This window comes from Python bivittatus, unplaced genomic scaffold, assembly GCF_059951505.1.
Source record: "Python bivittatus isolate LINGU-HERP-01145 unplaced genomic scaffold, Pbiv_v1 ctg000850_np1212, whole genome shotgun sequence".
Classification (NCBI taxonomy): Eukaryota; Metazoa; Chordata; class Lepidosauria; order Squamata; family Pythonidae; genus Python; species Python bivittatus.
The window spans coordinates 25,700,531-25,761,478 of record NW_028277112.1 but is presented as its reverse complement, the minus strand read 5'-3'; the positions used below and the strand labels follow the sequence as shown (position 1 = coordinate 25,761,478).

General features: G+C 36.7%; 1 protein-coding gene across 1 annotated transcript; it reads right to left on the bottom strand.

Annotated features, from left to right (window-relative positions):
• Positions 1-8,928: 8,928 nt before the first annotated feature.
• SNX2 (sorting nexin 2) lies at positions 8,929-36,056 on the bottom strand. The gene is made up of 15 exons (XM_007420559.4): positions 35,880-36,056; positions 32,008-32,125; positions 29,151-29,314; positions 26,240-26,306; positions 25,989-26,032; positions 25,757-25,898; positions 21,934-22,012; positions 17,683-17,758; positions 16,293-16,406; positions 15,970-16,063; positions 13,653-13,858; positions 12,875-13,018; positions 10,464-10,544; positions 10,273-10,344; positions 8,929-9,401 (listed from the first exon to the last, which is right to left on the bottom strand). Exons 1-15 carry the CDS (start codon positions 35,985-35,987, stop codon positions 9,351-9,353), a joined length of 1,560 nt encoding a protein of 519 aa, XP_007420621.1. The 5' UTR covers positions 35,988-36,056; the 3' UTR covers positions 8,929-9,350.
• Positions 36,057-60,948: the final 24,892 nt, after the last annotated feature.

The following is a 60,948-nucleotide window of genomic DNA, read 5'->3' as shown; positions in this document are numbered from 1 at the left end:
AATACAATTGGCAGCAGCAGATAACAGTTGTTCCTTCTCAAACCTGCAGTAAAACATATTGAGACCATCTGCCAGTTGATGACTCTCTTCCATCGGGAGAGGTGGGTTATTATAGCTGATGATGTTCTTCAGGCTTTTCCACACAGTTGCAGGATCGTTTGCCAAAAACTGAGTTTTCAGCTTCTCTGAGTAGTTTCTCTTTGCCGCTTTAATCTCTCTCATAAGTACATTTCTAGTCCGATTATACATAATCCTGTCCCCATTCCTATAGGCCTCCTCCTTGTCACGACGCAACTGTTTGAGGTTTGCTGTGAACCACGGCTTGTTATTATATATACGTATGTTTTTGGTGGGCACACCATGCCCTCACAAAAGCTAATGTATGATGTCACAGCATCAGTATACTCATCCAGATCTGCCGAGGCAGCTTCAAAAACATTCCAGACTGTGCACTCTAAGCAGGCCTGTAGGTTTAACTTAGCATTATCAGACCATATCTTCACTGGTTTGATCACAGGCTTTGTAGTTTTAAGTCTCTGCCTGTAGGTGGGAATGAGATGAATCATGCAATGATCAGATAATCCAATTGCTGCACATGATATAGAACAGTAGGCTCCTTTTAATGTGGTGTAGCAATGATCCAATATATTCTTACCCCTAGTAGGACAACTGACCTGTTGTATATATCTAAGCAACTCATAAGTAAGATTAGTGCTGTTAAAGTCTCCTAAAACAATAAGTAAAGAGTCTGGATATTTCTGTTCTATACCAACTATCTGGTCTGTTAAAGTCTGTATTGCGCTATTTGGAGAAGCAGGAGGTATATAAACTCCAACCAGGATGAATAAAGAAAATTCCCGTGGAGCATAATATGGCTTGCAGTTAATAACTAAAGTCTCTAAATACATACTGCAAGATTTATGTAGGATTTTAACATCTTTACACCAGCGGGTATTAACATAGAAGCAAATTCCACCTCCCCTTTGTTTGCCTGATTCAATGAGTTTATTCTTGGCACTACAGCAGGTCTTCACAGATTAATATCCATAGATATGCCTACCATCTTGGTAATATAATACTACCAAGCTAATCTAAAAAATGCCATTAAAACCGGCATTTCTAACATGTTATATAATACGTTATTTCTCAAGGAAGTTGAGATGGCAGTTGAATATGCCTTAGTGCTGATCATATCCTAAACAGAGAGAAGCATCTGACAAACCTGTCTGGCTAAGCAAGTTTGAGCTTTGTTAGTGTTTGAATGGACAGCCACCAAAGAACACTGTAGGCTAGATTGAGAAGTTGAAAAAAATATTTGAGAAGAAGGTGATGGCAAATCATTCCAGTATTGATGCCAGGAAAACTCTATGGATATTAGGACTCAAACTCAGTTCAGAGACTTCAATGTTGATCATGTTACCATAAAAAAATAGGGGCTTTCAGATAAGAGGTTAATGGTTAACTATTAGTGACCAAATGTAACCATGTACATCCTCCAGTCAAATACGTATTTCATGTCTCGTCTTGTGTCAGAAATGCAGGAACTGGGAAAGGAAAATTATTAATTTTAAAAAATTATTATTCTAAAAATTAAAAACATTAATAAAAGTATAGATTTATATAATTCTTGGCCAATGCCAGGCCACATTAAACACAAAAATATTTCCGCCAGCAAGTCATTTTGTGTGCATGTCGGTCCCAAAGGGCACTGTAAAAGATGGATAGTTGTTTGAATAGCACCACATTCACAATAAATATCCTTGTCCTCAGGGAGAACTCCCCATTTTTCCATATGGTCTTTAGTTCTAGCCAAACCAGTGTGCAGTCTGTTTAAACATCTCCAAACCGTCCATTCCTCCTCCGAACCTCCAAGCAAGTCCTCAAGCGGTTCTATCCAATCATAAAGATGTTTTTGCTTGAGATTTCCATCTTTTTAATCATTTTGTTTGAGGTGTGGTAACAATCTCCTCGGCACAGTCTAAAAAGCTCCTCCTTCATTTCAATCTTTTTGTGGGAGGTACTTGACCAAATAATGGGTGTGCCGGATCATGTAACACCTTTCCATATTCCACGTCTTGTGCCACACTCCTTCTAACACCTGGCAGGGCTATTCCTGCCAAGATATACAGTTTATCAAGTGGAGTGGGGTGCAGACATCCAGTAATGATCATGTATCACTAAGCGCCCTGTCCACATGTATAGAGTGTATAGACTGACCCCAAACGGGGCAGGCGTACTGCTGCCGAGTAACACAATGCGAGGGCGGCCATTCGTAGAGTAATTGGATGGGCACCCCAGGTAGTTCCAGTCAACTTTCTGAGGAGATTATTATGGGTGGAGATCTTTTGCTTTAAATTGCAACAATGTCTTTTAAAGGTTAATGTTTGATCCAATGTAACACCAAGGTAACATGGTGTCTCACAATGTGCCAGAGTCACTTCATCCCAGATAATATCAAGCCTATGTCTGGCCTGCCTGTTTTTGAGATGGAATGCACAGACATTAGTTTTTGATGGATTAGATTTTAGTCCATTCTTGTTATAGTATTCTGACATATTCTTAAGAGCCAGAGTAAGCCTAACTTCCACCTCCTCCAAGTTAGCTCTCTGAGCAGTAAGTGCCAGATCATCAGCATAGATGAAAGACAATGTATCAGGACCAACAGGCTGATCATTGGTATATATATTAAATAACACAGGGGCAACAACACTCCCCTGTGGAAGGCCATGTTGCTGGGCTCTCCACTGGCTCTTTTTTCCCTGGAAGTTGACAAAAAATCGTTGATTTTAAAGTATTGCCTCAATACATTTAGTCAGAGCAAGATCATGTGTGTTATTATATAATTTCAAGAGAAGCTTCCTGTGATTAACTGTGTTATAGGCCACTGATAAATCCACGAAATTTCATGTGAAATAGACCACTCTTACTTCCTAAAGATATTCTTTTAAAAATAAAGATGGCTAAATACAGCTCTATGAAAGTATATTCCCTTTTAAATTTTCTGAATGCTGCATTATCTTCACTACTGAGTGTTATCAGAGCTGCATATTAGTCCTATTGATACGAGAATCTCAGGGAACAAATAATGCCATGGTCTGATGCTTGCTTCGTTTATTTGATAAATAAGATCTTGAACATTGATTTAATCACACATGAAAGGGCCAGCCTGGCATGTATTAGCAAGACCTGGCTGGGTTCAGAAGGGCTGGTGGTGGCTCTTTCAGATATGTGCCCAGCTGGGTTTTGGTGTGGCATTAGCCAGGATTCCAGGGCAGGAGTGGAGGTTTGGCAATTGTCATCTGGGAGTCTCTTAAGGCTTTCAGGAGTGTTGCTCCTCAGATTGCTGGATGTGAGACCCTGTTTATTAAGTTGGGCTCTAGGAATCAGTTGGGATTGCTGCTACTGTACCAGCCTCCCTGCCTGAGTTTCTCCATATCTGGGTTGGCAGTGGAGTTCCCCAGACTTACGATCTTGGGGGACTTCAATCTGTCTTCTCTAGGTATGGGGTCTGAGATGCCTCAGGAGTTCATGGCTACCATGACAGCCATGGGCCTATCTCAGGCCATCCAAGGCCTGACACAGGACAGTAGTCAAACACCTAATCTGGTTTTCCTGTTGGAGCAGTGGCAATGTGATCTGGACTATTGGCGTCTCCCTTGTCATGGTCAGATCATGCCCTGATTACCATGGAGTTCTCCAATGCCACCATCCACTGCAGGGAGGTGGGACCTATTAGATCAGTCTGCCCTTGGCAATGGATGGAGCCGGATGGGTTTCAGAGGGGACTGGGGGTTGTGCCTGCTGGTCTGCTGCACAGTCCATCTGAGGCCTTGGTTGCTGCCTAGGCCTTGGATTGGATCACACCTATGCAACCTATCCCCTCTCATGGGCTAGAGCATCATTAGTGCACAAGGCGGGACAAACTCAACTGAACAAGGATTACAGCTGCTAATAAGGCCTACCTTGTGCCTGTAAGGGCGGCAAAGCAACAATAATTCTCTACCCTTACTGCGCTGTCCCACAGCCCTGTTTCAGGTGATGTGCCCTCTTGAGTAGAGGGGGTGCAGAGACCCCCCTGCAGGGCCATACAGAAGAATTTGCTTTATACCTGTTGTATAAAGTTGCTTAAATTAATTCTCAGCTGGATGCCAGCCTTTTGATGATTCAAAAGTGGAACTTTTCATGCTACAAGAGTATCATTACATCTGGCAGAAAATAATAACTTGTACCAAGTTGAGGATGAGAGTAATAAGAGTTAGGGCTTGGAGACTTTTTACTGCCTCAGAACCAGGATGTCTTGCCAATAAGAAAATATTGGGCCATCTGCACAACAAGAGCACAAGTAGTTCATGCAGCTAGATAATGATCCCCAGTATAAATAAGCATGTCTACAAAAAACTGAGAAATTCAGTCGCCAGGGCTAAACTCTCACAGAATTCTGGCAGAATCAGACATGAGCACTTCATACTAGAAAACTCTTCATGTGTAACTGGACTTGAGTTGAAGCAGTTCGCCATGGAGGAAAGGATCAAATGTCTACATAGCAATTAAATGAAGTGACTGGTTGCAATTATCATTCCAAGGGGAAAGATACTTTTTAGCACCAGTATGCTGCATGTTTGTTTGTTTGTTTCTTTGTCATATTTATATGCCACCCATCTCACAGAAAAGTGACTCTGGGTGGCATACAATAAAAACAATAATTACAAAAATTAAAACATAAATATTATTATTATGAATTTAAAAACTTAAAAAAGGTAAGGAAAGCATAGATGTAACGCACAATGTCGCCACCTCATTAAATTCCCATTTCTGTGAGACCTCCAAGCCTGTTGATATAACCAGGTTTTAAAGGACTTCCAGAAGGGCATCAAAGAGGGGGCCAGTCTCACCTTGAGTTGGGGGGAAGGATGATGTTCCACAGGGTGGGTGCCATGGCAGAAAAGGCCCATCTCCTGGGTGCCACCAAACATAGTTCCTTAGGAGATAGGAGCCAGAGTATGCCATTTCTGCCAGACTTGATAGGATAGGCGGAAGTAATTGGGAGGAGGCAGTCCCTCAGATAATCCAGCCCCATGCCCTGAAAGACTTTAAAGGTCAGAACCAGCACCTTGAATTGGACCTGGAAGCAACTGGCAGCCAATGCACTCACAGGTGTAATGTGTGCCATTCTAGGGGCACACATAACTGCCCACACTGCTGCATTTTGCACCAGCTGAAGCTTCCAGATACGCTTCAAGGACAGCCACATATACAGCATATTATAGTAGTCCACCTGTGAGGTGACCAGGGCATTAGTGACCATGAGCAGAGCCTCCTGATACAAGAACAGGTGCAACTGACACACAACTCAAAGCTGTGCAAAGGCCCTTCCAGCCATGACTGCTACCTGCTCTTCGAGCAGGATTCTTGAGTCCAGGAGGACACTCAATTGCGCACCGGCTCTGTCTGGGGCCGTGCAATACCATTCAGCACCAAAGATGGTATAATCCCAGAATGAGAAGGCCCTAAAACCCAGAGCCACTCAGTTCAGTTGAAGCCTGTTGTTCCCCATCCAGATACCCACAGTCTCCAGGCACCAGGATAGGACATTAACAGCATTGCTTAATTCACCAGGGGCAGAGATGTATAACTGGGTATCATCAGCATGCTGATGATACCTCACTCCATGGCAATGGATGAGTTCACTCAGTGGCTTCATGTAGATGTTGAACAGGAGTAGAGAGAGCACTGAACCATGCAGCAACCTACAAAGTAGTGATCGAGGGTGAGATCTCTCCCCTCAATCACCACCAACTGGCATTGACCCTGGAAAAAGGAGGAGAACCAGCACAGTACCATGCCACTCACTCCCCAATCCCCAGAGCTGGTCCAGAAAGATACCATGGTTGATGGTATTGAAGGCTGCTGAGAGGTCAAGCCGAGCAAGGATGCCTGCACAACCCCTATCCTGCTCCTACCAGAGATCATCCAAAAGATACCCAATGCTGTTTCCATCCTATATCCAGGCTTGAATCCTGACTGAAAGGGATCCAGATAATTCGCTTCATCCAGAGTCTTCTGAAGCTGCTGTGTGACCACCTTCTTCACCACCTTCCTCAAAAGGGGAGGTTAGATATGGACAAAAATTTGATGATTCAAAAGTGGAACATATAATGTTCCTCCAGAATCTGGAGAATCATCCAGGTGGTTTTTGGCAAATTTGAAAGAAGCATCAATTCTCTTAGTTAGCCACAGGGTTCATCTTAATTCTTTCTCATGAATCCCATTTTAGCTTTTTTGATGGTGGTCATGAACTCCTTCATGTAGATGAGTAGGCCTACAGATTGCAAAATATTGTCCTGGGGTTGTTACTTCCTGGATTATTTTATGCTGTACTCTTGGAATGATTTTGACAGAATGGCCACTTTTGGAAAGAGTTGCTATTGCCCCAAATCTCCATTCCAAAGGACATCTGGGACTCTATATCAATAGAGTCCTAGTTTTAGGTGCTTTTGTCACTTTTTCCATATTGAAAGGGATTTTTATGGAGATCTTCATACATTTCTTTTGGGCAAGAAATCATGTGTGCTGAAAACTTCACTGTGATGAGAGGAGCCAAAGTTTGTTAGTTATATAGTATAATACCAATTCAAATCAGCCCCGTTTATTTAATGACATTCTCACAAAATTGGCCCTAGTTATTCCTTTGAGTTGATGGAAGGCAGGGTGGGATGGAGATTACTTTTTTACACTAGAACACATGTTGATGTTTTTATGGATAAGCACCAAACTTTGTTCACTTAGATTCCCTTTATATATCAATATGACCCACATGAAGCTCTGATAACTGAGGAATGAAGATATTCAAAGTTCAGTACATAAGAACATAAGCAGCACCCTGTTGCATTGGACACCTGGCCCACCTAGTTCAGTTTATTCTCACAGTGGCCAATCAACTGCACAAGGAAGCCTACTAGTCTCCCAGCAGCTGGCTTTCAGCAGTCACGCTGACATCAAGGCTAATAGCCATTGATCCCCATGACTTCCATGAATCGGTCCAACTCTTTTTTGAAGCCAGCCAAGCTGGTAGCCAGCCCCACATCTTGTGGTAGTGAATTTCAAAGTTTAACTACAAGTTGTGTAAAACAATACTTCATCTACCTGATTCTTCCAGTATTTAATTGCATTGGGTGGCCTCTGGTTCTGGGGAAGGAAAAATAGCTTCTTTTTGTCCACTTTATCCACACCATGCACAATTTTGTACACTTCAACCATGTCCTTCATTTGCCTCATTTCTAGACTAAAAAAAGTCCCAAGTGTTGTAAACTTTAATCGTCTTAGTTGCTCTCCTCTAGCTTCATTATATCATTTTTGAGGTGTGGTGACCAGAACTACACATAATATTCCAGATAAGGTTACACCATTGATTTAGATAAAAGCATTATTATATTGGCAGCTCTATTTTCAATACCGTTTCTTATCCCTAACATGCTGTTGACCTTTTTTACAACAGACAGACACTGCGTCTACACCTTCATTGAACTGTTTACATTACTCCAAGATCTCTTTCCTCATCAGTTGCTGCTAGCTCTGATCCCATTAGTTTATGAAGAGTTAGGATTTTTGGGACCAATGGGCATCATTTTACACTTGCTCACATTGAGTGACATCTGCCATTTTGATGCACACTCCCCTGTGTGGAAATCCCTTTGGAGCTCTTCACAGTCTCTTATTATTTTACCACTCTGAACAATTTAGTGCCATCAGCAATTTTGGCTATTTCACTAGTTAATTCAAAAGGGGCAGTAATTTTGCTGTAGAATAACAGTTGTAAATCATGCAGGTAATTATTGCCATTGAAGGATAAGATTAGGAAAAAAGCTGTCATGTAGCAACACAATAGTTACTTTAATACTTTTCATAGATCCTTTTAATGGGAAAAAGCATCCAAACAATACGGCTTACTAGGATGTTTTGTTCTATGTGGGATTCTCACTTTAGGACTGATTCATAAAATCTCCAAGCAACTTATGTGCATGTTTATATTCATGACTTATGACGAGCAGCAAAAACACTGCAATCCTGGAAATAATGCACTAAAATTGTCAAAATACCTGCCAGCTGTACATAACTAGAAACTACACCATTATTTCTTTGCATAACCATAGCATTGCATTTCTGTGGAATTACAGACTTGAAGATATATTCTGGTGCACCGTTTGGTTTTTTTCAGTATGATCTCCCATGCTTGTTCTGAAAGAACACATCCTACAGGAGCAAGTTTTCAGAGGGAAGAGGAGTTGGAAAAAATCATGTTTCCATTGAGACAAATATCCCAATTTAAACATCTTTCAGGAATAGAAAAAAAATACACAGAACCTTTTTTAGAAATGATATAGTTTTCCATGAAAATAACACCATTTTCTAATTTGTATAGTGACTTACAGAAAAAACCTAAAGGATATATCTGGATGTTGTCTGACTGACTGAACAATCTGGCCCCTCAGATTTTTACAGAATAGAATAAGAAACAATTTTCAGCATCTCCCCTCTTCTTTTCAGCCCACTGCAAATCTGTTTTTAAAAACATGGAATCCTTTAGAATAACATATGAAGCTAAGTAGAAGAATGTTGGGTCCTTCAGCAGCATTCTCTGAGTCTTCATTGGATCAAGGATCCTTTTGTTACTACAATGATACAAATTTGATACAATCTGAACAAACTGATTTTTAAACTGTAATAGTTTCATGGTTCGGTGTCCAAAATCTTTGTTAAGACCATTTCCCTAAAATAAAAGATATTCAAGTGCAGTGGGTTAATTGTGAACACACTTTTTGACTGAATAGTGTTAAAAATGCATAAAACTGATAGAACTATTAAATACTGATTATTTCACCAGGATTTATAGTTCATAGTCAACTGAATGAAGAACAGAATGAACACAGGTGATGATTAATGTTGCACAAGATACATCCCTTTATTACTGTAATCACAAAATCTTGATTTATTTACAGGAATGTGTATGTGAACATTAATAAATGCATTTTGTTTCATAAAGATCAAGTAGACAGAACTTATAGTAAAGAACAAAAATAACGTTCTGGCCTTGCATTGCACATCTTAGTGCAAGTATTAAGACACAATAGTGTTCAATTCGCAAGTATTGCAGAATGTCATGCCACAGTCCACTTCAAAGAGGGTCAGGACATGCAGCAGTTAATAAGATGCTATAGTATATAAAAAGCCACATGTTAAATTCATAAAATATACAGTGGTTTATTTGGATGATTTTAAAGTGATTTCACTGTGGAATTTAATTCGACTGGGACAACATCCAAAGAATCTTCATATTGGAAAGAGTCTTCTTTCTAGGCAATGGCTTTGGCTTCAGGTAGGAATGCTTCCCAGTATTTTATCAGCTAAGGAGAAAAAAAAGAAAGAAAGTAGTAATAGCATATCATGTATATACAACTGACATATTTTTTATTGTTTGGATCAGGTAGTTTCCCTGCTTAGTTGCAGAATGAGGTAAGCAATAGTTTGAAGTAGGCTACTTCCTTCATTTCTTTAAGAAAATGAATTCTTACTGAGATCACTGGACCTTGAAGTCAGGGCATGTAACTGAGCCTGTATGTTGGCTATGTTGATTTGTGAGATTAGTCTGTTTTTACCCCAGCTGCTGTTTCTATGTATATTGTTTTTCTGTTTTTTCTGTTTTTCTGTTTTCCTTTAATGTTGTTAGCTGCCCAGAGACATGAATTTGAGATAAATTGAGTGACTGAATGAATAAATAAAATAAATGTTATGTATGAGTGTTTGAAACAAAATTAGAAACTACTCACATTGTAATTTGCCTCATTAATATTACCCATTAATGTTCAATTCATACAACCCAAGCTGTTTTTTACTGAACTGTACCATTTTAATGTTTACTGGTATAAATTAGATATGCAAAAAGCTACTTTGAAGATCAACCATTTCTAAAACAAAAACATTATTCATAGATAGAAAATATTTTATATAAACTTATAAAAACAAATGCAATGTTACTTTGCCTTTGCTTCCCAAAATAAGTTATACAGATATATTATATACAGGATTTCTATCCCTCTAGTGTATTTAATAATTTCAGTCAATGAAAATGTACTTCTATCTATATTAATATGTGTTGGCATCTAAACAATATATATAAGACTATCCAAAATTCTGTTAATGTAAATGTCTAATATATTTATTTCAATAGGCGTAAAACTCTCAAACGTGTTATAGAATATCTGAAAACAATCTTACCTGCTGTTGTGTTTGCACTAATGATTCCAAGTACTTGATTATAACAGTTTTGAAGTCTCTCACACGTTCTTTCTGACAGTAAAACAGAATTAAGGTATTCACTCACTGAACAAGCTTGCCAGACTTTATTTCATCCATTTCATCCATTTAGTAAATATTTTTTTCAAAAAATAGAAAACATATATACGTGCCTCAAATCTTCCTACTTCTTTGCGTATTGTTTTAGAGATTTGTTCAAAATCCCTCTCTCCTTGTTGAACTTTCGTTTCCCACTAAAAGTTAAAAAAAATGCATATAATTTAAATACATATAATACTTAAGCATATAATTAATATTTTTTTAAAAAAAGAATGAATGTAACATAATGGATAGTAATGTAATGTGAATCAAAAGGGTTCTTATTCAGAGTATACCTTCTGTCATACCCATCACATTTGGCATAATAATGCTGACTGAATTACATATTGTTTATTTTTCAGTGAGAAATGGTAGTATATATACCTTCCACCAATATAATACGAAGACTTTCACAGGCAATACTATTCAAATCACATATTCCCTTTCAAAATTAACAGTACATTTGATAGTAATCCTTAAAGGTCCTAGTATAGTTCCAGAAGAGCCATTCACGTAATTTTCAGTAGGGCGACAACTAATAATACAGTGGAACTTCGGTTTACAAACTTAATTCGTTCCGTGACTCTGGTCGCGACCCGAATTGGTCGCAACCCGAAGCAAATTTCCCCATAAGGTTCAATGTAATTACCGTTAATCTGTTCTGGCGTGGAGGACAGGGAGGTGGCTACTGCTTGGAGGGAGAGTCCCCCTCCCTACGACCACGTGTCAGGGGCAGAAAATGGCCGTGGACAATGTGTCAGGGGTGGAAAATGGCCACGGACGTGTCAGGGGCGGAAAAATGGCTGTGGACCATGTGTCAGGGGTGGAAAAATGGCCACGGACTGTGTCACGGGAGGGAAAATGGCCACGTATCCTGTTCGTACCCCGAGGCGGAGTTTGCAAACCGAAGCAAAATTTTGCGGCCGGAGCTGGTCGTAACCCGAAAAGTTCATTAACAGAAGCGTTCGTAACCCGAGGTTCTATAAAATCTGTGTACAGATATTGCTTAAAAGGATTAATTATTCCTAGATTTAGGAACATTTAATATTCACATCAGTCATTCACTTCATCTGCATATTACACTCAACACATACTGTGTGAAATACTTTAACAGAAACTACAGTAGTCTTAGATACCGTAGACCTGTATCTTACATTGTATTAATTTAATATATTAACCAACATCTTTTAACAACTCATATATGAATTAACATAAGGTATTTGGAACTGTTCTCCCTACAAAGATTCTTTCCACTAAACAGAATTTCTGTATAAAATTAAAAATCAATAATCAATTAAATAATATAGTGATTGCAGTGAACATATCAAATTGGCCGTTAAAAGCTTCCAATTCAAATGTTATTATGGAAGAGTTTTCAAACACTTGATACATGGGAAACATGACAAAAACAGTTTAAATCCAAACTCATTTAAAAAGAGAAGTCACTCTGTTAGTTTTAATATCAGATTTAAAAATAGTCTTCAGCGGTATTTACTTATTAAATTTATAAATTGTGTTAATAAAGAACTGATTCTCAGAGGAATTAAAATTTTAGGTATCAGAGATACTTAATTCTACAGTAGCTCAAACCTTAAGCCAAGTCACTTATGAAAAGCAACATATGCTTTACAGAATATATATGTTGGTTTTCTGTGACATGCAACAGTCTGATAATGCAAATGGTAGCCAATTATATGAAACAACATCTAAAATGCTCTCATTAAACAATGACGGGAACAGCAAACTGGCTGTTCTCTCCTTATGCACATTTGAACTACAAGTCTATGCTACTTTTATCCTTAATGGTTGCTGAAACTAGTGGGAAATAGGCAAAAACCACTAGCCCATTCTCAGTGATTTAATCCCTGTCACAACACTGGAATAGTGTATGCTCTCCTGATCATTGAGCACTTTTGTAAAGCTATAAAACCTTCACTGAAGACAATATGCTATTTTGTTAAAAAAGTATATCTAGTATTTCATAAAGAAGAATGTATAGCTGGAGTTGGTTGTTAATGAACATTAAAAATTCTTATTCAGCATAAGAAATAAGAACAGGAGGTGTACGTTATCCTACCTCTTCGATTTCCTTGATGAAGCATGACAGAAAAAAATGCAGAGATTATGATACCTTCCAGCTCTTTTAACATTATATTGATGATATATTATGCTAAACAAGTAAAAATATGTACATGCAGCTGTAAATCTGGCATTTACAAATTTGTGTTTTGGAAATCAGTGTTTCATATAGCAGAATATCAATTGGCCTCAGTCTGAATACTTCAACTTTAAAAAAAAAAAATGTGGCATTCAGTTTGTAAAACACAAATCTGAATATATATTTGTGAAAATGTATGAAATTAGTTATTCTGATAATAATGAAACAAATGATTAAAACAATATTTTAAAAGAAATGCACTAAAGGCAACAAATACAAAGAGCAAAACAGCTTTTTATTGAAAAGGCATTGCATTACAAAATTTACCTCTCTGATTTCATCTTTAGCTTGCTGTAATTTGTCAGGTTTGTTGGCAAGCTGAAGTTTAGCTTCAGCCTCTCGTTTTTTCTGTAACATGACCTGAGCATCTTGCCATTTCTGCCAACATTTCATTCGATGATCAAACACACCCTATAAGCAATGTGGTAAAAATAAGATGAAAGTAAGCCTATTCAAAATCTGACATTACAAGAAAAAAGTTTCTTTTTTACAAAATAATTACAATTAAAAAGAGCTCTAATCATTACTAAGTGCTTAGCTTAATGCCTATAGTTATTCATCTACAAATAACTTGAATCTAAAGTAGGTTAAAATTGCAACTAAAATTAGGCCAAATATCTGATGCGTTCTGTGAACCATTTATCCAGATCTACAAAATTCACTTTTTAGATATAAATACTACATTCTATTATAACACTATTAGCTTCTACATGCTTAAAATTAAAGTACAGGTAGTTCTCGTTTAGCGACCATGATTGGGACTGGCAGCTCTGTTGTTAAGCGTAGTGGTTGCTAAGTGGGAAATCACATGACCACACGGTAATCATGTGACCGTGGGATGCTATGACAGTCATAAATGTGTGATAGTTGCCAAGCAACCGAATTGCGATTACACGACCGCAAGGACACTGCGATGGTCATAAGAGCGAGGGCTGGTCATAAGTCACTTTTTTCAGTGCCACCTTCAAACAGTCGCTAAACAAATGGTCATTAAGCGAGGACTACCTATATATGAAGTTTTGGATAGTTTTAAATGTGGGCTTACTTTTACTGCACCAATAAGACGAATATAGTCACTAAGTAGCTCAGAGAATACATAGAAATCAGCAAAAGCTTGTTCTTGATGCAACTGGTCTATTTTTTCTTCAACTTCAGCAAGCTGAGACAAAGCTCTTGATAGAGCAGTATGGTCTTCTGAGTTCCCTAACATGGCAGCGCTTTTAGCAAAGGCAGCTGTATTGACTGAAAGTTCTGAAACAAAAAACAAACAAACAAAAAACAGTGGAAGCCAACACTTAATCAAAACTCTTGATTATGACTATATGAAAATAATCCAGTGTCATCTAGTGTAACAGGACTTTAAAAAATTATTGCAGAATATTGCTCTGATACAAGAGTTGGAATTAAAGAAAGAGTTGAATCTTTAAAAAGTTTAAAAGAATGCCAGGTTTAAAATAAAATCTGATTTAAAAATTGTTAATTTGTACTTCATCTATATAATCAAATGGCTAAATATATGTCAAACAACAAAATGTATGGGGGATATCCAACTAAATACAAGGTTCATTGTCATTTATACTATTTCATATTGTTTAAATTCATGGACAGTGTGTGTTATGCAAGGCTACTACTTCAAGGAGGCACATGAAGCAATCAGCTTAGTTCCAAACTAGTATGCTTAATTTTTTTTAAAAAAACATAAATCAGTTCTTCATGAATTTTTTTCACTATGTAATTAAATTACTATTTATTCATTTTTAAAAATAATTTTGCTATTTTCCTTTTATTGTTTGCTTTTCTATGTACTTGTGTTTCCATTGTTCTATAATGCAGTCTATTACAGCTTTAAATGTTTACATAGAGTATAATGTTATGGTTAAAAGATTGAGAAATGGCACTGGTTTCAAATAATAAGTATGCAAATATCATGCTTTGGGAAAATGGGACTGAATTAGGAAGTATACTGAAGCACAGATGCAAATAATCATTAATTTATTCTTTGTAAATTACTGAGTTCAGACTTCCCTCTAACTCTTAATCCTTCCTCTCCTTGTGTCAGTGAATTCACAAGCACTTGAGATCAAACCAAAGTCATCTAGTCCAGCATTACTAGCAGTAACATTACTACTGTTAATAATTTGGCTGACCAAAGGTTAATGGGAAACACACAGAAACATCCTTCTCAATTTGCATAGCAACCAGGATTCAGATAGATTATAACTGATTTTGAACTCATCCTATCAATCTTTTACACCAATAGTCAATTCTATTTTTTATCTATTTTTAAGAGATTACAAATTCTGTTACTAAGAATAAGCTATAATCACAAGAACTTTGTATGTTACTCCTGAAATGATAGTATGCATGATACAAAATAATCTTGTGTATTAGTAGAGCTATTTCAGAGTAAAAATCTGTTTGTTACATTACTACAATCTCTGGTAAAGTTTATATAGCAAAGTATTGGGAAATTGCTGCCAATGAAGTAAATGTCAGTAAAACAAATTTAGTTTTGTGTGTTGTAATGCAAAACATATAAGGATTGGATGCTAGTGTAATTTACTATGTCCTAGTAAAAAGACTATATCCTGCACTATAGATTAGATGAGGATCTTCAATACCCAGTCTAGGCTATGGAAGAAAAAATCTGAACATCTTATTGATCTAATACAAAGAGGACAAATGTCAAGAAGAACTCCATTTTCCATCTTACACATATCCCATTGATTGCACTGGAAGATTTATGTACCTGATTTAAGCACCTGATTAGCTCCAACCTTGGTTCACCCCTTTCTATCCATTTCTATGAAATTAGGAAAGACTCCTGCAACTGACAAATTTCCAATTAACTAAGTTTTTTTTTTAAATCTCCCATTTTACTGGTGCTGTACACTGAGGTTCATATAAGAGGTCTTGGGAAAGGATTCTATGCCATATTCCAATCACAGATGTTAAGATTTTGATAGCTACCTTGGCATACAGATTTCATCTTTTACCCTCAAGAATTGTTCATCCAGTTCCTCTTATTTTAAAAATCACTTTCCTTATAAGTGAGCTGCAAATGAAGATATTTAACTAGTTCACTTAATGCAAGATTAATGTATTTATAAACAGAACATTGTTTAATCCCAAGTATTCAGTTACCACACAAATTGAAATTAAGAAACATTAACTGAAAAAACTGGTTTTCCAGTTTCTGAAAATCATCAAGATTTTTGTATGAAATATATACACAGCATAACTCAGCTTTCAGCTAGCTTCCTGTCCTGAAAATATTTAAGGTTTCTGATCAGAAGAGATTTTAAAAACACTTAATTCATAGTTAACTTTTGAAAAAGTAAAAATCTGATTAACATATCTACCTTTTCTGTGACAGACCAAGGCTTCTACACTACCATGAAGTTTCCGAAGTTGCTGATCGAGATTCTCAAATTGTTGTTGCTTTTCCTCAAACCACTGGCAAAACGAAAAAGCAAACCTTTACAATTTATGCTATATTGCAAACTACAATTCCCTTCCTAAGGCAAGAAATTAACTCAGTATAAACAGGTGGTCAACTGATACAATTGAGAATCCAAGCCAATAAGTAAATTAATATCCCATTTTCTACTCCTATGGTTTTAAAATGCAACTGTTGAACCTCATTAATTCATCTCATTATTCAAGTCGAAAAATCAGCTCTTACTGCATCCGATTCATTCATCTTGATCGTCATTTTGTTGACAGCGTCGGCAGCCTTGTTTACCATCCTCAATATTCCTGCTCCACTCAGAGCCTGGGTGTTAACTGCTCTCGGCAGCTGGAATTGAATGACAAATAAGGGCAAACAAACTGGTTAAAAGGCTGGAGGTTTAACTGGGCACCAAAGGGACTGAAAAGGATGTAGTGTTTTCTTCCCCCTCATACATTTCAATATAGTGGAACCTAATTTCTTAAATTTACTACTTTTACATCCTCAGAGGAAAACTTAAAAAAATAGACTTTCAATTTGCTTTTCTTCTGCACCTTTACATTTAGATGGAACACAGAGACCATTTGTCAAAAGTTGTTACACTGCCGCCAAATGCCTTAACTGGCTACTTGTACACCAACAGCAGTGGAGGCTTTTAAGAGCAATACTATGCTATTGCTTCCGTATAACAAATACACTGAGAACTTTTTTTTGGTTCAATATATTTCAAGCACTAATATATAACTAGGATATAATGTATCTTATGTTAATATATGTTATACAAACATTATGAGCTAGTCTGTTTAATCATGTTCCCTAAAGTATGTGAACACTAGCTGTAGCAACCTATTACTAGTAACTACAAACCCTAACTATGCAGATGCACATTTCAGTAGAAGATTTGTTTTTCCCTGCACCCACATATATACAGAGAGAGAGGAGAGAGAGAGTTGGCTGCAGAACTGTTAAAAACACCTAAGTATTATATTAATAGAGTTTATTTATACATTTCACATCAAACACATTTGATTTGTCTGATACACAGAAGTCACATAGGTGATTTCTTTGAACAGCAAGGAAAAGGTTTGGAAAGCTGGATCAAGTTCACAGAGTTAACATAATATGTTAATAATCAGCTAAAGTTCCAGCATTTTCTTTGGTCAAACAACAGCTTCTTAGTCCTTACAGATTCATTTTAGGACACACTGAATTATTTGGAAATCTGTAACATTACCAGGAAAGTTATATCTGCTATATATTAATACAGCCAAAAGAGTTTCTGAAGACATTTTTCTACTTTTAGTGCCAAATTGACAGCACTGGTGACTGAAGTCCTCTATCTGTGGATTAAGTGATTACAAGCTTTTTTTGTTCTTGCAATAGAAGAGTGTAATCCAACACCAACTACTACATTTTGAAACACAGACATAATAGTGTATACAGAGTTAATCAGATTACTTTTCAAATGCCAGCAAGAAAGGAGGGTTTCACTTGTCTTAGCTTTAAATAATGGAAGTTCATTAACAGCACTGAAGTTATAAACAGAACCAGATGTCCACTGTTGATAATTGTTTGGTGTGCGATATGTAAAAGTAAATTAATGGAAAATAGAAGAATTAAATACCTCAGAACTTTCCAAAAACTGTCTTAAATCCGGATCTTGTAACAAGGTTGGATGTTTTACTGTTCGCTGTAGATACCTATAATTTTAAAAGTTAGAGGACATTTAGTGTTCTTGAGAATATTAAAAAAAACATTTGCCATACCCAGAATGCATATATGGCTGCAATGCTGTCAGGGGGAAGATGTGTACTTTAGAATTTGCAATAAAAATAGGTAATTCTAAGATATATAGGACAGTTCAGTCGCAATAGCCTTCAATTTTTTTTGTCTTTCTACTGAAACAACCAATTAAAGATTGATGTTTATGGATACTAGAAACTAAAATGGAGACAAAACTGAGTAAACTGGCTTGTTGGCAAAAGCTAGTTTCCAGTTTACATGTAAAAATAACCAAAGAGCAGAACTATCCCAATGTGTGAAGCTGTTCCTTCTGGAAGGAGCTTAAGAATTCTAATTTTCATGGTCAAGATTCCAAGTGGGATACAATGAGTAGCACTGACTTAGTCACGTCTAACTGAAGCCTTATTAATTTCTGCAGGTCTGCTTTAAGAATTATTAGATTTAGCTGAGAAAAAATTATCATTCCCCCAAAAGGAAAATAGAAAAAAAATGGATGAAATTGCTGCCTCCCACCACTTCAAAAGCTAGTTTTGACTACAGTGATTAGAAGATACTACCACCAGATGTTCTATGTAATTTGAAACCCTGCTGCTGTTCCCCTGCAAGTTCCATCTTTATACAGGCCTCTGTTAAAAAAAGAATGTGTATGCTGACTTCACCATTATTTTCCCTTACTGCTAGGCATTAGCTGGGACATCTGAGCTCACATTCACTAGAACCTGTGTGATCCAGGAATTTAGCGAGAGCCACAGGTAAGAGAATACAACTAGGGCAAATTACTATACACTTTGGAGAAATAAGCCCTGCCATACCAACTGTTTTAGATTTCCCAGCAGAATGCATTTTACTGCCAACATTTATTTATTTAAAAGACTTATATGTCCACCCATCTTAAGAGACACAACTCTGAGTGGCTAACAACAATAGTACAGAACCAAAATATCACAGAAACAATAAAAAAAGAAAAACAATAAAAAAAAAAACCTGGCACCACAACCAATCTCTTCCAATGCAGTCAACACCACCATCTTCAGGCTCTAACCTCACTCTACCCCTGCACTTGGGAGAAGAGCTAGCTCTTTATGGCCTTCTGGAAGGTTAAGATGGTAAGGGCCTGCCAGATCTCTAGGAGAAAGGGTGTTCCACAGGGGAAGGACTGCTACAGAAAAGGCACACTTCCTAGGTCCCACTAGAAGGCAACACTGAAGGGAGGGGACCTGGGGCCTGCCTTTTCTGTAGCAATAGAATAGGCAAATACCCTTTTCATATGTTCTGTTCCGAAGACAGCTGGATACTATCACGTTTTATGTTTTATTACTGTTGTGTTACTTAATTAAAACAATGCTTTCTATTATAGAACATTCCAATTATCAAGAAAATGTATACAATCCATTTATATATTTATATAAAAAGTATATGCTTACTCAGTATAATCCCACAACATTAGTAAGGATTTTAACAGGTCAACTACTATCTTACTGTATGCTTAGTAGCAAGCAATTTACTACAATATTACAAGAATCATATTTCTACACTGTATAGATATATGTCTGTATATAGGCAGACCCACCCATCCACTATAACTGGCCTAGCAAATACAGAAACCAGAATCCATCTTTGACCAATGTATAAGTAATAGTTCTTAAGTTACTAAAGAATACTGTATATCCATGAAGATATCAATCATTTGATATCTTGCATTTTACATTTATGGTGCAAAAATCAGTCCTAATTCCCCCCCCCAAAAAACTGAAACAGAATTTCAAGAAGGCCCCCAATCTATTTTTTTAGCTTTTATTAATATTCTTAGGGTCACACCTATGGGAGAACCACCATCCTCTTACCCTACAGATGCAACACCAACACCATATCTACAAGACTAATCTATTGTTTTTGGATAACTGCTCCTTGTCAAGGAAGGAATTGCCAGAAGTGTAGATAGGTCAATTTTGAATACTTTATTATATAACAGGATCAGGGCATGTGAAAGTTTTTTCAAATACAGGAAAAAAAAGTCATTCAGGCACCATACAGGCATGACATAAGATGGATTATTCCAGCAACATCCTAAAATCATTTAAAAGAGAATCACAATATAGTTGTTCAGTATTAAGAAGCAGGTGGGAAAGCATTTTAAAAATGATCTAGTCTTGAATGTGATCTTCAGGGGAAGCCAAATGTTCTTACTTTGGAAGTTACAATTATACCAGATAATTTCTCAAACAAAAGATCAGTCCTAGAATACTGATATGCCAGTAACCAGCCTTGGAAACAAGCAAGCTTCCATTAAACAACTGCTACATAGGAGCATTTTGGCACATTACGATTTTTCATACTCAGTAATAAAGATAGCATGAAAGAATTCAAAGCCCTGTCTTCCATGAATAAATCACAAAGAAATACTTTCATAGTATACAGAGATTGGCTTAGAAGATTACTGGCCAGACTAGCTGCTTACTGTGAAAGGGAAAAACTGAAGATAAATTATAATAAAACAAAGGTAGCTGTTTTTGGCAAAAATAATATTAAACATTTGTCGGGTGATGCCCAACAAATAGAGCAATGTCCCTCTTTTAAATATCTGGGCATCACCTTTCGTAAGTCCCTTTTATGGAAAGCACACTTATCTACTATCCTGGCAACTTCCCAGTGTACGGTAGGTGCTATTCAGACATTTATTTTATTTTATTTTATTTTATTCTAAAGGAGGGCAATTGGTAGCCCCTGCATTTAAAATATTCCAAGGCAAGGTGATGGCCCAGATGCTGTATGGGGCTGAGATTTGGGGATGGGATGAGAAGGTAATTGCCCAATTGGAAATAGTCCAAAGCAACTTCATAAGGAAGATCTTGGGCCTCCCCCAGGCACTCCTGCTGCCTATTTAAGGATGGAGGTAGGGCTACCTTCCATCGCCGTTAGAATACATTTTGCATTGTTGGGACACTATAAGAAACTAGAAACCCTTCAAGAATTCCATCTTTCCAAATTCTGTTTTCTCTATTACACAGCTGGAAATCAATAGATTAAACTTTTGTCACTTATTCTACAAATGTATTCCCCTCCACCTTTGGGAGAATTTAGATCTTGGAATAGAGAAAATATTAGAGATTGGCTTTTGGAAAGGGATGCTAATAAAGATGCCACTGTAGTACAATCACCCATATTTTCATCTTGGTATCCTAATTATAAAAAAACATAGAAGTCTCTCCCAGTACCTGGTTAACATAACCAGTGCTTCACTGAGAAGGGCTTTAACATCCCTTTGCCTGCAGACCATGCCTCTGCATATATCGAAGGGAGATTTTGTAAACTCACTGTCAAACAATGTCTCTGTCCTTGTGGTGTTGGGTAGTGGAGGACGTTATTCATTATGTCCTCCGCTGCCCCATTTATAATGAGATCAGAGCCAAATTATTAATGGCAGATGAACTCAAGACTCTGACCTTGAAAATTTGAACTATCTTCTTGCAGATGTGTTTCCAACTGCCAGCAACCAAGTTGCTGCTTTTGCTCTGCTGTCATTTAAACTTAAGAAATACTTAAGTTCTTAGTTGTAGCTTTGGCTTTATTTTGTTGTAACCTTTTATATCTAATACATCTTCTATTACTCTATTTTATAATTTTGCTGTTTTATTTTGCTGTTTTATCTACTACTTTCATAGTAGATTCACTTACAGAAGTATTCAAGAATGAAATCTAGAAATTGAAATTGAGATCAATGCAATCTAGCTTTTGAAGTTTTTCAGGGTGCTGTGTTAAAATCTAAGCAATGCTTAAAGCAGACTGAATGTTTAAATGCTGGACTTTGAATTATATTTTATTCTGCTGCAGCAATATCCATTTCTAGCATGCCAAACATCTTTTTTGAGAGAAAAGATACTCTTTGCCTTACATATTTACACACACACACACACACACACACACACACACACTCTCTCTCTCTCTCTATAGGGTAGATTCATACCTAAATATGCCATTTTCATTATATAGACAATTTTCAACTTTAGATTTTATTATGAACTATGTCTTTTACACAGTTCAGCATATAAAATTAAATAGTCTGAGAAGCAAATCAAATTGTATATATATTCCAATACACATTAATTTAATAATACCAGAAGTAATCAATTACCTTTCTAAGGCTGCTCTTCTTTTTTCTACAAATTCTGTAGATGAGGAATCTTCCTTGCCTACTTTTACTTTCGTCATACCTTTGAAGAAAGTGACATAACGTTCATTTCTTAACCTGATGAAATTCTGAACTTTGTCAAGTTCATACCAAAATGTATATTAATCCATTAAGGTCACATATATGGTAACTGCAGTGAGGCTATTATATGCACAAAGATGGAAGACTACAGAACAACAATGGAGGGATGGATTTTGAAAATGGCTGAGTTTGCAGAAATAGCTAAACTGACTTGTTTGATTAAGGAGGGACTACAACTACTTTTATAAAGGACTGGAAACCCTTTATAGACTTTTTGCTGAAAATGGATAAAAATGAACTGATTTCAGGATTTATTAAATGCAATATAATATTATATGCAATTTGGAAGGGTGGAGATGGTAACTGTTATGTTGGTAACTGCTGCAAAGAAGATCAGAAGTCACTTCTTTAGATATCTCTTTTTCTTGCTTTTTTGGTATTCTTCACTTTTGCTTTTACCTTTTTATAATCTTTTTCTATTTCTTCTATATTTCTGTAATTTTTTAAATATTTGTAAAAATCTTCTTTTAATAAAAATTATTCATAAAAAAATTCATTGAGGTCACAAAAAGACATTTTAAATTTACTGTAATTTGAACATCATAATTTACTCTTCCATAAAACTCAGTATGATCTTTCTTGTATGAACTATGATACCATAATTTGGAGGGATTTGGTATGGCCAGTTTTAGATAATTATTTTCCTTCACCTAAACTTCACTGTTTAGATGAAAATGTGAGACAAATAAGAATGTCTTCAGTTTACTTTTTAAGACTTAGTATCCAGTGCAGAAGTTAATATGCTCAGCAATTATTTTTCTTGACACCTACTAGTCTCCATGCCTCACCTGATTTTATTCTTTTAATTAAAAAAAATGAAAAGCTAACATACTGCAAAGCAAAACAGCAGCCTCAATAATTATACACGTTACCAAGAATGCCTCGGAACACATAGGCACTCCTAGAAAATATAAATGGTACTAGCTGCACTCTAGGACTTTGTTTAGAAATTACTTCATTTGCCCCCCAAAAAGACAAAGATAAGCTGAGGTGGGAAGAGTATATTGGAAGATTTAAAAGGTAAATGAGAATTAATTCAAACATTTAACTTCTGGAAAATGGATGTTTTTTTTATTGCTACCCCATACATCACAGACACTTTGGGAGAATATCCATAACATTCTTCCAAAGTTCCAAATGAGCCCACTGATCTAAAAAGGACAGTTTTTGGCTACTATTTTAGCAGCCTATAGAAGAGAGGACAGAGTATAGTGCAACAAAAAAAGCTTATTTCTGTTCTCTTCCACTCACATATAGACTTGAGGAAAAAAATTACAGAAGCATAAAACATGATGATCAGACAGACTGCGCAAAGTAAATCAGCCATTATATTTGCAGTCAGCTGGATAAGTAGCAGTAATGAGTTGTTCTCTAGCCAAAAGACTCCACCTAGCCCTAGCAGTCTAAGCCTAGAATATGATGCTTATTCCAGATAAGCAAAAGTTAAAGTCAGATAAACTTTAAACATGAATAGGGTTTTTCACAGATGCAAAACTTCATTCAGCTACCCCTGTATAGCAGGAATACTAGCACAAACATGAAGATAAATTTACATAGAATATGTTCCCCTTTTGAATATGCAATGAAAAATAAGAGCATTTGAAAGGACATTCCTCAAATCCAAAAGAGAAAAACAGTCACCCACAGCCTAGGGCTGTGCACACTGCAAACACAAATTGGAAAGTGTGCTTTTGGCCCTGGTAGAAATGCAGCACTTTTCTTCTAAGAAATCAATGTGACTCTTAAAATAGCAGCAGCTTTTTTTTCAGACTCAACTCATATTGAAGCTTGAAAAAGAGTCAGGCTGCTTAATGAATAACAGAAATTGCTGTAGTTTTGCAATGTCCAAAGCACTTCTTCCAAATTATTTTTGAAACACGCAACCGTCAGCATGAAACAGCCAGATAACAAAATAAATAAAATACTTTTGTTAGTCAGAATTCTGCTCAAGCTTTTTCAAACCAAGTATTAGTATTCTCAATTATACCAATGCCCCTATTGTTTCTCATTGGTTTATTCCATTTCTCTTGGGAAAGAATTAATGTTCACTATTAGAGATACTGATTCCCTTAATTTTGAACACTGTACCAAAAGACTAAAAGTGTTGCTTCTGCAACTTTACACTCATTATTATCCTATACAAAAATGGGTAAAGTTCCTTCAATTAAGAACAGTTAAGCATCAAAGTTTAATGATCACATTGTGATCATACAACAAGCAAAAACATAACCTTGAGAGGTGCACTCCCTTTCTTTCTAAATATATAATTTCAATTTTGAGGCTGCCCAATTCCACAGTGACTCTGAGGAGCTTATAAATAAAATATTAAGACAAAATACATCAAGAAAAAGACAACTGAGTGGAAGACAAAACCCAAAAGACCAAACAGCAAAACACCAAACCAAAAGGGCTCAACTATCATCCTGACCCAAGGCCTGGGAGAACAACCAGATCTTTACGAGTTATTTTACTTATTACATTTATAACCTGTCATGATTCCACAGAACTGTACTTTACATAAATACAAACATTAAAACAACATGATCCAGTAGGATCCAAAAGACATAAAACATGCAGATAAGTCCCAAACACTTTCTGGAAGAGCTCCAACTGCTGGCAGATGGTGGCTAATCTAACTTCCAGTCATCTTGGTCATGGTTTCCACCTTCATCAAGCAGGAGTTGTGAGTATAGGATGATGCTCAAATTACACACCTACTCCTTCATGGATAGCGCTCCTCCACTGAGATATACTACTGGAGCCACCTGAGTACCTCAACTCTGTCCTGCTAGGATTCAATTTTATCCTGTCCTTTCCTATCCAGACCTTCATAGCCTCCAGACACTGGGACAAGACCTCAGTAGGCTCACCAGTATGGTGCAGGATAGAGATGTAAAGCTGAGTATCATCAGTATACTGATCAGTATATTAATAAAGAATTAACTGAAATAATTTCACTGTCAATATACAAGATTGAAAAAGTAGATAAATGTTCCAAGACCAAGGGAAAGCTAAATAGATAATGGATAATATATTTTGTCATTCAAATAAATTGTACTTTTCTTTCAAAAATATGTTTATTTACTTCTCTTACATATTTCCATTTCCTTCTTATCTTGAAAGCAGGGTTTCATAACCTTTTTGTGCCACGGACCCCTTTGGGAATGTGGTGAAACCTATTGACCCCTTCTCAGAAAACTGTATTTAAATGCCTACAATAAAATATATATTGACTGTAATATAAAGGAAACCTATTATGTTCAAATTCAGTTATCAAAATATTAAAAAACAACAAATATGTAATGTGCTTCTTTATTATTCCATTAATCAATAACAAGACAACCTAAGTTTCAGGTAGAGGTCAGTGAAAATAACATTAACTAATAAAGTAATTATTTTCTTTATTTTCACTAGCCTCTAACCACTAATAAAGTAATCTATTTAGTGGTTAGAGGTTAGTGAAAATAAAGAAAATACTCTTTTCCCATCCAAGTTCACAAACCCTCTGAAATCTAAATACAGACCCCTTGGGGGTCTGTGGATCCAAGATTAAGAACCACTGCTCTAAAAGTAGAATTTGTCAAATAGATGTAAAAATAGATCTATATGATGCTACATAATTTTTACATCAGAGCAATAGTTTCACAATGGAAGATGAATGCTGTTTTTCATTAGCTACACTTACCTACAATACTCTTCTCTGGAGCTGGTGGTACAATGTAACCAACATGCAGATATTTTGATGCTAACTTGCCATACAAACCAAGGAAATCACTGAATCTTCTTTTAACAGAGAATTCATTTTTGTGAAACATAGTTAGGGAAGTCTGAAAAAAAAAGAAAAGGGCATTTTAAAAAGATATATTTATATAGTGCTTAACACTCAACATTTGCTTAATTAGTATGTAACAGGTTACCTTTGTAGTGACTCTGTATGCCATGTAAGCATTCATGCCATCCCCTGTATGGTACATGAATAAATATATTTATTCATACAAATATAAATATATATATATATATTTATTAACAATTTAGAGTAATTTATCTACTAATTATATAATTTATTAATATTAGAGTTTTTATACATGTGAATTAAATGGCTATATAAAAGTTCAGCAGTAAACTAAAATAATATTTATTTAGTTAATATAGCAATTTTCAGACTCACCAACTTTTTCTGGATCTGACACATTAATTTCAATATCAAACACATCACCATTTGCTTCTTCTTCAATCTAGAAAAATACATATAATTAACAAGTACTCTTTCCAAGAATCTAAATTTAACGTCTAGTCACAAACTCTAAAAGATTAAACAAAACACTTTGCATCTGTGTAGTTCAGCAAATATCAGAAGCCCAACCGTAACTCACTAGATTCTCAGTAAGGCAGTCATTTGAGCAGAGAAGATCAGAGAAGATAAAGCACAATGCATCCTATTTACAAAGGATGTTGGAAATACAGTTAATGCTCAGTAACTATGACTGAAAAGTTTTCATACAAAAACAAGCAGGTTATGATCTCTCAGCACAAAAACACTTTTTTTTTTTAGCACTGAGAAAGAATAAAGGCTACCTGGATTTTGATAAAAATCATTCCATCAAATAATCCCAATACTGTACTACTCTTATGACAAGAAATGCAAAAAATATTGCCATCTCTAGAAGTATTTTTTTCTGATCACTACTAAGGATTAGAAATAATTCCACCAGGCAACCTGATGAAGCAGATCTAGGAATACTATAGCAGATACACAGTAAATCCACAGTGAAACTACTAGTCAAAATAAAATCCAATCAGATTTGGCTCTTTTCCTCCAAAGCTCTGTGGTCAGGGATAGACAAGGTTCATGCTTATTTTTTAAAAATGGGTAAGTTAGCCAAAACAGAGTAAGTTATACTGTTTTAACGTTTAGAAAGCCTGAGACACAAAATTGAAGAGCTATTTGATAAGATGAAAGATCTACTCTGGTATTTTCAAGATTTACCATGTGACTATGCACCATCATTTTGTAAACACTACAGTGTGGGGATAAATATATTCAAATTTTTAAAAGCAACCAGGCCACTACATTGGTACTTTTTTTCCCCTTTATAACTCATTTCACAGCCTTTGTTTTCAAGCAATGCCTTTTACAGGTGGTCCTTGCTTAAAAACCACAATAGGGACCAGAACATTGGTCGATAAGTTAGACACCATGTGACTGGACTCGATTTTGACCATTTTATGATGGTTGTTAAATGAATCACTGTGGTCGTTAAGCAAATTACATGGTCATTAAGCGAATTCAGCTTCCCCAACTAACCTTTTTGCCAGAATTCATAATCATGTGATTCACTTAACGACATGATTTGCTTAACAACCATCGTAAAAAGGTAATAAATCATGATCACCTGACTGCAGGGGGTGGTACGATGGTTTCAGACAGTCGTATGTGCGAGTACAGGTCGTAGAGCACTTTTTACAAGGCCATCATAACTGCAAACCATTATTAAATGAATGGTCATTGAGGACTACCTGTATTAGGACCGTGACTTTTCTCATTTATATTTTACACTCTAGATAGAAGAAAGGAGGAGAATGCAGTGTTCAAGGTTTTTTTTTTTAAAATCCTGTGGTATGCACATCCATATCAGAATTGTACATGATCTGTTTTAACCAAAATAATATACTAAAGCCAGGGAAAGAATATTACTCTATAATCTGAAAAAAATCATACTGGAATCCTTTAACTTTTCTCTCTTTTTTTTCTTTTTTGAAGCAACAACTTTATTTCTCAAAGTGGTGAGCCATATATGACTTTCATCCAGAGTGAAATGTTTAGCATTGAAAAGACAAGTACTTTTCCACCTTTCTTGTTAAGACTTTTCTTTGGTCTTCCTTGATTGCCAATAACCTCAATTTTATAGCTGAACTAATCCCATGTCCTTGCTCATATTTTAATGGATTACTAACTAAAATTCTACTCCACCCATATACATCAACTTCCCTGACTGAAAATCAGTATTCAAGGTATGTCATTCTAAAACATCTGTACCAATTTCAAAGAAAACTGGAAATTCATAATACCATGTTTGCAGAAGTCAAGCCAATATAATTACAATCATGTATACGTTTACCATATTAATCAAACAGAAAATGAAGCCCTGTTTTAACAAAGAACTGGTATTACTTTGGTCTTGTACCTAAATAAACTACATTATGAATTGAGAACAAAAGTTATGATGGCAATCAAGAAAATGTACTGATTCATTTTTGAGAAACAGTTACATCATGACTAAACGACATATCTAGGAAAAGAGTATAAGTTAAAAGAAAGCTCATTACTACATAGTTCATAATCACAATCTAAGCAGCTTAATTTGTTAAAAATATTTGCTTGAAGAAAGCCCTACTCACAAAATCTTTATTGAAATATCTCAATTTAAACCAAGATATGGACAAGCCTTGTTGCCACATCCTTCTGTTCTTAGCATACTGCAAAGAGCCCAAAATCCTGGTTGTGTCTGAACTAGGAAATTATGATCAGAATAAACTAGATGTTCCAATCTAGTGAGTGCATAACAGATAATTTCAATTGTTTAAATATATTCTGAGTTCAGTGTACTTACTGAAGTGAGAGGATAAATACAATATAAGGATAGAGAGAACAGATACAATGCTCATGTCTATCTCTGCTTACTTAGTAGACAGAGATATCTCTGAATCAGATCAGGATATTTAGTGGATAATTGCAAAATCACTTAAAGCATTTCAAGTTTTCTTAAGTGGCAAAAGCCATTGTTTGTGTTAAAATCTTTATTCCAATATTCATTAAAAAAGGCTCCAACTACTTATATGCAATTAACAAAAAAGTAAGACAGCATTCATTGCAGAAGTGACCATGACCATAGTTGTGGGAAACCAGTCCCATCATACATAAATTTATCTTAAGAATAAATATCAATTTCTAAAGCAAATTAACTTTCTTTACTCCTAGAGGATTTATTTTATTGTGAACATTGCAAATATATTCACATTTACTTTGATTATAAATTATGTCCCCAGCTTGATAATTGCCCTATTAACTTCATCAATACCTCTTCTCTGCATCTATCAAAATCCACAGGGGCCACTACTGTTTTTGATTCCATTCTTGGTGCTATTAATGTTGTTGGGGTAACAGGAGTGATAGCTGGAGTAGATTCTGAAGAAAGTATTGGTTCCCTTTCTGGACTATCCAAAGAAACTTCTTCTGTAGCTTCTAAATAGAAAAAGAGAGAACCGTTCATGCACTATTCTGAATATATTGATACATGTGTGTACAACGAGAGACACTCATTTTTTGGCAGTATCTTTCATTTACTCCTGTACAGGTCATTGATCCTCAGTATTGTGAAAAGTCTAGAATTCAGAACAAACTTAATTTAAATTATGAATTATATGATTTATATTTGTAACATACTCTTTAGTTACAAGAAACAAACATATCTATTAATGCTAAATTGTGATCAATTGCAAAAGCAATCAGAATGCTATTAAAGGTTGGAAGCTACACTGAATACACTTTTTACTATCATCTATTATCTAGTAGTTTCTGTAAAAGATATATACAAAATACTTTCCTATATCATCGAAAAGTGTTCTGGCTGTGGCCACTGTAAATCCAGTAGGCTTCTAGGGACACACAGATGACACACAGGCAGTTTAATAACGGCTGTTCTTTCTAAAAGCTTCCCTCTCAGCAAAACTTGAGCCATAATTTCAGCCATTATTAGTATAGATTATTAGTATATCCATTTGTTTTTGAATATATACATCTAAATTACGAAGAGATCAGAGAAATGAAAGAGAAAAATATGTATCACAAAGAATTTTATTTTGCTTAAAATGTATATAACCGCATAGTTAAAATAGTTATATTTGTCAAATTGAGTAAATAACAATGTAACATCATAGTTTACTGATGGAATCTCAAAGCACCTTAGATATATTCTACATGTCTTTGGATTCAGTGTATTCCAAGTACCTTATGAACAGTGAGCTGTTTGGATGCTATGTAAGAGAAAAGCTGCTGATCCAATATATTTTTATTTCACTATGGTTACTATAATTATAATCTATCATAATACTATTTTTAAATAAAGTAATAAGTAATGTTAAGCTACTGATACAGGAATGTAACATCAAAATATTTAAAAATACAGGTAGTCCTTGTTTAGTGACTGCCACATTTAGCTTAGCAACTATTCGGTTACAACAGTGATGAAAAAGTAACTTTATGACCAATCCTCACATTTATGACCTTTGCAGGTCTGTAAAGCAAAGGAAAGGTGAAGTAAGATCATAATCAGTCACAGTTTCACTTAGTGACCGCTTTATTTAACAACTGCGTTGTGTGTCCAATTGTGGTCACTAAATGAGAACTACCTATAAAGGGTGAAGCAACCTTAGATTCTTATATTTAATTACCCTTTCTTAAAGCATGTTGTTGATTACTTAGAATTCAGGAGTTATAACATTCTTTTGGCTTGCAGTAGTAAAGTCTCAGCCAAGTTCAGATCAGTTCCTAGTAATTTGATGGACACATCCATATATTGTTGCTAGATAACACTACAGAAATGCTTTGCCACTGCCTTATCCTAGGATTTTTTTTTTTTAATTTGCCAATCTAATCTACAGTCCTGGCATTTTCTGGCCATCTCACATCCAAATACAAACTAGATCCAACACTACTTACCTTTTCAAGATCAGCCAAGATTGTACAGAATTTGCTTTTCACCTAGTCAAAGTTTTTCTGCACTGTTTCTTTTTCAGTGATAAACTGTCATCTTATGAAAAAACACTAAGACTAAACACATGTAACATTTTAGTCAGGTGTGGCTGGGGCAAACTTTTAACATTTTTAAACAAGCATTGACTGTTCATATTTTTAAATAACTGCCCGCCCAACCCTCAAGAAATTCTATATTTGTTCTTGAAATAGTTATTTAGTTTGCTAGAGTTTTCAATCCAAGTTAAGTAATCAGTGTAACTTAATCTAGAAATTAGCATCAAAACTCCCCTAAAAGCAAGAAACTGCAACTGAATACTCATTCAGTTGTATGAGTAGCCAGGTGAACAAACCCCTCAATACTGTATGTAAGCTTGATTATATTCTGCCTTAGGGACAAATTATCACAAAGTTGAAGTACATCATTTGTTTGATCTTGGAGAACAATTGTTGGAGAACTCATACTATGGGGCTCTGAGAAATCTGCTCTCATTGTTTGAATTTTCTTCCATAGCAGCCTAATACATGACAAAGAAAAAAAAAGGGAAGGAAACCCACAGGCTGTAACTTCTGGTCTAAGGAGAACTCAAGTAGTGCCATGCAACTGAATGACCATTTCTTGAACATCATTTACAAAACCATGCCTGTCAGTACACATGCACAAATGAAGCTAATTTAATTAAGCTATGTTCTTTATGCTAAACTACTTCAATTACTGAAACAGTTTCAGTAAAACATGTTCTGCATTATAGTTAAGCCAAGAGAGATTGAACACAGGAATTATGGCTTGCCTTGTTAAACTTAGGTCAAACCATGATTTCTCAAGTTGAAACATAATAGGGAGCTGTTAATATACAAAGAATGAGCTTTTAATCTTTCAATCTCTACTTTGTATATACAAAGAAGGAAGAAAATGGTATATACTAAGGCTAATGAAGGCCTGATCTTGTAACAAGTCATAATTTCACACAGGAGAGATTTATCTGCTTGTTACCCATTTATAATGCTATAGTTATTCAGACCAATTTTATTTAAATGTTAAAAACTGTTCCAATGTATTTTAAAGTAACTGAATGATGATAAAGGATGCAAAACAGGTCACTGAAATTATACATTGTAAAAAGTGTGCAAACTGAAGTTGTTCCAGCAAATAACTGGTTTAAAAAATGTAGAAAGAATATTACCAGCAAAAAGATCTTCCCTATCATCATCTAATAAGATTTCTGTAGGCTTAGGACCATTTGAATTTGTACTGATGTCTTCTGCAGGAAGACTGGCTGGTTCTGGAGATGAAGGGCTTGACTAGAGAAAGAAACAAATAGTTGAGAAACGGTCAGTATTTGTACTATGACTTTTTTTTTAAATAACATTCACAAGCATAGAACTTGAAAAACAGAATACATATATACCCATGTCAGCAATTTCCATTTCCTCAAATTTTTAGGATAACACACTAAGGAACTATTAATCATTAATCATTGTTTAGCAGGATATCTTAGCTAATGTTTTCTCTTTGTGATATTCCACTCTATTCATCATTCATATACACTCAAATGCCAATCTAAAACTTAACTGATATTTGTTAATTTAAATGTAGTAACATTGTTGACTTCTAAAGCTTCTATAATAGGAAATAATTATGACAAAAAGAGGTTGATGTAAGTATATCCAAACTTAAAAGCTTTTAAAACTATAATCGTATGAAGACATAATTAAATTAAATGTCAGTTAATGCAGTTGAACTTCTGGATTCATCTATATAGATTTATCTGTAAATGATTAAACCACTACCACTTAAATTTTTTTAAAAAACTTTAAAGCAAGGCAATGTTTTCTAACTGACTATGCAACAACGCTAACACTGATTATCATTCACATATTTCACAAAGTTAAAAACATTAAAATACACATTGCTAAATGCAGCAAAATAAGTTAAGGGCTGGGCTGCCAATGAGTGAACCATGAAAGGCTAGTAATATAATTTCCTGTGGAACTAGCCCTAGGATGACTCTAGGGTAGAGTCTAAAATATTGGCTATTGTGACCAACATTTTAAATATCAATTGGACAGTATCAAATGAATACATTTTATGGATATAAAGTAAGGTCTGATGGATCAGGCTTGTTTTATTCAACAAGGTTCTAGCAGGATAAGTGAATAACAAAACCTAAGCACCATAGACTCCAAGCAATGATAGTGTTTCTGAATAAAGAGGTTCCCTTTAGTTATTAATCAAAGTAATATACAATAAAAAACAAACAAAAAAAGCCCAGACTCTGGAAGGGTCACTCATTCATTCACTCCAATAAGGAGCGGCTAGGTGCTGTTGGAAATTAGATGACAAATCAGATGGGCAGGATAGTAGAAACAGATCTCCACTGTTTGTATGTCAATGACTCATCCTTATTTATTTATTTAGGCTTAAAAACTGCTTCAACTGCAAACAACTAAAGCTACCTAACTGAAGTTCATGAACATTTTGTGGGTATAGATTCCATTACTGCCCATTCATTTCAGTGTATGAACCCATAGTCTACTGGTAGAGCATTCAGCTTTTGGATAATCAGTGCTGGCACATATAATCGGAAAAAGGAATATAAATATTTAGGGAAAATGGTAGCATTCACATGCAGAAGCAACTATTTTTTCAGTTGATGATTCTAAGGATAAGAGTTAAGTTCGCAGCTTATTCAAGGAAACCAAACTTTGGGCACCAAATACAGTAAGCTGTTTAGATAAAGGACATGTCACAGGACAACAGTAAAAAGCCCCTTATCAGATCGTTTTTGGGGGTGTGCAAGATGTTTTGAATTTTAAATAGGTTGTTTGGACCTCACAGGAAGTGATTCTGAATCTGTTTTGAGTTTGGGATGCTTCCAGTAAGGTTGATCACCTCCTATAAGGTTGTAACAGCTCAAAATGAGGCATTCTGAAGTCAAAATATTTTTCCACACCTGTACTAATTTCCCTGGGGTGATTATAAAATCAGATAGTTTTCCTGGAAACCACATATGGTAGTTTCCCTGGAGAGATTACTGTTGATTTAAATTACATAGAAGGCTCTTAGGCAGCAGAGGATGCATCTGAGCATTTGTGTACGATCTGTCAGAGGAAATAATGTTGAGAGAGGAGAAATTGTTTGATAAGATACTTTCAATGCAACTTTAGTGTAACTCTGCCTTTAGAAGATAATACTTTAATACCCTATGTGATTTCACCAACCCATGCCTGTTAACAGTGCAGGATACAACTACACTGCCTCAACTGTTAAACTGAACCAAATTCAGGGAAAATGATTGTTTTATTTTTTTAAAAATAAATGTTTCATAAGTCTGTGGTTATTTGAACTTTCAATACCTCAATGAAATGAGTAAAATAGGGTTCTTAATCATATCAGAGTATTGTACTATATCCTCTGATAAGCAGCAGCAATCAAGTCCTATAGATGTAGAGATAAAACTTGTGGCAGTAATTTTATTATGTAGCAAAAGTTTTAACCAAAGATCCAAATTTATCTTTCATGCATTGAATTGTTGGGCTCAAAAACTAGTAACTTCTTACCAACTATAATAATTTAGGCTACAATTTAGATACAAAATCAAATACTACAAATATCAAATCTCCTATTTTTTATCACTGTTACTTTCACCTTAACAATCAACTCAATAACCATTGATTTTATTTCACCGCAGATATGAACAAGAGCCACAATTTCTGTTGTTTCAGTCTTGATTTATAGTTTGTTCCAATAAAAAGCTACTTTAGCTGTCAGTTTTATTCACAAAACAAGAGTAAGTTCTAGAGGTCAAACTGCAATGTGTGAGAAATATGAATATCTGTATAATTAGATCTAATACCAACAAATTGTTTCTAGTTGCTCTTTGCTTTATTTCGTGGAGTCATTTTTAACCTGATCAGTTAAAAAGGTAAGAGTACTGAATTCAAATAATTTTTTTTTTCTGAAAGTATATTTCCTTCATCACATACTTTGTCTCTGAAGGCACTCACAGGGAAAAAAATGTTACCACTGACTCAGCATAAAAAACTGGAAGTTAAGGGTAGGAAGCAACAGCTGGCAAAGCATCTATACCTCCTTCCTGTGAGAGAAGGCTTACTATACAACACTTTCATCTATCATATACTGCAAACAGATAGTAAATGTAGGCTATTTACAAATTATATCAAAGTTTTTGATTTACAAATGTTTTATGTGTATGTATGTTATACCTATAAAGATTCACATGAGACTAGGCACAATCAAGCTTCAGTTATTAAATGAATCTAATAGTTGCATTCAAGACACACAAACCAGTGCTTGAACTAACTAAATTTATATCAATGCTGCAAGACATTAGTACCTAATAAGCAAACAAATAAAAGCCTGTATTGAAAAATGCACTGTATATTACCTCTCTTCAACCTATAAGTAACTTTATAGCAAAATCTTCTACATGCCAACTGAAAAGTTAACCCATTGATTTCACTAGGACTAACTCCCAGCCAAATTTCAGAAGTATTTGAACATCTTCCAGTAGCACTTTTAGCAGCCCCCCAAAATAAAGGTTATGAGAGTAAGAGCTGAGAAATATTTGAAATCTAGCAGAATATACATTTTACCCGTAGAAAGCTATTTTACAGACATTTTCTTCATGCAACACTGCAAGGACTCAGTGGCTCGTTTAGACCTCATTCCCCGGGAAAAGCACCCACCACTACATAAACGTTAGCTGTAGTTGAGGAAATCGCTCAGTGGCTACATCCGTGCCTAAAGTGGTGAAGATAACATCGCTTAGTGCTTTAGAAAGTGTCACAGCTGGGAATAACCCAGAGGTGGCTGTACTCGGACTGCGAGCCACAGGCCATGGAGTGGCGGCGAAGGAGGAGGCAGGTGCCACTCGCAGGAGTGAGCCGGGCTTGAGGAAGGGGGGAATTAAGCCAACACCTCTTGGACGGAGGAGGGACAGCTATGCCAAACCTAACGGCTGCTGGTCTGTCAGGAGAATACGGAGTTCAAGAAGGGAGAAAACTGGAGAAACGACGACTAGTACTTCCCTACCTCCAGTGTAGACACGGTGCTGGTAAAAAGGTCCTCCCCATCCTCCAGCTCCTCGAACTCCGTCGGCTTGCTGTCCCCAAAAGGAGGGGGCTCCCTTTCTGTCGCCATCTTTTTTCCCCCCTCTTCTTAGAGGCGCGAGATTTCCGGCAGCTGCAGCCAGTCAGATGACGAGTATTAGCCACACCCCCTTTTCCTCTCACGTGACGCTCGCTGTGACCCGATGCGCGAGATCCTCCTCCCCACTGCACGAGGCTGGAAGGGTGGAGCTTGGGAAGGAGGAGGGACAAACCGGTGGAGCCGGAGGAAGGGTGTGGATCGGTGGGCGGAGGGGACGAAGCTGTTGTGGATCCCGGGGCGAAAGCAGCGCGGAGGGTGAAGGGGAAGCCGCTGTTGCTCCTTGGCTGTGTGCAGGGAATTGGCTTGTGGCAAATCTCCTGTGGTGTTCCATTCCCCGAAAGAGAGCCCCGTGGGATACGGCCGCTTGTTTAAAAAAAGGCGACCTACCTTTTTCTTTATCTTACTGTCTTCTTTTTTTCTTTTTTCTTTGTACTTTTTATTTCTGATATTTCTCCTCTCTGTGTGTTTAGTTTGTATTTTCTTTTACTATCGTAATGAAAATCTTCAATAAAAATTATATATGCATACATATATAATATTGATATATATAAAGGTGACCTGCCCCTTGCCTGTTTTAGTGGGAAGGAAAAGCCACTATTGCTGCTATGCAGCTGCAGCCAAGCCTCTGCCCTGTAGCAGAGGTTGGAGAAAAGCAGGAGGGAGCTCCCACCAAGAAAGACCCCTAACCCACCCCTTATTCTTTAGGGACAGAACCGCACATCTTCGGGCAAATCTACACACTATTCTCTCTCCGCTTTTCTCCCCAAGCCAGCACTGAGCCTATTCTGTTTTGCTTTTAATTTGCAGGCCATGCATTAGGAGCCTTATTGCACATTCCAGCCCACTGCTACCATCATTCTATCCGTGGAATGCAGTGTTTGGAGCCTCTTGGTTGAAGCTTTCTGCAGTTAATGCTCCACAGCTCTGGCTTCTCAGTTGCCCAGTGGCTCCACAGTCATTTCCTCCCCCCCCCCAGCTTTTCACTGTACTTCAATTGCGTGTCCTGAAGTTGCTCCAATACCACTGATGACCCCAGCATTTTGCATTGCAGCAGAATCAAAAGCCTTATCCCCCTGAGGGCTTTGTCCTGAGGGTCATTGTGGATTGATTGCAGTGTCAGCAATGCATGGGGAAACCCCATGTTGGAGTGTGTTAAATGGATCCATTGCTTGTCCATTTCCAGCCATGTGCTAAATTCTCATTGTATCAAGGGCAGAACGGCACATCTCTGCTGCTTCTGTGATTGGAAACATCTCCAGTACAGGTATTTAGAAAGAAAGCTAAGGCACTGAACTGGCCAGAGAGGCACGGTACAACTGCTGTTCCCATTTCAGAGGCTGGACCAAGGGCAATTTCATACTGTGTGGTTAAATGTGTGTCTAAGAGCAATGGATTGAGCAGTCACCACTGAGAGGGTGGTGAAGCAGCACAATAACAAATAGGGGTACTTTGGGGAGATTGTGTCTTCAAAGTTCACCATGTACTTGGAATAAGGGGGGTGGGAATGCCACCCCATCCTAATTGACCATGGGCTTGCCAGGAACCAATGTTCCAGCCTCCATGATGTGCAAGGCAGCACTCCAGAACACAAATGGATCATGGTACCCTCCACTGTAACTGGTCTTTATGTTGATGAAGCAGCCATTGTGGTTGATAGTCCCAGAAGGATTAAGTACCAGTCTGTACGGTGCACAAACTGTTTCTTGGCTATATGGAGTGAACAAGATGAACACCATACACCTGCAAATACAGGATTTTCTCCATAACTTGTTCTATGCATGTCTCATGACCAACAATAATCTGAATGCTTCGTATGTTTTCTATGACATCTCTGTTTTCCTTTCAAGATTTCCTTCACCCTTAAGCTGATTTGCACATAAAATCTATTTCCTATACCCTTGTAAGTAAGGTGTTCAGGAGGAGCAAATGACTCAAATTCATCTCATGGCTATCTGTTCCTGTGACTGCATGGTAGAAAACTACTCTGATGTCTGCAATGTGGCTGAGTCCAAGAAGTTTCTTGCGTATGTAGACAGCGTTCCTGGCCAGGCACACAGAAGCTAAATGGATTCATCTTTATTCATTTAGACCATAATTTATATGCAGCTGTCTTCTGCTGAACCTCAAGACTTCCATCTTCAGTTTCTTAACTTTGCAACCGTGCCCCTAGAAATTGCTGCTGTGAATTTGGTTATGGCTTCTTATGTGGCTTGTCTTAGGCTTCTCTTTTTCTTGCTTGGCAAAATGTCAAGAGGTATAGAATCTCCAAAGGCAAGCTTCAGGTCATCTTGCCTGCCTGTCTCCCTTCCTTCCTGTGCAAAACTGAGCATGAGTTCATGCTAATAGAAACAGGACACAAAGCTTGGAGCATAAAAGATAAGAGTTACTGTTGTTATGTAAATTGTTGCCAGTTTCCAAGATTTTTACTTAAACATTCTATAATCTGACTGCCAGAAGGAAAATAACTAGCAGAGATTGGTGCAGGATCATTATAGCCCTTTTGGATTAATTATTTCTTATAACTCAGATTTCATAAACTGATCAAAGCTTACTGATTGGAGTGACATAGAAAAAGAAAAAGAAAGAAAGAAGAGAGAGAGAGAGAAAGAAAGAAAAAAAATGGAAAAAGAAAGAAGGAAAGAAAGAAAAAGAAAGAAAAAAGAAAAAGAAAGAAAAAGGAAAAAGAAAGAAAGAAAGAAAGAAAGAAAGAAAGAAAGAAAGAGAGAGAGAGAAGATTGATTCTCAACTTTTTAAAAATTTGCTAATTTCAGAGAAAGCGTACCAGGCTGCAAATTAGTCCCAGTGGGAGATATGAAGAGCTATAATAATTTCTTAATCATTTGTAGCACATACTTTATATGAGAGAGAGGTGAATTATTAAAAGGTATCTTTTTACAATACATCAGTGAATTACACATTTGTTTTTATACTTGCTTGCTTGTTAAAATGCTGAATTGAATTTCTGTATATAGTAAAATCAGTCCATACAAGGACAGACTTGCAGTTTCTATAATGAACCCCTGCTTAATAAGAACTACTGTATATCTTCCCAGGGTTGGTTGGTTTGATTGCTTTTTGATATTTTGTTTTATCAGGTTGTATATAGCCTATGTTTTTTTCAAAGAAATGCTGTAGCTGTTAAACTGCAGAGTAAAAGGACAGCTTGGTTTGAAATATAAAAGTCACTAAGATATGGTTTGTGATGTTAGAGGTGAAGCATTTGTGCATGTACTTGAGTATTTCTTCCCTTTCCCCCAAGTCCTGCTGTACTGCCTCATTGTTATGGAGGTTGTGGAGTATTCCTGGGAGGGATGAGTGAAGAAAATCAGGATTGGATACCAAGAGTCTATATTCCCAGCAGGATCACCCAAGGCATGAAGCTCATCCCAGCTGCCCAGCTAAAGCAAGCAGGTACCTATATTGGGCAACAGTGATGTAGGAAGTTGCCAGAGGCAGATGATCACTTTAGTGACAATGGCAAAGGCATCAATTCATACTGTGTAGGAGAAGGCAATGGTAAATCACTCCAAGAAAACCACATAGATAGAAAATATAAAATAATTGGCAATATAGTGCCAGATGATGGGCCCCTCAGGTCAGATGGCACTCAACATGCTAACGAGGAAGAGCTGAGGATCTTTCAAAGTACAGTATGAATGGTGTTTATGGTGTGGCTAGATTAAAAAGACATCTAGTTGATGAGATTGCCACACAGGAAAAGAAAATCCAAAGCTGTAAAGACAGAATTACAGTGGGAATATGGAATGTAAGAAGCATGAACGTGGTAAAGCTCAACATAGTGAAAAATGAAATGAAACCACTACAAATTGACATATTAGGCATCAGCAAATTGAGATGGACTGGGATAGGATACTTTCAGTCAGAAGATCACACTGTTTATTATTCAGGACATGAAAAACAAGGAACAGTGTTACTTTTATATTTAGGAAGGGTATAGCAAGAACAATATTTGGCTACAAGGCAATCAATGAATAAATAATCTAAATTAGATTTCATGGAGAGCCCTTTAATATGACAATCTCCAAGTTTATGCTCCAACCACTGATGCAACACAGAGAACTTTGATTAATTTTATGATCAAGTTCAATTTGAAATCAACTGAACATGCAAGCAAGATGTGCTGCTTATGATTGGAGACTGGAATGCCAAAGTTGGGAACATTAAAGAGGAAAATGTAATTGGATTGTATGGCTTAGGAAACTGAAATGAAGCAGGAGATGCATTATCAATTTCTGCCACTTCAATGATTTCTTCATAGCTAACACAGTCTTCAAATAACCAAAAAAATGGCTCTATACATGGACATCACCAGATGGGTTATATAGAAATCATATTGACTATATTATTGCTAAAAGGAGGTGGGGAGCTCAATTACAGAAATATAACATATATATATATATAGTGTCAAAAACATGGCCAGGTGCTGACTATGGAATGGATCACGAACTACTCATGTGCAAATTACAAGTTAAGCTAAAGAAGAAGAAAGCCAACCAATTTCCATAGTATGATCCGACAATATGTCAGAACAAACATTGGAAATTGCCAAGAAGAGATGAGAAGCCAAAGATAAAAATCTCATGAAGGAACTTAACAAAGAATTTCAGAGAACTGTTAGAAGAGACAAGAAACATTATTACAATAACATCTGTAAAGACATGAAGATGTAAATAGACAAGGAAAAACAAGGAAAGTCTTCCAAAAGATCTCTGAACTCAGAAGAAGGTTCCAATCCTGAATTAGTATGCTAAAGGACGCCAATAGACAGGCAGTAACTGGTTCAAAGAAGATCAAAGTAACATTGAAGGAGTATATTGAAATATTGTACAGTAGAGATGTCAACATTCAAGATATCTTAGAAGATATTCCATATCTACAAGAACCTCTAGCATTAGAAGATGCATATATCAGTATTTTGGTCCTTACCAAGTTGGAATGCTACAGGAACTGATGGAATATCCACTGAAATATGGCAATCGACAGAAGAGGAATCAGTAAAGGTTCTAACCAAGCCATACCAGCAAATCTAGAGAATGACACAGTGGCCAATAGAAGAAGAAGAGAAGGAGAAGAGGAGGAGGAGGAGGAGGAACTTAACACAGTGTGCAAATTATCGTATAATATCCTTAAAATAGCGCTTAGGATCATCTGGTGCAGATTAGAACTCTACATGGAAAAAGAGATGCCAGATGTTCAAGATGTTTAAGACATTATTACTGATGCACTGAAAGCCAAAGAATATTAAAAACAATTCAGTGTGTGCTTCATTGATTACAGAAAGGCCTTTGATTGTGTCAATGATGTCAAGCTGTGAAATGTACTTTGAAAAATGGGAATCCCAGAACATCTCATTGTTCTCATGCGAAGCCTATATACAGGTCAGGAAGCCACAGCGTGGGCCGAAACAGTGAAAGAGAATAGTTCCAGGTTGGCAAAGAAGTGAGTCAAGGCTGTATACTCTCCCCTTATTTATTCAACCTCTAAATAAAAGCCTGAACATATTTTGAGGGAAGCTGAATAACAAGAAAATTCATGCCGTTTTAAAATTGGAGGAAGATTCATCAATGACCTGATGATGCAGATAACGCTACTCTGATAGCCAAAAATGCAAAGAATCTGCAAACCCTAATAATAAAGTCAAAGAGCACAGTGAAAAAATGGGGCTAACCTTAAGAAGACCAAACTAGTGACTAACACATACAATAACTAGCCTTAGAATTGATATGAAGACATTAAAGTGGTAGATAACATCTGCTTTTATGATCAACTATCAACAGTAAAAGAATAAGCAGTCAAGAAATATGTCACAGACTAGCATTTGGTAAAGTAATCATGAAGGCCTTGAAAAAGATATTCAGATACCGTGATGTGTCTATACCTACAAAGATTAGAATAGTGCAAGCAATGGTTTTCCCTGTGACACTCTAAGGAAGTGAAAGTTGGACTGTGAAGAAACAGGATAGAAAGAGGATTAATGGAATGGAATGTATCTTCGAGGAGGAGAGTGATGTGGGAGATCAAGGCTATCAGGAGGAGGGGCTGCATTCCAGCAGGGGAAAGGAGACAAAAGACAACACAGTCTGCAGGGGGAGTGTGAGAAGAGTAAGAGATTCAGGATAGCCACTCCCCAGAATCTCCCAGGGTATATCCACTAGTTCCTGTAGTATAGATTTAGTTTGGCAAGATTCTGTCTATAAGGTGTAAGCAAATAAAGGAACTGAACTCGACTGGACTGTTTCATTGTTGTTCTTGGGCTGGGCCTGACAATTAACAATTTTAAACTTTGGTGTTGGAAAAAAATTCCGAGAATACCATAGACAGCTAAGAAAACACAAATGGATTATTGAACAAATCAACCCAGAGTTCTCACTCAAGGCATAAATGACCAGGTTCAAATTATCTTACTTTGAACACATTATGTAAAGACCTAATTTTCTGGAGAAGGCTCTAATGCTGGTGAAAGAAAAGAGAAGAGGACATGTAGCAGCAAGGTAGATGGACCAGGTTAGGGACAGATCATCATGGAGAAAATCTATTGATGTGGTTGCTAAGAGCCAACATCAACCTGATGGCACATAATCAATCAATCATGACTGTTCTTTGGAAAGGGATCTAACCTGAGGAAGGATTAGTCACACAGATTTATAGTTTAAATTTTATCCTTGGTTTTCTTTGTGATTATCTTTTGTTTTTGTTGGTAATTGGGATTGAGTTGTTTCTTATTCTCCTTTCCCTCCTCCTCCCTTGTGTTGTTGCTTGATATATCCCATCAAGAGTCCTTTGGAACTGGGGTGGGAAGTACTGTAAAATAAATAACTGTGGAGTCCTTGGTGCTCTCTGAGCTTGGTTGTTTGATTGCAGATGTTTCATTACCCGACTAGGTAACATCATCAGTGCTAGTAGCTTGCCCTGCCCATGTTGGTGGGGGTGTCATTTTCTCCTTGGTAGTTCCTTGATCTGGATATTGTTTTCTGCTTGATTCTTTGTCTGTTTGATTGTTTGTCTCCTCGGTAATTCCTTGATTAGAGTATTGTTTTCTGCTTGATTGTTTTCTAAAAGTCAACTCTTTTAAGTGGAACAATGCTCCACTTCCTCCACAATTTGGAATCAATGGTTTGCAACCAATGGTTTTACAACTGATGATTTGTGAAATAAATCATTGGCCTTCTTCTCAGTGTTGAACTCTGTTCTTCTTCCAGAACATGTGTCATTTGTTTATTCAGGTGCCTTTCATATCAGTAGGATCTGCATGAAGCTCTGATAACATTCCATAGCAAAGATGTACAAAAATACTGAAAAAATGAAGGGGGGCAAATCCTTTTTGACAGAACTGTATCCACTAATAATGTCAGGGAAATCCAGGACCTTGGCTTCATAGTGATATGAAGATGTAGACTCAGCTGGGCCAAAGGCATATTCTGTGCCACATCTTTCTCAACTAGGCTGCTAGGCACTAGCTAGAGGGATAAATAACTTTTAACAGAAATAATAACTTTTAACAGAAAGAAACAAGTAACTTTTAATAGAAAGAAAGGTTTGTTTAAGGAAATTCAAAGTAAGAATAGCACATAGAGATAAACTACATCTACACACTATTCAAAGAGACAATAGAAAGGAAAACAAAAGACCAGAACATCTCCTCACCAGCAATCATCACCCAAATAAGCAGAGATTAACACCAAGATTATCACCAGACATACAATCAGCAGTAAACAATACCCTAATCAAGGAACTACCAGAGGAAAAGACAAAACAAAACCCCCACCCCCACCAACACTGGCAGGGCATGCCACTATATATAAACAGAGAGAAAACCCCATTCCATTCTAGCACTGAAGTTGTTACCTAGTTGGGTAATGAAACATTTGCAAGAAAACAACCAAGCTCAGAGAACTCCAGGGACTCCACAGATAGGGAAAGGCTAGTACTTAGCTAGCTAAGCTAGCTAACTACATCTCTATCTGGAAAATAGTCAGAGAGGAAAAGCTCCTTGCAGGTGTGCCTGAGAACAGCCTGAGAAGAAGAACCTGAGATTAGTAGTTTCACAGACAAAGAACAGGAAGAATGCAATACAAAGCCAATCCCTGATTACCAAACCCCACAGCTTCTGTGCTCCGTAGGTTGTGAGATGTTGATGAGCCAATGCTGCTAGAGTTGCACTCCAACATTTAGGCTGCTATTCATACATGCATCACTTTATTGTTTTACAGTGAATGAATTACAACTATTAGTATGAACTGATTGCATTCAAAGGCATTGCCCTGCTGTGATATGAAGGTTAAAGAAATGTGAGAGACCTGACTCTGGTATTATTTTTATTTATCTACTCTTCTACTTCTACTTTAATACAATTTTTAAGAAGATTTATTAAAAGGCTAAGGATATATGTCATACAATGGACAGTAATAAAATTCCATCTTAAAAATTCAGAAAATTAAGCTTATGAAAGGGCTTCTGCCAACTGTAAAGCTATGCTTTCAACTGAAGTGCAATTCCATCTAGCATATAATGAATATCACTCCCTTAAGGAGATAAACCATTTCTCTACAGTATCTTCATCTTGTCTGGATTAATTAACTTTTTGTTAATGGCTCTCATTACTGTGGCCAGATTCTGACTGAGCACTTCAACCTTTTAGCTGAATTCTATGAAGCGGAGAAATAGATCAGGGCATAATCCATGTATATATGATATTTCATCCCAATATTCCAAGAATATATTAAATAACATGGGGACAAAATGCCAAAAAGATGAGCACTAATAATCCAGAGCTACATTTCAGAATTAGCTACTTCATACGGATAACCAGTCCATAAAAATATGATGCTCATTGGTACAGTCCACAGAGAAGTTTAAGAAAGTCAATAGTCACACAGTTTATCCTTTCTTAGATGATCAGAGACACCAAAAGCTGTGCTGATGTCCAAAACTGTTGAACTGTTGAAATTGAATTAGGAACTGAAGGGGCTATCTAGTACACAACTACAGGGGCTACCAATTAAAAAGTCATTATGGAACTGTTTTATCCTTTCATTTCTGATTATTTTCAGATAAGAAAATGTGGAAGAAGTTACAGATGGAATACAATATAACCTGGATCTTCTCGTTACCTGGAAGCATTACAAATCTTGTCCAATAAAGTCTGGCTATTATAGCAACTACCCACTTGCCTAGAAAGTGTGTCGTTGCTATGATAAAAAGCAGCCAATGATTTATAGTATTTGAGGTATTTTGAAGGTTCTGTTTTCCATGAAAGAGGCTTCTCTTTTTCCACTTATTCTTGGGAGCTTTCCATAATATCAGGCAAAGATTTTTTTCCCAGCCATGATATCCACCTGTCATTTGTTTAATTGTAGATTTTGAGGACTGGCTGGGACTGTGTTGCTACAGAGTCTGTGGCCTTCCAAGACATTAAGTATAGCTCTAAGCAAGACTGGAGCAGAATATGCAAAAGCAGGGAAACAGAACTAAAAAGGAAACAGATTCCAAATCTAGGTTTTCTGACAGGATACAAAAACAGATAAGACATATGCCTTAGGAACAGAAGGTCATGTAAACAGGACATGTGTATAGCAATATATTTGAAAAACAGCAGCAGAACAGTTTATATAAGGTTATGGGTCTCCACATTTAAGGATGAAAAAAATCTCATCTCTCAATATTATGTGTGCATGACATAACCTTTGCTAAATTGTTACCCTCCAGAATTATGGACCAATACCCCTACAAATCTCTGCTAGCATGGCTGACCACTCTGACTGGATACCCAACCCTGTTGGTCTTCAGGAAATCAGTGAAGACCTGGCTCTTCCCCCAGGCTCTGGAGCCAGGAGGTTGATGAAGCTGGCATGGGGTAGTTAATGAATGAATGTGAGTCATATCAGGGCCAATTCTGCTATTCTGTTTGCCACCCTTCTAATAGATGGGAGGCTTTATAAAATTGTTTAATAAATAAATAAATAAATAAGTAAGTAAGTAAGTCTAGTGAACAACAGCCAGGTTGAGGGAGGCTGGCATAAAGTGACACATTAAAGAGAATAAGGAAGGCAAAGAAAAGAAAAAGGGGAGAAAAGGCCAAATATAGGGAAAGAGGCAGAAAACCAACAGCCAACACTAAGGAAGGAATACATAATGACTAATTAATTAATTAATTCAATACAATAAAGCTTAGAAATCTGGTAAAATTATAGCCAATTTGCCACTACTTGTCTAGAAGTATTAGTTCAAGCACTCCAATATTTATGTAATGGTTGGAGCTCCACTAAGCATTGCAGGGTTCATCTTAATGCTTCTGCTTTCTTCAATATGTGGCTAGCAACACATCTGGGTTTCATGTCAGCAGGCTGTGTAGTGACATCTAGTGGCTTCAATGGTTACTGTAAGTCTGGTTGGTTGAGGTGTTTCTGAAAATGTTCAAGACCACAAGGCAGGCAATAATACATTTTTATATGGAATGTTTATCACTGTTTCTTTTGAACAACAACAATAACAAAAAGAAATAAAAAGAATTTTGAAATAAAATATGCCTTAAAATGCTCCTTATTTTCTTTTATATTTAATAGATCGATTATAGATTTTAATGGGATGTACGAAACTTGCATGTGATGACATACTTTATCAATGATTAGAATGAGACATTAAAGAAAACCTTTGAACATTCAGCCTATTTCAATATATGGTCTTGGTTGATGTGGGTGTTGAAAATCCACTGTCACAAAGATATGTTGAGGAAAAAAGGGAGGAGGATCTTCAATCCTCCTCATTTTAAAGCTCCTATTTTCTTAGTTCTTCCAGTGAGCCTTTTTTTTTCTCTAAAAGCCCATCCACACCAGCCTTCTTGTTCTACCTTGAAGACACCCCATTTACCTTTTTCCCAAGGTCAAGTCCTTACAATGGAACCTCCATCTCATAGCCAACTCACTGCTGAGACAGGCTGAAATTGATCCAAAGTGTTCCAACTTGAAAGTGGGAAATAAAAGAAGTCCTTCCATGTGGTAATTCTATACCATGGGAGGAAAAGTTTTTGGTGGTCAGCAACTTGCTGGACTCCAGTTGGCCCACTGCAGAACTTCTCCCTCCCATCTGGATGCTAGGCTCAAAGTTTTTGTGGCTATTTCTGCTCTGGCTACCAGAGACAATAGAGCCTCACCCAGCAGCTATTCATCTTCCTTCCTTCCTTCCTTCCTTCCTTCCTTCCTTCCTTCCTTCCTTCCATCCATCCATCCATCCATCCATCCAGAAAATATTAACCTCATTGCTGAGGCATGGTAAGGTTGGGCTATGGGCAACACTTTTTATATGACATACTTTTCACAATAATGTTGCTGATGGATGTGCCTTAAGTTGTTTTAATTTGATGTCTGAGGAGAGATCTGCTGACATTTCTTCTTCATTTAAGAATAAGGTTCTTTTGGGGGAGTGGGATGGGCGGGCTTTGAACCTACAATGAACTTCTCTTAGGCCTTGGATCAGCTAATGAAACACTTTCAAATTGTTCAGACAGGTGTGTTCCCACAGAACATACATTAAAAAACACAGATCTGGTTGAGTTTTGTGAATACAAAGCCAGGGCATGGACATGTGTGAAAGGATTAACTGTGTGGAAAATTGAAGAATATTATTGTACTTATTTACTCTGAATAAAAATTTGTACGTGTATATGTTTTGGTGGGAGGTATGGAGAGTCTTGAGTGATCAGGAATAGCAATCCTATGGAGGAACAACTGCTGCTATATTACTTCAAAAAGCTTTAGGGTTTGGTGCCTCCAGTCTTCAGGTTCCATAGCAATGCTATGCATAGAAGTCCAACTAAGTGATAACAATAATAAGTAATGACTTGTAATGAATCATCAACTTTTTTTGAGAGGGAAAAAACGTAAAAAATTGTGGAATTAATATATTTTTGTAGATTATGAAGCTGTTAAGATTCAATTTATGTTGGAAGAAAATAGTATAGGAAATACGTCTTGAAAACAAGGAGTTGGGACCATTTTATGCAGCAGATGATGCTACTTTAACAAGAGGCAGAAATGGTCAAGTAAAGCTTTTCACACTATGCAAAGTACCATTAAAGCCACAAAGCCCAACCCTTAAAAAGAAAAAAAATGGCAGTGGCCATCATTTTTGCCTTTCTGCGAGGAGAATTAGAGAATCGATATGCAGAGCCAGGAAAGCGATGCCTTCAGAACTCATATCTTTCATTCTACTTGATGGTTTTGTGAACAGCTCTTATGATAGCTCTGCTTCAACAAGGATAAGGAGAGGTGCAGGGGAGAGAGAAATTGCTTACATCAACCCTTCAGTCAAAGCAAGCCATATCATGTAGTAGGTTTAAATGACCTGCTATCCTTGGGGAGAGGGAATAGATGAAAGCAGGAATTGCTGTTTGAATGGTGCAGAAAGTTCTTTCAGAATGTTGAATTAAAGTGTGTGTATATGTGTGGAGAATCCATTTGGATTCTGTCTTGCTTCAGGCAGCTATAAGGCTTGCACTAATCAAACCAGAACTTAGAATGATCTGGGTGTATTGCAGTCTATTTTGCCGTAGGATTTATATTAGATTGGCAGGGCATGGCAGGTTCTGGAAAGAAAAATAATAATCAGCTTGTGCTTTCATGTCACCAAGGAGCAGTAGAATTAAACATTTTGTCTACTAAGCTTTGATGACTTCCTTCCAGGGATCCTAGTCTGTTTTCCAGCAGTTCTAGAAATACAATTTTTATGCTAGGATTATCAGTTTCTGCCTCTCAGTATTGCTGGTATGTTGCTGGACAATTATAGGTAATAATGTTTTTGTTTTTAATGACATTTTCCTTGTTTTCATTATGGATAAAATATCAGAATAATAAACACACAAAAGAAGGAAAGGTGAAAAGTTGTCATCTACTCTCACGATTATTGTAAACAACTCCAATATGAATCTGAATAATAATAATAAAATAAATACATAAATAATAAAAGATTTTTCTGAAAGGGAAAAACAACATCTGCTGCTTTTTAACATGGCCTCCCCACCTGGTGCCTTCCAAATGAACTTGAATTCCAGTTCCAGAATTTCTAGCTAGTGTCCCTGGGAATTCAGGGAACTAAACTCCAATCCATCTAGAGGACGTCAGATGGAGGAAGGCTGTTCTCAGGACTTTCATATCTGGGGATCTTCAGATCAAATTCTTTTATTAGTAGCTGTTAATTTGGATGAAATTTTATTAGCATTAAATGGTCCCTGATAATCCTATTTTTCAGATGTTTTAGATACAAGAGGGTAATCTATTACACTGAGATGTGAGCAGAGGGGAAACATAAATATCAAGCCATTTCATGAATCCCGTTTCACAGATGTATGTGACATGCTTATCAGGAAGCCTGTTTGTGGTTTGCTTTTCTCGCTTCATATTTTTGTGAAAATTTAATATTAAAATGTGGCATGATAAGTATTTGTTGTGTTTGTTATGCACCACTGTTGAATGATACAAAGAAAGCTGATCTGTTTTCCTTTATCTACACTTCATGATTTTACTGTTAGCCATATCTGAAGAAAACCGACGTGAACAACAATTATTAACATGGCAAGAAAAACACAATGGCAGTTGTCTTTATTTGAGCAGGTACATCAGGGTATAAAATAAAGATAAAATTATATAGATTTGTACATCTAACTGATCATTTCAGTTTTATTGATAGAAAGGGCAAGAAAGCCCTCTTTAACACAATATCAGTGGCCATACCAGTTGAGAATTCTGGGAGCTGTAGTTCAACACTTCTGGATCACATTAGAGATATTAAATGATGATGCTGTTTCACCGCTTAAGAGATATAGAGTCCCACTATCAGCTACCCTTCCTTTGAGGTGATCTCTACTTCCTTCAATCCTGCAGTGTCACATATACAGCCTCTGGACCTATTATCTGCGATGCCCATGTTTCAGTAATATGTCTTCCTTATTCTTTATTTTATTGTTCCCTCTACCAGAGTCTTGCATATTTTTCTTCCTACATTTTGCAGTATATTTTATTTTCTTTAGCCTTAGAGACTTCCTTTCTCCAAGAATAAAGGAGATAGTTTTATGATTGACACAAATGCCATTCAATTAATGCTCTTCATAGCCGGACTTTGGAGAAAGTGGGGATGGGAGTAGATTTATGATTGACAAGAACCAGTGAAGCAGTATACTCAAGGCAGTTGTTTCCTCCTGAGAACCAAATAGGTTTTCCCTAAGTTGGTCTATTGAAAATGGTATGAATTGGGTTCCAAGTGACCTGTTGCCTCATCCCCTTACAGTAAAAATAAGAAAGAAAATAGATAACAATTCATTTTCTTGGGGTGAGGTGGTAGCTTCACTCTATCAGTTACTCATGGGAATTTGTATTCCACATTTTGCTGGATGACATCCAACCAAAAATTAAGAACATGGCCAAAACGCTCTTTAAAAACACGTCAGAGAACAAGAGCCTTTAGTATTCCCTTAATTTAAACAGCCAATGTTGAAGCCTCAAGGACGGATCAAAATAACAAAGTTCTTGCCTTCCAATGGAAGAATAATACAGAGAAAACTAGCTTAATCCTCCCATATTAGGAAGTCCTGCATGATCATCCAAACACACCTCTGATGATGGCAGGACAGAAAGGAGAATTTTTCCTGAGGATCCTTATATTGCTAAATATTACTGCTAAATCATCATCATCTTTGTCATCGTCATCATCATCATCATCATATCTTAATAAGAAGGGGTATTATCTTTCAAATAATCTGAAACCAAGTTTATATAAGGCTTTATAGGTCCTAATGAAAGCAATGGGTTCATATTAGAGACATCTATAAATGCTATAATGCTTGCAATATGAGGCTGTGTTCAAAACTGTGCCAGAAATTATCAGCAATATAGTGGCATCCAGAATTTGAGCAAAAAAAAAAGCTCAACTTTTTATGCCAAAATACCCATCAATTTTGGTAGCAAAACATGGAACCTCATAGGTAGGCTTGCATAGCTGTATGATGCTGTGATAACATTTCCTACCTGGTTATCTATTAAAGAAGCTGGATCCTCATTATTTTTAATCAACAAGGTTCCTTGCAAACATTTCTCTACATCGTACAGAAGAAGTCAGGAGGGGTTATTCAAAGAAATGGCACTGCCTTACTCTTCTTGGCGCTTTCATAATAACCTTCCAGTGTTTGATTATCTGTTCATAAATAAATGATGATAGAATTATTTACCTAATGGTTGTGAAGAAAGGATGGTATGTATTCTGGAATAACTCTTTTTTTTAAATCATAGAATAGCTCTTTGCAAAATTTCACATGTAATATGTGTATCTGACTTTTTTGATGCTGAAAAAATTAAAATACTGGCTATACCATGGCTCTATATTGCAGATCTATGACTGTATCTCTCAATGGATTTTAAGTACAAGGTAAGGAAACAATAGATAGTATTCCATTCATATTAGCAATTTCACAGTCTAGCATAACAGGCCATCAATAAGCATGCTGTATTAACTGGTAGGTTTTTGTTTTTGTTTTTTAGTTTTGCTCATTTCTGTAGGCTTTGAGCAATTCTGTTTTCTGGAGGAAAAAAAAACCTCATAAAACTGCAGACTTCTGAGTGTAGCCCCCTGAGCAACCAAAAGGAATTTGATTGAAACAACAGCTTGATCAGCAGATAAGGTTAATAAAGGTTTTTGTGGTACAGTCCAATTTGAAGTAATGACATCTACAGTCTTGTGTGCAGTATATAGATCTCTCTTCAATAAATGAATTTCTTCTAATTACTCTTTCTAAAAACCTTAGGGCAAGAAGAGAAATAATGTTATGCTACCTGAAATCAGATAAGAATTTGAGTTTACTGACAGAGCAGCTTGAAGAAGTCATAGCAAAGTGTAAAGAATTGCCAGGTCATTCTACTTTGCTCTAACATTTGATCTTCATAGGCAATAAATGATGTGTGATTCTAGAAAGCAGTTAACATTTAGGGAGTGCATTTTGGTAAGCAGATTCCCCAACTCTCCCCACATAGCCTTTCTGAGCCACTGTCAAAGGCCTTATTTTAGATATGCAGCTGCTACCAAGAACAAAATAAACCAGGTTGAAAATATTTGTGTCTGGAAAGTATCTTGTGACAGCAAAGGAATTAATTAACCGAAGAGTAGGAGCAGCTTTTTCACTATTGAGTTTGCTTGAGGAATTTGGGTTCCCATCATTCTTGGATGAAAAATCAGTTCTAAGCACTGAGAACCATACTGAATGCAAACTTGCAAGCACCACTGCGGGCTAACCACCATTCATTTCAAATAGACCTGCATGGAATCTCTATCCAAGGCCCAGTGGGAAAAGATGGAGGTTGTGCAACTACAGTCTCCAGGTAATCACTTCTTTTGCTTGATTCTAGTTTTACCAGGATAATAACCATGGGACGAAATGTAGACTTTTTCTTTCAAGAACAAGTGTCTAGAGTTTTCTTGTTATTATCTCCAAACTTATTCTTTTTAATTTACACAGTCCCCGTGGAAACTCTCTGTTGACTTTTTTTTGTCTTGTGGATGGCATAAATGGAAGACAGATTTTATATTTGCTCTCTTGTTACTCAGCTTCTCATTAAAAATGACTGATGCTGGCTTACAGCCTACTTTGTATGCTGTAAGCATATATCACTTCCCAAAATTTGTAACAACACAACAGAAAAGAAATAAGTGATACTCACATTGATGGGAGATAGAGCTCATGTTCATATTTGTTTTTATTGCAGCATTGTCAGATGTGTGTTAGCATCCACACATCATAGCTATACAGGTTTAACAACAAGGTGATCATCTCATTTTAATTTTGATTTTTAAGTGGTTAATATGCATTGGAAAATAATTAGTGTGGCTTTGGTGACAACTGCAGATAAATTACTTGAGCTGTTGTGAATTCTTTAATCCAATACTAGAGAAGTTACTAAATTGTTTTGAAACGGAATCTGCCAGCAGATTTGTATATCACAGTAAATAATGTACTCTGTAAATGTTCTGGAATAAATTAGTAATATTTTTCCACTGCTTCCATTAGTTTGAAAGCTATGCTGGAAGGAGATCCTAGTCCCACTCATAGGAAAACCAACTGACAATGTAGTGTAGCAATTAAGGTGTTGAACTAAAATTAGGGAAATCCAGGTTCAACTTCACATTCATCTATGAAAGGTCACTGAATGACTTTGGGCCAGTTATTTTTTTTTCCTTGTGGTTCAAGCTACCTAACAGGGTTGTTGTCAGAATAAAATGAAGGGAGACACCCTTGTAAGATATCTTGAGATCCTGGAGAGAAAGCCTATACATTGAAGAAATCAGCCCACCAACCACTTGTCCCTCTGTCTCTGCCAGATAAGCATCAGTTGGATTCTCCCTTCTTTCCTTTGCCTGTACCAGGTGAAAAAATAAGAAGCACAGCATAAAGTTCAATAGATTTAAAGCAGACAAATATAAGAACCAGATCCCACACCTGTATCATTCAGAATGTGAATGTTTTACTGGTTTTAATGATAACCAACAATGAATGGGATTGAACAATTAAATATAGGTCTCTTCTTCTTCTTCTTCTTCTTCTTCTTCTTCTTCTTCTTCTTCTTCTTCTTCTTCTTCTTCTTCTTCTTCTTCTTCTTCTTCTTCTTCTTCTTCTCCTCCTCCTCCTCCTCCTCCTCCTCCTCCTCCTCCTCCTCCTCCTTTACATTTACCCCCGCCTATCTCCCCTAATGGGGGACTCTGGGCGGCATACAACTCATTAAAACAATAAATAAAAATACAATTACATAAAACCTAAAAGCTTTATAAAACAATTACTGTACCAGTAATTGTTAACTAACTTAACTAACATCTGTTCTTTTCCTATGGCTAGGTTCATATAACACATAGTTAACATATGCAATTATCCCAGTCTTCTGGGTTCCCATGACATTATGAAATATAAATTAATCACATGAGCTGGGTTTACAGAACACACCAGGCTAAAATATGATTGGCTTGTTTGTGATTCTGTATGTCATACCAATACATAAAACAAAATCCAGAGTCTAATTTTTAAAAGCGAAAGTGAAAACCCAGCTGGCAAAGGAACTTAAAAGGAGAACAGCATCGCAAAACTAGAAAGAGTGGAGAATATGTTTCCATTTTAATGACTTTTTCCCTTTCTTCACAGGGTCAGTGGTTATCTCTTTGCTGAACCTACTAGATCCCAATTAGTCTGTTTTTCAAACCAACTTCCAACAAGAAGATATTCAAGGCAGCTCACGCAGCCCTCTCTAAAGGTCTTTCCACACTTGTACCTAACCATGGCACAAACATGGCCCGGCAACTGTCTTTTTCTGCTGTGTCCCCTCTGATGTTGCTTTCATCTTATTCTATCTACCTATCTATCTATCTATCTATCTATCTATCTATCTATCTATCTATCTATCTATCTATCTATCAAATTTATATGTCTGCCCATCTCTTACAAGGTGACTCTGGGCAGCATACAATAAAACCAACAATTAAAACAAAATATAAAAACCAGTTAAAACAATTAAATAATTAACATGAGTAAAAACGAGATTGTGAGGAGGTTAAATTAAGATGTTATACATGGTGCAACCAGTGTGGGTTCTCTGCTGCCAGGGGATCCCCAGACCTGACAGAAAAAAACACATTTTAAGGGCTTTCTGAAAGGCCATAAGGGTTGGGGCCAACCTCACCTGGGGGGGGGGGGATGATGTTCCAGAGGGTGGGCACCACAGTAGAAAAGGCTCATCTCCTGGTTCCCATCAGATGGAACACTTTAGCAGACAGGACCCGTAATATGTGTCCCCTGCTGGACCTGATGAGATGGGTAGATATAATTGGGGAGAGGCAGTCCCTCATATAACCTGGCCTCATGCCATGGAGGGCTTAAAAGGTCAAAAACAGCACCTTGAATTGCACCTGGAAACAAATTGGTAATCAATGCAGCTCACGGAGCAGAGGTATAAGGTGTGTCTTTCTAGGAGCGCACATAATTGGCTGTGCTGCTGCATTTTGCACCAGCTGAAGCTTCTGAATACTCTTCAAGGGCAGCCCCATGTAGTCCATTCAGAAGATAACTAGGATGTGAGTAACTGTGAGCAGAGCATCATGATCCAGGTATGGGCACAACTGGTGGACAACACGAAATTGCACAAAGGCCCTCCTGGACATAACCACTACCTACTCCACAAACAGGAGTTATGAGTCCAGAAGGACCCCCAGACTGTGCAATGGGCTTGTTTTTGTTTGGGATGGTGCCACCCCATCCAGTACCAAAGATGATACAGTCCCAGATTCAGAAGGCCCTAAAGCCCAAAGCCACTCAGTCTTGCCAGGGTTCAGTGGAAGCCTGTTGTTCCCCATCCAGACTCCCATAGCCCCCAGGCACTGGGACAGGACACCAACAGCATCGCTTAGTTCACCAGGGGTGGAGAGGCAGAGTTGAGTATCATCAGCATACTGTACTGATGATACCTCAGCCCATGGTGATGGATGATCTCCCCCAGTAATTTCACGTAGACGTTAAACAGGAGTGGAGGGAGCACTGAACCCTGTGGCATCTGATCAACACCAACTGGTGTTGGCCCCGCAGGAAGGAAGTGAACCAGCACAGTACAGTGCCACCCACTCCCAATCCCCAAAGCTGATCCAGAAGGATACTATGGTATCCTCAGTGTATGAGTGACAAAGGCTTATGTCAACCTTAACCTGTACTGATGATAATGTGGTATTTCCCCCTCAGTCCAACTCATTTAAGTGAAGCCACAAGGTGTACAAAATCTTTTAGGTTTTGTGACCATTATCTCAGAGACAATTCAGGTATCTCTAGTGGCATGGGACAAAATCATAAGCTTTTTTTTCTGGGGTATTTTCACCTATCACTTCCTCTTTCATGAAGGGGCAAGAATTCTTCACTTTGCAGAACTGGTAGAGACTTTTCCTTTAGGCTTAAAGCAGTTTCTTTTATCTAAGGAGTCAGAAGCATAAACAATAGGGAAGCTATGGAATCTATTTTGAACCTCCTAAAAATCTCCTTTTCTTGTCAGGCTTGGACTTTGAGTGACAAGTTTCTCTATCTTTCTCTTCCCTCTGCTTGTCTATCCTCTATCTTCTGGTAGCCTTCTTCATACCATTGTCCCTCTGCATGTGCTTCTTCTCCTGACTGAAAAAATTCTCATCTTCCCTCATAGCCTGGAGAGTTGTAGAGGACTATGGAGATGGCCCTGAAGAAGGAATTCAATAGCTGTTAGGAAAACACCAGCTTAGACCTGGGAGGGAGGGAGGGAGGGAGGAAGGAATGAGAAAGAAACTCAAGATTGCCCTGCCTTGATTCTGTTTGGTATAAGAGGCAGGAGACAGAATTTCTGACAGGCTTTCAACTTTCTGCTATTATACCCTTCAACAGTGAATCCCAGTAGTTCTTATCATGTCTGTTTCCTGACATGGCCTACTTTGAAGGGCTGACAATTGAGGACAGATTCATATCTATTACCTTCACCTTTTTTTCCAGGAGAACAATTAATATGCATTTGCCTCAAGGGACAGGCTATTCCTGTCATTTTCAGGAAAGAAAACAAATGTGGTACATCCCACACAGGTCAAAAGAGAAGTCTCTTCATTTCTGTGTTTCTCAAATGACCAGAAGAAATAAAATAAACTATGCTTTGTTAGAACCCCTTGCACACTCTTTGGCAAAATGCCGATACAAAACACTTGATTGGCTGTCCCTGGTTGCTGACTTCACAGAGAAAATGAGAGAGGTGGATTTTTTCTTAGGTGCTCCCCTGTAACTTCCTTACATGTCCTCTAAAATTGCCTCATAACTCAGCAGAAAGCAGTGCTCCAATCACACGCAATGGACAACCAACAACACTTGGGAAACAGCACCCAGGAGTCAATAATCATCAGCAACTAGTCAGCAGTCTTTCCCCTGTCTTGGGGTTTCTCCTCACTTTGGTCTCTTCCCTTTCCTTGGTTGAACTCCCTGGCCAAATAATTGTTTGATCTCCCTATGACTTCATGGACTCATTCTTTTTTTATTATGAATTTTATTATGTTTTCAAAAAAAGTTAAAATACAGAAAAATCAAGAAAAAGGAAGGGGGGAAAAAAAAGAGAAGAAGGAGGGGCAGCATAAGAAAGAAAAAGTAGCTTCCGACTTTCCTTGGTACATGTATAGATACAGAATATATTTGCCTCCTACTCTAATACCTAAAAGTTTACATAGTAAAAAATAGTTTTTAATCTAATATTCAAGAAGATTCCTAAAACCAATCTATTTGGATAATACATATAATTTGTACAAGACATTTCTATAACATTAATCAGCAAATCCCAAAATCAAAGTTGGATTTTTTTGAGTATCAAGCAAAAAGTCTAAGAGTGGTTTCCAAGTAGAGGCAAAGTTAGTGCCCTGTTTCTGAGGAGAGTGGTGAGTTTTGCCATCTCCACCAATTCCATTAATTCCAATATCCATTCTGGATATTGAATTTGTATTTGTATCTGTATCTGTATTTGTATTTGTATCTGGTATTTGTAAATCTTTCCATTTTTGCACATCTAAGAGTCTTGCCACAGTTATCATATAAAGAAATAAATTTCCGTGTTGTCTTTCCATTTGTTTATCCATCATACCTAAAAGAAAGGCCTCTGGTTTCAATTGCAAGTCTATTTTCAAAACCTTTTGAATCAAAATACATATCATATTCCAATATTTCTTAGCCTTTTCACAAGTCCACCATAAGTGATAGAATGTACCTTCACATTGATTACATTTCCAGACTTCATAGACTCATTCATGTAATTAGCTTGGGCACAATATGGAGTGGTTTGCCATTGCCTGATTTCAGAATGTTTGTTTGACTTCAGCAGAGCAAAAAAAAAAAAAAAAAGCTAAATGTGAAAAATATGGCTAATATTTAACAGGGAGATCAGCAGCAGAGAGGTCATCAGGAAATTTCGGGACTGTAGACCAAGGTGGAAGTTTAAAAAAAAAAAAAAAGCCAGAGAATTGGCAAAGGCAAAACACTTTCATATGGTTGTGAAAAAAAAAAAAAACCAGTCTAGTCACCAAGACTACAGAGTAGTGCCTTAAGCTTTACTAAAGTGAAAACCTTTACACACATATATTAAATTATTCTCCTGAATCTGTGCAACATTTCTTTCATACCACAGATGAACCCTTGCCTGAACGTTTGGAATGAATCCTTCAAATGTTTTGGTATCAAAAAGAATAAATGGAATAAGTGTGTTTTGCATAGATATGTTTACATTTTTTTTTAAATTGTAAAGAAAGAAGTTATTTGGAACATTTCCATTTGGAACTTGTTTCATATCAAGAAATGTTCACAGACTCCAGCCCAAGCAGGATGAAATGTTAGCATAGTAAAATATAGGGCTGTGCATATTTCAAAATATATTCAAAAGAAGCTCTCTGCTAGTCATTAAAGCAGCTGCCACTTTTTTTCCTGTGAACCTGGAAAAAGATCCTGCTGCTTTAAGAGTCATTTCAATGAGCTGAGTCCTTAAATGAGTGTCATGGAAGCCTAAAAAAGAAAATACTACCTTAATTAGTGGCAGACAGGTACTATACCTGTATATGGTCCAAAGCAATTCTTCTGAATAATTTTTTCAAAGTGGGCACAATCCTAGTAGAAAACGTGTTTGTGATTTCATGTATGTGTTTAATGATGATGATGATGATAAATAATAATAATAATGTAATAATAATAATAATATGGATAGTGTACATTGCAATACCTGGAGACAGCAGAATAGAAGAGAAAGAACTGGAGAAAATCACAAAGTATAAAGACCTGCAAATAGAATTAGAACGACTATGGCAAAAGAAAGCAAAGATAGTGCCAATAGTAATAGGCGCCTCAGGTGTAATCCCAAAACATCTGGAATCCCACTTGAAGACCACTGGCATTGACAAAATCACTATCAGAAAATTGCAAAAGGCAGCTTTACCTGGAACAGCTTACATCCTGCGACGATACCTTTAACACCATCAAACAACAACATCTGCCTATCGCAGGTCCTTGGGAAGGACTTGATAGGTGGATAAAAGTGCCAGATCCAGTCTAAACAACTGGCTGACTGTGGGACCAACAATAATAATACATGACAGCTTTCCATTACTTTTCTACAGTAAGATTTATTTGCTTGCTTGATTGGTTATTTATAGATATCATTTTGGCTGTTGTATGAGCCACAATGACTTGAAATACTTGCCTTCTCTTTGGATGAAAAATGAAGTTTGAAAGAATGCTCATTACTTCCATGGTATGTGTTGACTCCATGGATTCTTCATCTGCCAAAGTAAGAACTCTGGGTTGTGTCTCATCCAGAGACTTCTGGTAAGAAAAGCAATTGATCAAATCAACTCAGCTGTAATCCCACACAGACTGCTTGCCACCACAGCTTGTTAACCTTCTACACAAACAGTTTATTTAGCTTTCAGAATGACATCATGGAAATCACCTCTAATGCATCAAATGGATATGAGAAGAAATTCAAATGCAATCTGTCTCAAATCTCTGTTATTTTAAAGATTAAAACTTGGGGCTTTTAGTGCATAGTGGCTTTAATTTTTATGAAGCAGGCTCTTACCATTAAAAAAGTGTTGCACTTTCTATAGGGTGGATTTGATATTATGAATCTTTCAAATACAAATTCTGAGCAAAATATTCCATAAAAAAGCTAAAGAATATGTTTATTTTAAGCAAACATACTGCTATTTAATTGATCCTTTCTAAATTTATCTTTAATTGCTTATTTGGAAGTACTGCATTTGGAATGGCTTAGATAGGTCTGAAGGCTATAAGGCCTATTTTGGCTTTATTAAAACAAGAAATACCATAATAGTGTCAACCAGCAGTCCTGTCCCTATCATCTGATATTCATTAAGGTCAATTATAGAGCATACATGTCTAAACTGCAGAAGGTTCAAGTTCCTATTGAAGTCAATGTATGTACAGCTGAACACATGAAAGATTCTGTAGTTTAAATATCTGCATGAGATGGGGCTTTTTTTCAGTGACATCACAGGTCTGACTTGTAAGGAGTTGGACATATTCAGAAGTTTTGCATTTTCATTATGCCTCAATAGTATTTGTTTTAATAATTTATTTTGTGATGACCAGAATCAAAATTTAAATATTTTGATGTGTTTTATACAGTCAGACTTGGCACCAGTCAGCCATACCTTGGTGATATAATTAGATCAATACTTTATTCCACTCTATATGTGATAATCTTCAACTTGCGCAAAATGTAATAGTATAAGATATACTGTAGGTGTATCAGTACAAGTGGAAGTGAACTAGGTCATGGACAGCAAATGGGAAGACAGTGCACTTCTCTAACTGCATAGAGGAAATATACAGGATGATGGAAAGGTTTCCAAGAAGGATATATTTGCTGACACAGAATGAGAGAGAAAGTATAAGCAGAATGCATAGTGATGTAGAAGTGAAATTGGTAAATACAGTAAATTAACTTGTTCAGTTTAAACTGATCTGGGCTGTTTTGAACTGAAAAAACAATGGTACACCCATTTCTAAATGCCTACATTGGCTGCTGATTGTTTGCGGGCACAATTTATCATTAAAAGATTGAAGACTTGACAGTTTAAGGCCTAACTATCTGAGAAACTATGTCTGTCATGATGAACCTGTCAGGAAACTGAGATTTGGAAAAGAAGGCTTTCTGAAAATGATCTTATAAAGGCCATTTCAGATTCATGAGACAAAACCATTTTTTGTGTCATTCACAAGCTTTGGAACTCATGCCTTTTAGAAGGTCTTTTGAATTACATTAATTATGTTTTTTTTTATTGTTTTAGCTATGTCAGTGATGGATTTTAACATTAATTTCTTTGCAGATAATTCTGTTTTTTCTTATGATAAATAGAAAAAGAG

Excerpts from the sequence above, each read along its gene's own strand:
- SNX2 (XM_007420559.4), bottom strand. The coding sequence starts at position 35,987 with ATGGCGACAGAAAGGGAGCCCCCTCCTTTTGGGGACAGCAAGCCGACG. Across the intron at positions 17,759-21,933 it reads AGAAGAGCAGCCTTAGAAAG|GTATCTACAGCGAACAGTAA; the intron begins GTAATTGATTAC and ends TTAAAATTATAG. Across the intron at positions 16,064-16,292 it reads AGATGAATGAATCGGATGCA|TGGTTTGAGGAAAAGCAACA; the intron begins GTAAGAGCTGAT and ends TCGTTTTGCCAG.